The sequence below is a fragment of the Silene latifolia genome, chromosome 2, assembly GCF_048544455.1.
Source record: "Silene latifolia isolate original U9 population chromosome 2, ASM4854445v1, whole genome shotgun sequence".
NCBI lineage: Eukaryota > Viridiplantae > Streptophyta > Magnoliopsida > Caryophyllales > Caryophyllaceae > Silene > Silene latifolia.
Window position 1 is genome coordinate 145,415,441 of NC_133527.1, and position 72,089 is coordinate 145,487,529.

At 39.7% G+C, this 72,089-nt stretch overlaps 3 protein-coding genes and 1 long non-coding RNA gene across 4 annotated transcripts; 1 reads left to right on the top strand and 3 right to left on the bottom strand.

The window, feature by feature from the left end:
• Positions 1-5,313: 5,313 nt before the first annotated feature.
• LOC141641423 (uncharacterized) lies at positions 5,314-7,009 on the bottom strand. The gene is made up of 3 exons (XM_074450083.1): positions 6,781-7,009; positions 6,126-6,674; positions 5,314-5,984 (listed from the first exon to the last, which is right to left on the bottom strand). The coding sequence occupies exons 1-3, from the start codon at positions 7,007-7,009 to the stop codon at positions 5,314-5,316; spliced, it is 1,449 nt and encodes a 482-aa protein (XP_074306184.1).
• A 15,142-nt stretch (positions 7,010-22,151) lies between these two features.
• On the top strand, positions 22,152-23,014 carry LOC141643073 (uncharacterized). Its single transcript, XM_074452094.1, has one exon. The coding sequence runs from the start codon at positions 22,265-22,267 to the stop codon at positions 22,802-22,804; it is 540 nt and encodes a 179-aa protein (XP_074308195.1). The 5' UTR covers positions 22,152-22,264; the 3' UTR covers positions 22,805-23,014.
• An 18,309-nt stretch (positions 23,015-41,323) lies between these two features.
• Positions 41,324-44,385, bottom strand: LOC141643074 (uncharacterized). Its single transcript, XM_074452095.1, has 5 exons — positions 44,124-44,385; positions 43,971-44,037; positions 43,289-43,337; positions 41,751-41,795; positions 41,324-41,620 (listed from the first exon to the last, which is right to left on the bottom strand). Exons 1-5 carry the CDS (start codon positions 44,265-44,267, stop codon positions 41,554-41,556), a joined length of 372 nt encoding a protein of 123 aa, XP_074308196.1. The 5' UTR covers positions 44,268-44,385; the 3' UTR covers positions 41,324-41,553.
• Positions 44,386-50,980: 6,595 nt separating this feature from the next.
• Positions 50,981-54,643, bottom strand: LOC141630559 (uncharacterized). Its single transcript, XR_012537516.1, has 3 exons — positions 54,352-54,643; positions 51,353-52,274; positions 50,981-51,251 (listed from the first exon to the last, which is right to left on the bottom strand). It is a non-coding gene; the product is annotated as an uncharacterized LOC141630559 (long non-coding RNA).
• Between the last annotated feature and the right edge of the window lie 17,446 nt (positions 54,644-72,089).

Below are 72,089 nucleotides of genomic sequence, written 5' to 3' on the forward strand. Positions count from 1 at the left end.
AGATAATACTTTGCATGCACGTTGTTAAGTTGTTCATTTCCAGCTATATCATTCATATTTGGGTTTTAGGATTATCATGGGTGAAAAACGTAAAAGAAGTCAAAAGAATAATGAGCCTGGTGATAATAAGCCTGGTGAAAGGGGTGCTACCAAGTGCCAGAAAGTCCTTGCAACTATAGCCGCTAAACAGCCGTTCCAAATAACATGGAGTGAGATGGGTTTCCCTACTGGTCCAAATGCGGGTCTTTTCTCCAGTTGGATTGGTACTTGCACAAGACAGTTTGTGCCTATCCATTTATATGATTTTAGAAATTTGAATCCAAAATTGGCGGAATTATACTTGGCTCATGTAAAGGAAGGCTTTATTATACCCGATGAAAGCCATGATGAGTATTTAATGCATAAGGCAGCGGATGTCCACAGGCAGTGGAGGTGTGGCGTTGCTAGGGATTGGTTGTATGTGGACAAGGCAACGGGGGAGATGCGTAAGAGCCCACCGGAAAACAAGTGTCCCACCATAAAGAAGGAACAATGGGATCTTTTCAAAAAGATGAGAACTACTGAGAAGTTTCAGGTTAAATATCCTCGCCTTTTAACGATTTACCTATCATTTTTTTAATTAATGAGTCCTTTATATAATCTTTTTATTATCTCATCTACTTGCGCTTTTATATAATTATTTGAAGGCCGTTAGCAGAAGAAATCGTGCTAACATTTCATGCAAGAAGGGGAAATGGTATGGTTCTCGGCGATTTCTGAAAGATAGAAGAGGACCTCGTAAGTAGCATGCATTATTCCCCTGTGAGACTTTATTTTTTTAATCACACTTGGACTTGCATTGATACACATTTACGTGTATAAATGTTACCATGTTAATGTGTAGGTGGCAAAGGGAGTGAAAGAGGTGGATCGGCATGTAACTTATAAAGAAGGGCACACGCCTAAAGGATCCCGGTCGTCGCGTGACAAATATGATGAGGAAGTTTTGGCCAACATAGTAAGCATTATTTTATTAAGACGAGTTCATTACTAACTTTATTATTTTAGTCTCAAATATAATTTGAAGTTTATTTAATATATTATAGGACAACGTATTGAAAGAGGTAGAAGAAGGGAAATTCACTCCCAGTGGTCGTAATGACGTTCTTGCTAGAGCGATCGGCCGACCCGAACATCCAGGTCGTTTGAGGGGCGTCCGTTACAGGTTGGAGTAACGAAATATTATGGGAAAAGCGCCCAGATAAAGAAGAAAAGGAAGACTAAGTCTGAGAAGGCTGACATGGTAACATTTATTCTATAATTTTCATTTAAGTTCAATTCATATGTTATTGTTGGGATAAAAATTGCTGACACATTACATTCTTGGCAAGCGACTTGATTAATGGCATCCGTACTACTAAAAGTGAATTTGGAGGTAAGCTTTCCGAAGAAGAAGTGAAGATGATGGAGGATGTCATTTCTAAAGGGGGTAATAATAAGGTACAACAGATTGGTCAAGAGGTCGCTACTACCTTGGCAATACATGAGAAGGAAGTATCGGTCAACGAGATTCAGAAAGATCAGGTACCTAATAATGCTTCTGAAGTTGTAACAACTAAAGCCGATCAGGTACCTAATACTTCCTTATTTTTCTTTTCTTTTTTTTTTGGGTAAGATCAGGGGGTGTGTTCTTGCCGGCTCTAATGCTATAACCCGACATGGTGCCATTGAATTGGTTAATTTTATTAGGTAAATAATGGGTCCGAAAAGGAGATGCAACTTGAGAAGACGGCTGATGGAAAACAACATACATCCCCTTCAAGTCGGTTCCTGTTTTTAGTAAGGTATGCATGAAGTGTTTAATTAGTTAAATTTATATGAATGCTGAAGTTGTGCAAAAATCGGCCGAGAGACAGAAAGCGTTTTTGCAAAATCTTTTGAATCTTTGAAGCGTTTTTGCAAAGATATAATAATGTAAGTGTATATTCTTCAAAGCCGTAAACAAGAGGCCGATTATTCTTCTTGACCCTAATAGAACCGAAAAGCCACATGTGCGTGTTGGCTGGGGTCTCGTAGAAATGCACACCAAATCTGCGGTAATGAAAGCGTAGTTCATGGCGAAAAACTTTTGCCGAATCATACCAAAGTAGAGATAACTATAGTCTTACCAGGCCATGAAAACTTGCAACTGCTTGTCCTAGTTCGTGACGACATTACCATTCTGGGAGATGCGCTTGGAAGTTTCATCCAATGGCCGAAACTCACATCTACTTGGCGAAGATATCTCGCCGCCTCGGCGGACGGAAAGCGGTTGGGGTTAGAAGAAATACCTTTATATATATGTTACATTTTTAATTGTTGAATGTTTTTATATGTTAAATTTATATGTTATTTTTTTTTGTAGGGAACAAAAAAGACGGCTTTGGCGGATAAGCCTAAGTCCACAGATATGCCAACGACCTCGTCGAGACAACAACTTGATGAGGTATTTAATTAACTTCTCCATTTTTTTAAAAATTAACCTCGCTCCCTTTATTTATATTTTGTCTGTATTTATAAAAAGCATGGTAATTTTGTGTAGGGGACAAAAAAGACTGATAAGCCTAAGTCCCCAGTCTTACCTGCTACTACTACCTCATCATTGAAAGAGCAGGTTGACGAGGTATTTAATTAAGTACGCTTTTATTTTTATTACTCCAACTAGGATATGTTACCTTTGGATTTTTTATTATTTTAATTATCTACTACATGTGTAGGCTGGTGGTAGTAGCACAAAATCAAAGACTCATTCTTTCTCGGACCTGAAAGTTAGGAGTTTAAACTCCACACAATATAAAGGGAAGGAATACATGCAAAAAGTAAGAATGGTGACGATGATGAGACTGCATGAGGAGGCTGACCATCGCATAGCCACCGAGCAAGTGATAGTTATTCCGCTCGAGGAGGATATTCTAGGGGCTGAGCGCCAAGCGCTTATATCATGGGATCTGCTAGCCGTATGGGCTGGCCTAGACCAGATTGATATAGCACACATATTTGTTTGGATGAAGTAAGTTTCTTAATAAATAATTTCATAGTCTAATATTCTGACTACTAGATAGTGTTTTAAATACCGGAATAAATACCGTAATAATGTAGGATATTGAAATTGAGAGTGATCACCGAGAAGAATATTCCATCTGATCAATACGGATTCCTATGCCCCTATGTTTTATCTTTATTTATTCCGGATTTCTCGTTCGAACAACGGGTAGATTATATTGCTCAGCAATTGGCGACAACCAAGAAGCTGATTTTTTGCGCTTATAATGAAAAAGGGTAATAAACAAATTAATATTACGTTTCCCCCTACAATTGCATTTTCATAACTAATATATGTACTTGTTAATAATGATGATATCTCTTGATGTAGGACTCATTGGGTGTTAGCAGCCATCATGCCGACAAAGAATAAAGTTTTCTGGTTGGACTCTTTACATCATCAACCAAGCGAGACTTTTAAGCGCTTGATTAATATATAAGTTTATAATACTGATTTATTTATAATAACATTAAGTTTCAATTTTTATTTATAGAAAAAAGCTCATTTTTGCCCCTAAAAAAATGAGTTTCTGCCTCCTTTTTTATTTTTTAAAAAAAAGGGCCTTTGAGAAGAAAAGAGCAAACGAGCGGGGATCAACCCACGAAAGATTCTCGATGTTGGCCCCGATTTTATTACGATAACGAGGGTACGTGCTCAAATACAATAACATTAAGTGCAAAATCTGTGTTTAATACTAATACAATACCTAAAGTTCAAGATTCTTATGTGAGCCTTCTCTCGTCTGTTTGTTTTTATGTAATAATAGGCCCCTCTTGACCGGATAGCATACAATGTGGATACTACGCTTGTCGGTTCATGTTGGAGATTATTAGGCGAAGATATATCATTATTCCAGAAAAGGTTAGTAATTTAATAATGTGTTTATTACTTTTTTTAAATTAGAGCTATAATGTTGTCTTGCTTGCTACTATATATACCATGATGTTGCTAATGTTGTCTTAGCTTGCTTCTTTGCTATATATACCATAATGTCTTCTCTTTGTTTTTCCGCAGTATGCAATCAACCCGTCACAACAGATTCAGCAGTACTCAAGTATAGATATAGACGAGGTAAGAGACATGTGGGGCAACTACGTCTTAGAAAATAGAAATAATGCATGATACTCAGAGTTTAGATCAACTTATTAGTAAATTTTTTGTTGAAGTTAGGGAATGATTAGTTCATGTAAATTCAACTCCTTGTAAGTATATATATATATATATGATGCTGCTGTTGTGGTTGAATTAAATCTATTGAGTTCTGATGAACCCAGCTGTGATTTATCTTTGGTCTTTGGTATATATATGGTTTCTTTGATATATGCAGGTTTTTGAATGGCGTGAAACAAATTTAATTTTTCAAAACATTAGGAATTCGTAATAAAAACGGTTACTAAAAAAAACCGTTGTGAATACTTTTCACAACGGTTAATAAAAAAATACCGTTGTGAATGACTTTCAGAAATACCCGTGCATAATATTCAACAACAGGTTTTAAACGAAGAACCGTTGTTAAAAGTCTTCACAATTTTGAAGGTAAAGTTACAACAACGGTGGCTTCAACTAAGAACCGTTGTTACTAATAATTTCAACAACGGGTATGTAGCATAACCCCGTAGTCAAAAGACTTCACAATTTTGGAGGGAAAGTTACAACAACGGTTATACATACGACAACCGTTGTTATATTATTCTCTCCAAAATTTTGAAACACTTTCCACAACGGAGAACACCCAACAACAACGGCTTTTAACCGTGGTGAATATTTTAGACAACGGTTTCACTAAATAAGCAAACCGTTGTAAATACCTTCTACAACGGCCGCTTTAACAACGTCCGCTTTTTGTTTTTACAACGGTTTTTACCCGTTGTTATAGGTTGTATCTGTAGTAGTGTATGCATCGGAAGCATAAAGGGGCAGTAATAATGCATGCATCTAGTAATATATAATTTATTTTTATTTATTTTTTAAATCAACAACAACGGTTATTTAAAAAAAACCGTTGTCTTTAGTTATAACAACGGTTTTTCTATTGTAACCGTTGTTATAACAAGTGAATAAAATCCAAATAAATTGGATCGTACTCACCCCAAACAAAAACAGACTAGCCCACTACCAGGCAGCCCAAAACCATCAAAAAAACATCAAAAGCAAATAGGAACCTTATCTCTTACAACAAACACAGCCTCCCTATCTCTCCAAAACAAAAGACCAGACAATCATCTTCCTTGCATGTCTTCAGGACCATTTGATCATACACTCAGACCATCCAACCACCCTCTGTCAACATTTGTGATCTTACTCCTATCTCCAGCTAGCTGGGATCTGAGCTCATATTTGATGATGTTCATTACTGATTCTGGCCGGAGAAGCTTGTTCTCAAACCTGCTCAGGCTTCGTTGTCGCCAGATATGGTAAATGGCGGCATTGAGGATGGCGTTGGTCGCCCCTTTTTTCATAGGACTATCTTTCCTGCTCAATCGTCGTTGCTTTAGATCTCGATTAGGAAAATCGATTCGAGACCATTTCTTCACTTCCTCCAGGACTTTAGAGTTGTAAGGACAATCAAAGAAGAGATGCTCTCTGGTTTCCACATTGTCGTCGCATATATAGCAGGTATCCACCTCACTAATCCCCAATTTGTATAATTTTTCATTCAAATTCAGAGCATTATGATGATAAATCCAAGCTATCATGCTGTGCTTAGGTAGATTCAATTTGTTCCATACTAGAGGATGCCAATATACCTTATATCCTTTGATTCTGATGTGTTCGTAACCCTTACTGATTGTATATTCACACCCTTTCTGAACCTTCCATACCTGTTGTTGATACGCTGAAGCAAATAAATTTTTCACCTGGCATATCTTTTTCCAGTACCAACTAGAATCTGGTGGCGGGTCATATGTATGCCAGATTTTGCCTTTGAGGTAAATGTGATTAATCCACTTAACCCAGAGGCTATCTGGCTTGGTTGTGATCCACCATACCAATTTTCTAACCGCAGCTTTATTCTAAAGTAGATCATTCTTCAGACCAAGTCCTCCTTCTTCCTTAGGCTTACAGCATTTCTCCCATGAAACCAAAGGGGTTCTTAGGTAATCCACTCCCTCATCCCATAGAAAATTTCTACAGATGAATTCAATTCTATAAATGATTCCTGAAGGGAGAATGAACATAGATGCCCAGTAGTTGTGGAAGGTTTTTAGGACAGCTTTAACTAGTACTAATCTATCTGCATATGACAGTTTTCTAGCACCTAGTCCCCTGATTTTGCTCATAATCTTATCAAGTAGAGGTCTGCAATCAGAGGCATTAAGTCTTGTAGTTTTTATAGGCACCCCCAAATACTTGAAGGTTAACTTGCCCTCAATAAAACCAGACACTTGAAGAATATCTTTCTTCAACTCAGACCTTACTCCATTGAAATAGACATTAGTTTTACCTTGACTCATTTTAAGACCTGGAGACTTGGAAAAAGTAGCAAAAGTTCTTAGGATAGTCATCATGGAAGGTGCATCCCCCTTTGAAAACATAAGCAAATCGTCAGCAAAAAGCAAGTGAGAAAGTTTCATGGGCTTGCATAAGGGATAAAATCTGAACTCTTGATTGGCTGTGGTATATGACATTAATCTGGATAGGTAATCCATACAAATGGTAAAAAAAAAGAGGGGAAAGAGGATCACCCTGTCTCAGGCCACGTTTCCCTTGAAAGAAACCAAACATGTTTTCTTTCAAACTTAAGTAATAGCTAGCAGTAGTAACACACTGCATTATCCACTCTCTAAATTTCTCTGGAATCTTGATAGCTTTAAGCATTTGCTCAAGGAAAACCCATTTTACTGTATCGTATGCTTTTTGAAGATCAACTTTGAACAAGCACCTAGGAGAGACAGCCCCCCTTCCATATAACCTAATGATATCTTGACAAATGAGTATATTTTCCATGATGCTTCTCCTTTGAATAAACCCCCCTTGAGTGGGAGAAATAATATCAGGCAAAATGGTAGCTAACCTGTTGCATAGAATTTTGGAAATGTATTTGTAGATAACATTGCAGCAGGCAATGAGTCTATATTATAGGACTGATGTAGGTCTATCCACTTTAGGGATCAAAGTGATAGTAGTAGCATTCACCTGTTTTAATAGGCTTCCTGCTTCAAAAAAATCCATAACAGCTCCACAAATGTCCTCTCCCACAATGTCCCAAGAGTCTTTAAAAAATTTACTTGAAAACCCATCTGGCCCAGGAGCTTTATCATTAGGAATATGAAACATTATCTCCTTGATCTCTGCTTTAGTAATAGGCTCTAACAGTTTCTGTCTGTGCTGATCAGTGCAAATATTTCCTTTGTGAACAATGGCCTTACTAACCTTTGTTGTCTGACTGTTAGACCCCAACAGCATTTGATAATAGTCCAGGAAAGCCTCTTGAATCCCCACCTCATCTGTATACAGGACTCCTTTGTGATCATGAATTTAATTGATATAGTTCTTGTTTCTTCTTGCCTTAATTACACCATGGAAGTAGGAAGAATTGCAATCCCCTTCTTGAATCCAATGGGCCTTGGCTTTTTGCTTTAGAAACTCCATTTTGGCCTGATTGAGAACTTTAGATGATTGATTGGTCTCATATTCTTGCCTCACTAAATCCTCATTCCCAGGGCTGTGCACCAGTAGCTGCTGAATGTGAATGAGCTTTGTCTGAGCTAAATCTGCTGCATTTTCAATATCATAAAAAAGAGTGCCATTCAATTTTTTGAGCATTGGCTTCAAAGCTTTAAGTTTTTTAACTACTTGGTACATTTTAGTCCCAAGTACTCTCTGATTCCAACCAGTATGAACACAGGTGAGGAAATCTGGAGCAGAGCTCCACATATTGAAATATTTGAAAGGCCTATGTCTGTTGGATCCCGTTATTGTTGTACTCACAAGACAAGGTGTGTGATCAAAATTCCCTTCAGGCAAAAAATTAGCAAACAACTCAGGATAACTAGTCATCCACTCCTGATTAGCAAGGAATCTATCCAACCTGCTATAGATTCTTGTTTCAGGTGGCTGTTTATTGTTCCAAGTATAATAGGCCCCAAGGGCTTGAATATCCATTAGATTACAATCATCCAAGCAGTTCTGGAAAGGTTCAGAAGCATTAGTAGGCACAGTTCCACCCAGTCTTTCATTATCCACCAGAACACAATTAAAATCCCCTCCAACCGCCCAAGGGCCCTGGCTGAGATTGGCAAGTCTTCTCATATTTCCCCACAAATATTCTCTCTCACTAACTCCATTGAAAGCATACACAACAGTATAGAAGAATTGTTGTTGTTTTACTTTCTCAGTGACTAGCATATGTATATATTGAGCATTGTATTCTAGAAATTGCACATTAAACATAGTAGGTTTCCATAGAATTCATATTCTCCCACCATGATGCTGAGCAGAATTAGTAGATATGCTCCAATCCCTAAACACATTGGACATAGTTTTATTCAACTGGGCAGGCTTTATTTTAGGTTCAATGAGTCCAAATAACCCAGCATTATTAGTATGTAAAAAACTATTTACAACAATTTGCTTACCCTCCCTGTTCATCCCCCTAACGTTCCAAAATCATATAATCATTGATTAAAGATAGGGGAAACATTACCATCATCTCCAACTCCCTTCCTGTTTGTGGAAGGTGAGCTGTGCTCACCAAGGTCCTCCATGGGCGCAAGGGTAGTCTGAAGAGATAAACTTATATGTCCAGTACCCTGCTTAGTTGCCCTAATATGTTTGATAGGGGAAACTGAACCTGAACTCCTCACAGTTGGGCTAGTCTGAGGTGTTAGTTCAGAATCCTGAGCATCACTTTGCACTTGAACTGTTAAGATATCAGAACATGACACTTGTGCTGCTTCTTTATCAGCATTTGACATTTTTATTGCTTCTCTATTTATAACAGGTTGCAGGTGTGTCCCATTCAGAGACTTTGGAGACGCCTTTTGTATTGGCCTCCAAACCTTCTGAGGTACCTCTTTCTGTGTCTGCTTTCCTTTATTCTTCCTACACTGATCTTTTTCATGGCCTATTTGATTACACAAATTGCACACTGTTGGTTTCCATTAATAATCAACTTTTATTTCAATGAGTTTTTGTTTTTCATCTAGGAATTGTATCTTTCCTGGAAACTTCTGTCCCAACTGTAACTCCACCATAATCCTAGCAAAACCTAATCTGGTTTTTGCTTCAGTTGCAGAGTCATTCTTAACATATTTGCCCACCAAGTTCGCAATTTTTGGTAAACTTTTGCTCCAAAATTTTAGTGGCAGTTGCTGCAATTTGATCCAAACATGTACTTGCTTAACCTCCTCTTTAGTCAATTCTATATCTGGTTGCCAAGGTTTGATAACTAAAGGCTTGTTGTCAAATAGGAAGTATCCACTTGACAACACAGCCTATTGTATTTCCTCGGTATTAAACCTTGCCAAAAAGACACCATTTGGAAGAAAAGAGATTTTGTCCACAGTATACTTACTCCATATACGTTTCAGGAAACCTTCCATCACTTGCCATGGTGGATTTCCCCCAACAATGAAACCATAAACAGCCTGCTTCCAATAGCTCAGTTCTTCCTCAACATCTTCATTGGATAATTGGAGTAAGTCATCTGAATTATCATCTATCATTTGAATAATCTTTCTCCCATGCCTCTGGTACCAAATTTCCTCCTCTAAAATTTCATTTTCAGATGCAGATTCCTCCTCCACATCTTCAACGAAACCATCCTCCAGATCATAAGCAGGAATACCAGTGATATCATGAACGTTCTTCTGCTTGGGACCCTCCTCAACATCTAGCTTCCCTATAACTTTCTGTTTCTCAGACTGCAATGGACTTAATACATCAAACCTATTTGCTGAACTGCGATGTTTAGAATTTTTGTTTTGATTAGATTTCTTAGTCATTGTAATTAAGAAATCTCAGTTAACGTAAAACCCTAGAGTTGACGGCTTGCACTTTCTCTTTCTATCTCTAGGTTAAACATCGTTTTTTTTTCAGTAAAAATGATCTGGTAATAAATTTTCTTTTATTATCTCTTATTGACGTTGTTATAACTTTCCCACCAAAAATTAGTCACACTTTCCAAAACGAATGTCTCGTAACGACAACGGTTTTTAACCATTGTTAATAGTTTTCACAACGGGTTTCTTAGATAAACCAACCGTTGTTACAACCTTTAACAACAGACGCTTTAACAACGTCCGCTTTTTTATATAACAACGGTTTTTGACCGTTGTTATAGCCTGTATCTATAGTAGTGTAAATACATATAATTTAAAAATACTGAAAAATAAAATGCTAGGCTAGGATTCTAAAACCCCCGCCATTTATTACAACTCAAATAATAAAAAATGCTATTTAAAAATGACCAAGACTACTCTTCCATTTTCCCCTTGCCTTTGTCACATTTCTTGTCTCGACCACGAGCTGGACGCTCTTGCGTTATTTCCGACCTAATCACCAATGGTCGTTCTCGCGGTCTAGCTTTCTCATTTTAATCCACCACCATCTCTTCTCGGCAGGAGCATTCTTTGGTTTCTTCGACGGACGGACGACCCGATATCCAGCCTCTTCTTCCTCCTTATTTAAGTACTTTTTGTTCTCCTTTGCCACTTCGCGGATTTTGTAGTCTACGGGCTCGTACTTCCTTAGCTTTTCATGCTCCTCGGAGGTGCCAGCTTTCCTCCACTGCAGATACGAGTCAGATACCCATAACAAGCCAACCGGAACGGGTATGAACCACATATTCCTTTGGGCCCAACGATTTGCCCACTCTCGACAAGACTCCGAAGTATGCGCCAAGGCAGTCTGAGGGACGATGTTGATGCGTGTCTTTTATATGATGTTTTACATCCCATTTTACACGCATTTCAGAGCTCATTCTTGTAGTTTATGCTACATTTCTCCCTATTTCCGTCTACTTCCGTATTTTGTACATTATTGCAGAAATGTGAAGAATTCAACGGGAAAATCAAGCCAAATCCGTCCCCGAGTAATCTGCATTGCATTTGACGTAAAGGAATCACTTAAGGAACGAGCTTGGTGCGCAATCCAAGGCCCAAAAGACAAGTCCACGTGTTTTGAGAAGTCAAGTAGCAACTCAAGTGGTCGATCGACCATCACCTTCAGTCGATCGACCAATGTTCGGGTTCGAAGCTCTTGTTTCTTTGAGAGAGCGATCGATCGACCGATCTATCGATCGATCGGCCAGCTTGCTATTCCAGACGTGAATTGAAAGACCGTGAATCTTGAAGCCCATTAAGTTTTAGGTTTCGATAATAATTGTTACGTATTTGTTATATAACGTAACATAAAACATTCAGTTTAGCATCGAAGTTTTTATCTAAGTTTCATACAGTAACTTCCAGTTTTTGTTCATTCGAGTAATTAGGGTTTGGAACATCGTTTTAGCATTGGAATTCTGTTCTTGTTCTTAATCTTTCCTCTGAAATCTCGGTATTCTTTCTGCCCTAATTTCAGTTTATTGTTCTATTTTCATCATTAGTATAGATTTGCTAGTTAGTATCCCAAAAGCCAATTATCGTATTATCGCTATTTGTTATTTACTTTAAGCATGAATTCAGTAATCGTTATTAGTTTTAATGTTGTTTTTACCCTTAGCATAAGTAGCTAAATCTATAGTGCTAGGATGTAGGCGATTTATGGCATAGGCGGCAATAGATTATACACGGACTGTTTCGCGTGTTGGTCGATCGACTGACATTGTAGGTCGATCGACTGACCTCGTAGGGTTTTGTTTTCGTTTTAATTGTTTTAATGTTGTATTTAACGAATCGAATGCATGCGACAGATTAGATACCTAATTTATGGTGACCCATTAGATCGAAAGATAGGGAAAGTTGTTTGACCATCAATTAAATCGACTAAACTGTGCTAAGATCGAAAGATAGGTATAGTTTAGACCGTTAGTCACTTTTCAGGACGAAAGTTAGTATTAGTGACATTAGGGACCTATAGCGAGATCGAAAGATGCTATTTGTTAAGAGTGGACCGAGAGGACCTCTTTATTTCCGCCTCACTGTGTTGACTCGGACCGACTTAGTTTTGCCATTTGAAGCTATAATGAACCGATCATCCTAGTACCCCTTCCTTTATCTGTTTAATCCGTCTTTTAGTTTATTGTCTTTATTTACTGTTAGCTGTAGACCATCTCAACTCAACCCCCACAATTGTTACCTTAGACTAGATATAAATCAACTAGAATTTACAGCTGCCTCCTTGTGGTTCGACCCTGTTGCCACTAGCCTAGGTTAGTCTCAATAGGAATTATAAATTTTATCTTTGGTACTCACAACGACGGGTATCAGGTGTCTAGCTTCGGAATTTTCTGTCTTAGGCCCACTTGCCTCATCAGTCTCTCCGAAAAAGTATAGATCATGAATTCCAAGCCAGGAACGCGAATTGACCGTGTCGGATCCAAAGACGATACTCCAGTCACCGATCTGAGATGCCACCACGGCACTATCCACCTAATCAAGGGCCCATATTCACTCTTCAATCTATTTTCCTAATAATTGCATACTCGACTGAAGTCCACCATATATAGCCTCGTTCTTATCGCAATTAATCGGGAGCGATATCCTATCACGTCAACTGGGGGCTCGATCAACCGCAGTCTTTCCATCAGCCAGATCTGCAAAAAAGGGGACGGGAGTCAATATCCCAAAACCGCCCAAAAAAAAAACGAACGGAAATAAAAAAAAAAACGACCTAATAAGACTAGAAAACGAGTTCTTACCTGTAAAATAATAGGACTCCCAAGATAAGGATGCTCGCGGTTCGCCTTCCTATTACCCAATCCTAGAATGGTTTCCCCTAGAATCAAGCATGTTGCGCTCCTGCGCAGTTCCATTTGCTCCACTATGCCTAGAAATCGAGGGTCACCCCTCATCTCCTTGTCCACATGCCCTCGAAAGACATAACAATGAAGAAGGCAAAATCCATAAGCTCTGCGCATCGCCACATAGGAGATAGTAGGGTCCTCTCTATTTATAAATCGATCGACAAATTCGAACATACGGACACCTTTTGGTCACAAGACGGTCTATCTTAGCCTTGGTCAATCCAAGCAAATCCCTGAATTTATTTTTATATCCTTGAGAGCTATGGGGTATAACCGGAACACTTTCTGCATCTCATCCTCCAACCACAGCAATTTCTTCAGGTAAGGGACAAATTTCGCCTCCCAGAAAGGCAAATACATGAAAATTAGGATCCTAATATTCAAGACAGGCATCCAGAAAGGGCCTAATTACCTTCACCAGCTTCAAACTTATAATTGATCCTAAATTGAAAGCACTCATGTCGTGTTTCTCCATATTCGTAAATTCATTCGTCCACTCCTTAATGTGATTTTCAAAGGCATCCATATTTTTGTTGGAAAAATTTGAGACGATATATGAGGTTTTATGTAAAAGACGAAGTCAAGGAAGGTAGAATTGTGAGAATAGAAGCTCAACCGAGGTCTCTATTTATACTATTTGACGTTTCCTAATTTATGTCAAAGAACGGACTAGCTGGAGAAAGGACGCAGCAGCAGTTGCGTCTCTTCGAAGGATCGCAGCTTCTGCTGCGCCTCTTCCCCAAGCTCTCTTCATCGTTTGACAGCCACGAGATCTTTCCTAATCTGTTTTAGTTAAAGTTTCCTATTCTTATAGGGGCTTATTTCGGTAATTTCGATTAATTGCCATATTTATGTTTCCTAATCTTTTACAGGTTAGCTTTTCGAGGCAAAATCAGCATTTTCGCCAAATACGCACACTTACTCATTCTTAATTTTTTTTTTCGGGATTTCACTCCCTCTTTTCAAAATGTTTATGACACACTTATACATTTCTTTTAATTTTTTTTAGGGGGTAGCCCTCCCTACTGTCTGGTCGCGTCATTTTGTCCATTTTCGGGCACTTTTTTTCATTTTCCATTTTTTCGCGCTAATTTAGGTCATTTATTTAATTTAATTTTCTACATGAATTCCTTTTGCTATATGCTTTGCTTGTGATTTTCTACGTGAATTTCGGTAGCATGACGGCGTAAACCGTCATATGCCAAACTTGTTTTTCAAAGCTAACCTGCAGATACAACGAGCACCCAGCAGCAAAGGCACACAGGCCGCCATATATACAACCAAAATGCAAAAAAATGTACATCAAAGTATGGGCTCTTGCCCAAAAAAGACACCCAAAATGTATAAATGTACAAACATAAGTCAGAAAACTAATCCTGACGACCCCTCAGCTCAGCCACTGTCGCCTCAAGGGCAGCAATCTCAGCGTCTCTGGCCTTGAGCTCTCTCAACAAACGGGCCGTCTCCCCTAGGACTGCACCAGGTCACGCTCCATCTACACAGATAAATGGAAAAATGGAGTGTTACTTCACTTCGCAAAATTGGAGGTAATAAAAATAAAAAATAAAAGACGGGTACAAAAGGTTCATACCTGCCGCCCCGAGCCACCTCTAAGGGCCTCGATGGATGTAGCTCGCGGCCGCTTGGCCATCTTCCACAACTCCATGTGCCTGGACGGTGCCACCTTCATTAAAATACAGAGAAAGTTCAAGCAAATGCATTCCTATGTAATAAAGCAGAGAGCCAAAGCTGAGGGCTTACCCTCCTCACGTAATGCTGCCACTCGTCCAAGCCAGCATTAGTCACCGCCTCACTGAAGTCCTGGATATCCGAGATCACCGTCATACCCCCCGAGTCAGTGTACTCCAACGTCTCTGGAAAAGCTGGGAGCTCGACGCCCGCAATCTCGATCTTCTGCAAAACTCAAGTAGTTCATTATTTGCTAATCATTCATCATTTATCAGATTTATCAAAGACAAGTAAACGGTAAATATGCTTACCACGATCGGCCAGTATTCTAGCCTCCGGCGAATAAACTCAGCGTACTCCTCACCATGGAGGAGGAGGGCGTCACCACTCGCGCCAGCCCGGTCAGCTATCCTCTCAGCCTTTGAAGGCTCCCTAAACATCGTCCGTGGAGGGTCGATGGGAACTGTAAAAGCGTCGCGAGAGCACTGCCGAGTCAAATGCTTACCCAAGTACCACACATGCCCCATGGGTGTCGTCAACAGCAACCTACTCGAACTCCAAGGACAGAGAACCTTAGCCACAAAGGCTGGAGCCCTAGAGTAGCTCTCCCAAGGCCGGGACACCCACTAAAGCAAGAAAATGAGGGGTCATTCCTATGATCATCTCTAAATAAAGAAAGATAAATGAAGATCAAAAGACACTTACGCTATATAAACTCATGGCATTCACGCTCCTCCGACAAACATCGTAAGAAGACCGCTGGCTCTTCTGACGACACAGTATCCAGTCTATAACGATGGGATACGCTCTCGGTACGTCCGCCGCCCTCGTGGGCGCAAAGCCAGGAATGTAAGAGTACACCCACGCCTGCAGGCAAAATAATAATGATTACAAATTATTCTCTACGAAAATGATCTTTCATATTTTCAAAAATGATCTTTCATATTTTCAAAAATGATCTTTCATATTTTCAAGAAAGGATCATACCTCCAAGAGGAGTCCAGGACCAATAGTGGCAGGAGAAGTCCCCTTCTCCATCAACTCCGGACGAACCATGGCCCTCATGTAACGTGTGAGGACCGCAAAACTAGGAGTAACCCAGTCCCAGCGACCTAGGCTACTCAAGTCAGAAAGAAACGGAGAAGCTTCGTCGACAGCCTCTTCCCCTTGTCTCCGAGGTAATCGAAGACAAGAACCACCACCATCACAAACGGGCCCGTTGCTCAGCAGTACAAGGTGGTGGAGGTACAATGCGTCCATCCATCCTCACTCTCGCCGGAACCCTGCCGCCGAAGTAGTCCTCGACGTAGGTACTCGGCACCAAACCAGGAACCTTGGTCGCATCCGCAGCCAGGTTCCAGCCAACCAGACTCCTCACCTCGGCCGAATCTATTCTCATGGCCACCAACGACTCCTCTCTACACGGCAGACCCGAGATCATGCCGTGGTCCTCTAAAGTGACCCCGATCTCTCCAAAAGGCATATATAAAATCGAGGTCATGTCCTAGAATCGATCAAGAAAGGCTCGAATCAGGCTGATGTTAGCCCGAATCTTCCTCTCCTTGATCTCCCTCCAGCCTCGTACCAAGACACTAAAGGCTCTCTGCTCGATGATAGAATTCTCCTCGTCCGAAAGCTTCCCGAAGGCGTCCATCATCGTCCTCTAACCAGAGAAGGACCTCATGTTCCCAGCCTCCTGCGTCAATTCAAAAGAAAGTTTTCTTAAGCATAGAACGTGTAAGAAATAAATAAATAAGGAAGTGACAAGCTGAAAGCTTACCATGCTCCAGTCCTCGCCATCCTGTACGACATGTGACTCTCCGCCGCACAAATGAGATGTCTACCATCCCATTTCTCGGCCCACTTAGGCGCTCCTGCGAGCTGACGGCCGCCTCATCCTACATTGGCCCTTCGCGCGGCCTCCTCCTCTGTATCCTCCTCTATCTCCTGGGTCGCTCCCGTAGAAGTGGAAGGGTCAACGCCAGTGTCCATGGGGTCTCTTCCCGACGTAGAAGGAACGTCCTCTGCAAAATCAAAGTAAACAAAGCGATGCTAAGAATTTTCAAACATTTTCAAGCGTTTAAAAGCGGCCTTTCTAGCCATATTTGGCCAGAATTTTCCAAAGCCTAACCGCATGTGGTAGTATAAGTCAAGACGGGTCTAAGTTCTAGCCTAGTTGTGGGTTTGAGCCGAAAATTCGGCAGCATTTCGCTACAAAAGCAACTATGCCATACAAAAGTGTCCCGGAGAAGCTGTCACAAATTGAAAATCCGACATGATAGCAAGTTTACCCATTACTCAAGGGTTCCAAAACATCAAGTTTCATCAAAAATGGACTAGCATAGGGCCATTTTCGAAGGGTTTTACGGTTTAGTAGAGAGACCGTCACATTTCGCCCTTAAATCCTTAATACTTGACGAAAATTCGAAAGAAATACATGGTTATATTCCTAACATGGTCAATTACTCATTTATAATGTCAATTTCAGGAGACAAATCCATCTGAGGCGAAAGCCCCAAATTTTCGAAATAAATGGGTATATAAACCCTAATTTTCGACCCAAAATCAAAGTTCAAATGCAAAATAAAGCAAGTACAAGACACATACCTTGTAGTCATGATTTATGGCAAGATTTAATCAAGTTTTGACGGAATTTGGTCGGAATTGGTTGAGTTTTTGAAGAAAAGAAATATATTTGTTTTTTGAAATGAAAAACAAACGCGGCTTAAGTCGGGTTTTTACCCGGACAGGGACGAACCCCGGGAGAAGACGCAGCACCCGATGCGCCTCTTCCAAAGGTCGCAGCTTTTGCTGCGCCTTTTCCTCAGCAGGTTTCTTCAGAAATTTGTTACAAGTTCGATATTTTTGGGCCCGGGCTTCATGTGCCTCTTCCTCAACATATGACTTCTCTTTGGGCGTTCTCTTCGTTCGGATCAGCATTTTCTCTTCAACAGACTACCGAGAACCACGACATTTTGTTCCTCACGAGAGTTCATGATCACTAAATATAGTTCATTGGCTCCTCCTTTTTATCGGAGTTTTGCTTACGACGACCCGAGCGGATTTTCTCCTCAGCGGTGCTAAGGACGCGCCGTTGTCGATCAAACACCTTTATTCTCCTCAGCGATGATAAGGACGCGTCGTTGACGATCTATTATTTTCTCTTCTGCAATGCTAAGGACGCGCCGTTGTCGAATCAATATATGATTCTTCCCCACGGAGTTTAAGATAAAATTCTCCGAGGAGTATTTGTACCTTCGAATCCTTCACCCAGGGGTGTTTCAGGTATGGTTTCTTCTTATGGCTGGCGAGCTTTCTTTCGTAGTCTAATGGACTTTAAATGACCCTCCCCGATAGTCGACAGACTCTAAAATGTTACCGACGACAGGTCCTTGGTTCAGACCCCTTGAGCCGCCTTGCATCGCCATAGTCGTCAGGTTGTAATCTTCGATTGACCTGATGGCTATACTTTGACTTTCGCCTTATCCAAACCTCAGTCAAAGTGGGGGCTTTGTAGATACCTCATTTCTACACCTCTCGCCAACCACCCGTGATGATTGGGCCACATGTTTGATACGCAAAACGATTTTATGACAGTCCATAAGTTCATTGACACGTGATAGCTCAAACACTCGAGTCAACCCCTTGGTCGTCATCTATGCACCAATATGGTCGTTTTGACAGTAATTAGAGTTCATTTGGAGTCTGGGTCAAAAAACGCTTCATTTTCTAAAAACCGTTTAAATGCCGAGTCGGAATATTCCGGAATGTTCTAGAATTCTCTGGATATTTATTCCTAATTTAAATTAATATTTTTACGTAAATATCTTTCGTATTTTGTGTTTTATGGAATAAGAAAGTATAGATCTACCGAAATTCCATAATAAAACGCGGAAATCTTTCTTGCTGAGGAGGAAACCTCTAGGGAAATGACGCAGCAAGTGTTGCGCCTCTTCGAAGGATCGCAGTGTTTGCTGTGCCTCTTCTCCAGCCCTCTTTTCGCACTTTTCAGAATATTTCCGTGATTTGTTTCCGTATCCGTGTCATTCCTAAACTCTTCCGTATGTTTAGTATAAATAGAGATCTTCGGCCTCCATATTTAGCACGCGAGTGTTCCGCCCCTTCTTTATCTGTCTTTGCATTCTAGACTAAGCTATTGCTTTCGACGCCTACGTGCTTGATCAATCGACCACGTAAACTCAGATCATTCTGAGTCCCAGTCACGTTACATAGACCGACCAATTTGACCAACTCCACTTTTAATCAACCTAATAAATCTTTTAAATCCTCTAACGAGGGCACTTTCCACGCATATTCGAGTCGAGCAATCACTAATGTTAACTTTAGTCAATCTCGTTTTGTCAAACATGTAATTCTGAGGGTGTAAAATCCATTCTATTATTGTACTTTCATTTTGTATCAATTAATGTAAATCTATATGAAAAGTACTTTCAAAAACCGATTTAAAATCTATCTTTTAAAACCGTATTTATAAAATAGCGGAAGTCAGACGTAGAGAAGAAACGCAGCAGCAGCTGCGCCTCTTCGAAGGATCGCTGTTGCGCCTCTTCCAGAGGTTGCTTGCTGCTTCTGCTCTTCTTCTTCTTCCTCGATTTCCTGCAATTTTCCTTTTCTCTTATTTTTTTCGTCTTTCGTTCTCTTTGTTGTTGTTTCAGTATATAAGTTTTATTTTAACTAATCTTTTTTAATTACAATGCTTAAATCGTCCTTAATCCCGAGTAATTCAATACTTGCGGGTTTTCGCCGTTTTAATTCAAATTGATTCTTCGGGGTTTCGACTTGTTCATGTCGAGGTTCTGGAATCCTAATTTGATACATAAGTTTTCTTATTTGTCAAGTTTCGTTAATCTAACCTCAAGTTTCGTTCTTTTTGTATTTCCTACACGAGTTCATCATAATTATGTAAACCGTTGTATTTGCTCGTTTTAAATTCGTTTTATGACTTGCCTAGATGCATGTAATCAATTAAAGCACTTCAATTCGAGTCTAATATTGATAATCCATCCTAAATCTACCAACGAACGATAACGATATTGCGATTCTGACTTCACAACCAGAAGCCAACTCAATAACAGACGCAGAAAGTGTTGCGCCTCTTCCAGAGGTCGCAACAGATGTTGCGCCTATTTTGGGTTGGCTTCTGTCTCTGAACTCTTTCTCGCTTTGACGTAGCTTCTAATTACGATTAAAATCAACTATTACTCGTATTATCACCTCTAATCTGACGTATTTTCCGTATTTTAATTCTAATTTTATTTTTATTTTATTTTGTTCTTCAAAATCCCATTTTTGAGTGTGCTTCTGTCGTAGATCAAATAAACTTTGTAATTCTTGTAATTTTAATTATTTTAATTCATTTATCCTATTTATTATTATTTATAATTTATTTACTTGACATTCACATGTAACTAATCTACTTTCCAACTTTGACCACATTGTTTGCTAAAACACGTGTTAACCGACATAGTCTAAATTCACATGATAGGATTAATCTATGTTGTTGCATTGCATGCATTACATCGATGACATATCAAATATGAACGATTTTCCTAATCATTAGTAGAGGCCGCTATCGAGGCGAACGGGATTAGGTGTTCGAATTAAAGAGCTTCCTAACGTACCCTCACCCCTTACTCCAGCTATCTCTAGACATCCGTGTCCATTGGCATCTCGAGACTCATTCTAGACATAGAATGCTAAGGGTAACGAGTTCTTAGTGTTCATCTCATTACTTTGTGTCTTGACATGATACGAGGTATTCGAACGGTTTCCAATTTTTCCACAATAAATTGGTGGCGACTCCACAAATGCAGGCTTATTCAACCTTTCACCGGTTTCAATGCCTCACAAATCGGTAACGGCTCATGACGTGTTTTTGCAAACCAAGGTTCCGTGGGAGAAGTGTCACCGCCTCGAAACCAACGCGCGGGTGGCCCATGTCCACATTTTTATGGGTGACCTTCTGTACAAGATGACATCTATCTTGGTGCCGGTTTCGGTTGTTAGTTGCTGAATCGTCCAGACCTTGGTTGTGCTTAGGGGACTCTAACCAAATACTTTAATCTATTAAGATGAAATAAGGCTCGAGGGCTTAGTGGCAAATGAACAATTTCCACACCCTGCGGATGAAATGGGGCAGCGTGACTTACAGTTTGAGGTGCATGCCATTACGTTTGATAATGGTTAAGATGGGAAGCACAATCATCAAAGCAGAACTGATTGGGCTATAACCACGGAATATTGGAGAGAGATTTACCCGTACGCTAAGTTATTTCACCTTGATAAGGAGTGGTGTAACACCCCTACTTACCAAGGAGTCTTAACAAGACCTTCCTCAATAAGTACGGGCATTACAATCTTGGTTACCCGAGGTAAGTATATCAAATACACCATAAAAGAACAATTAATAATCTCTTTACAAACTTAGGTGTGTAGTCCGTTATTGCTCGTTGCGATGAGCAGGGCTTAGGTGGGCAAGGTTGCGGTCCCCCACTGGCGATGAGGATTACCTGTTGCGATGGGTAATCTGGCAGGGCTACACACTTAGGTGTGTAGTCGGTTACTAGATAGTAATGGAGTTGGGAGAATGGTTATACAGTTGGATTTAATTGTATTGGTTGTTTTCTTTGTGATTGTCTTATTTTGATTATTCAGTGAACTAACCCCGTTTATGTTTTCTAAAATTATGGCGATCCATTCCGGGATGGTGAGCAGATTATGACAGGTGATGATTTCATATTAGTTGCGGGAACAAGGATGGGATGTCATCACTTAGAGTGTTAGCTTCCGCTGTCACGAGTTTTTAACCATTAAAGTTTTTAAACCCCTCATTTTTACGCTGTAATATTTGTATTTATTTTGTTGTATAAACTGTAATTACGGGGGTTCACTCCAGTAGTGTAACATCCCGACCCAAATCGGGTCGGGAGCGGTTACTTATGATAGCACTCCAGTCTGTGTACATAGTCCACAGATCAACACGGGTCCTTTATAGCGCATTTTGTCCTCACTCATGCGCATCCCGGGAACCTTTCCAGGATGTCACCCATCCTAAGACTACTCCCAGTTAAGCGCTTAACTGTGGAGTTCTTTTGCATGGATAACCATAAAAAAAAGTACACTAGTCATTTAAGCCTATCAATAGACATTTTCAATTACCGCGGGGTGTTACAAGTAGTACCCCTAAACGTTAAAAAAACGTTTCAGAATACCCTTGATGCTCGAATTCTCCTATTTTAGATGTTTAGTTTATGAACTTTCAAGGAAACTTTATTTGCAAAATTGTTACAGTTATAAATATTGTTTACTCGTTTGGAAACATATCTTTCTTGCAAAAGTTAACGATTTAAAAACTTGAAAGTAGCTTGGTTATTTAAAAAACTCGCTTCGTCCCAATTATTTTTGTTGCCTCTGATTAAACGATAACCTTACAAAAAAATAAGACATAATTTAAAGAAAGGAAGTTGACTAAAACCACATAAGTTGGACTAAAACCACAAGTATAGCCAGTAACCCAGCATAGTATAGTCACCCCTTCCCCTAAATCTCCGTAACCAAACACAATCGGGCGGAAAACCCTGAAAAAAATGCCGACATTCACAAGAAAACACCCACCAAAATCCCTATCAACAATCCACATCACCGCACTTGACGGACTAGTCCACGTCAACTCAATCTTCACCTTAGCAGTCTTCATTGGTCTGTCATGGAACCCAAACGACCCCACCAACTCCCTCATCGAAGACCCCACCTGTCTTCCCACATCATCCTCATCCATCGCCGAAAACATCGTGACCTTCCACGTGTACTCGTTCGCGTCCTTCCTATTCTCCAGCCTGGTTGCAATGGGCCTGAAGCAGGCCATCCGGATCTCGGCCCATTACGAGTCTTATCGGGCTTTTGTGAATACAACGGTGCTCCGAATTGGGATGGTGGTATCGGCAGTGGGGTCCGCGTGTGGGTGTGTGTTTCTAATGTTGGCGCTTGTTAATGTTGTTCAGTTTAAGCTAGGGAAGTTGGGGTGTGATGGGGGACAGAGTTTGGGTGCTGTTATTCCACTTGTTTCTCTTGTGCCTGTTGGCCTCCTTGTTTATGTTGGCTTTGTGTTTTATGCTTTTACTAGGTAGTTTCGTTGAGTACATCTGATCGTATGTATTTTGATGGATCATGATGTAATTGATGTTTATGACATGAATAGAGCTTCATTTATATTGCGATGTGCTTTACCAGCTAGCTTTTTGGTCACACTGTCTGTCTGTATCAGTTGGATGGATCATGATGTGAATTGAGCTGATGTAGTTTGAATATTTTTTGATAATGAGAGATTGACTTTGGCCTAGCATTAAGATTACGCATTTTTGAATTAACATTTTGTAATTCTCCCAAAAAAATCACTGATTGCGTGTGCATGTTTTGCATTCTAGTATGTCTACCCGAGTTATCATTGATGTTAAGGGTAGAGATCTTGTCCTAAAATAAAATACATGTGTGTAAGGCTTTGCGTCTTCATTGGCAGAGATTATTGACATTCCAACTGCCAAGTTATTGTAATACTACGGTTTTATGAGTATGTGGGTACTCTATCGAGTGGGGCTTACTCTGTCGAATAAATATGTTTGGTATAAGAAACAGTATTCTGCCTGTACGGTACTCGATCGAGTAGCCTTGGCACTCGATCGAGTAAGTGGCACTCGATCGAGTACGTGACTTACTCGATCGAGTAAGTCGGTTATCGGGTATTATTTGACGGGTTTTGTTAATATTGCGAATTAATATATAATACTTCGTCGTCTTTTCCTAAACACTTCTACAAACCTAAAAACACAAAAAGAGAGATTGCAAGTTGCGTTGTTCGTTTCATTCGCATTATTGGCAAATCCCGGAGCTAGAGGTGTCGGTTTCTTGTGTTCTTTATACCGTTGTGATCCTTGCGTCAAGGGTAAGTTCTACGTATAATTTTTATAGTATTTGGTTAATATTGATTAAACCCTAATTTGGGGATTTGGGGGTTTTATGATTGTACAATCAAGGTAGTAATTGTATGAATGTTTGTATAGGAGGAGGGTTCGTAGAAGAGAGATTTTGAGACAGCTGCTAGATCGTCTGATTCTGTGATTGCATTACAGGTAGGGTTTCCCTACTCGGTATTAATTACATAATGTGTGGTGATTGTGCTATAGTTAGTGATTGTTGATTGATTCAGACGGTTGTGATTTCGTATTATTGATTGATTCAGACGGTTGTTGATTTTGTGTTGTGATTACTGTTTATCTGTCTGTGATCTTCAGGGTGCGTCCCTGGCTGAGTGGAGTCACTTGCGGGAGTGACTTCACGCCCTTGATTCGCCTTCTGTGGAACTCGCCACAGAAGGGATGTGCACATTAATGAACATGGGTTTATCGCTCGATGGAGATGAGCGGGGCTTAGGTGGGAACGGCTGCGGTCCCCCACTTGCGGTGTGGAGTATCTGTTGCGATGGGTACTCTGGCAGGACTACACACTTTCAGTTATGTGGAGATTGATTATGGAGTTTGGGGTTTGATGTGACGATCGAGCTGTTTGGCATTGTTTTATCGTGGTTTGTATTGTGTAATTAGTATTGTCCCCGTTGTTTGTTTTGTAAACCTGTGGTGATCCATTCGGGGATGGTGAGCAGTTATTGAGCAGGTTTGATATGATGCATGTGGGCTAGCTAGGATGAGTCATCACTTGCAGTTAGAAGAGTTTTCCGCTGTGTCAGACGATATCCTTTAGTTATTCAGTTTTATTAGTAGACAGTTTGGTTTTGGAAGTTGTATTTCGTTTAGCAGTTTTGGTTTGAAACATGTAATCACTTAAACTATATTTACTTTTAAAGTACGTTTCTTTATTTTCTTATGATATTCATTGCCTCGGGTAACCGAGATGGTGACGTTCCTATACCTGAGTGGTCCTGGTATGGCACTTGGAGTATGGAGGTGTTACAAAGTGGTATCAGAGCGACGATCCTGAAACCTGTAATCAATGAACTTAATGAATATAGGGAGTCAATTTAAAATGAATTCGGGGTAGAAGTTTTACGAGCTAATGCAAAGGCTTGGGAGATGTCTTAAAGTCGCGAACTCGCCCTACGATTTTGAACCGGTCACATGGGGTACGTGTCGGGATCGTATGTGTGATCTTCTTGTTTGAGTATTTATATAGTAACGTGTGGTGTGAATCGGTGGATATGTGAATGTGGAGGATGGGAGTGCGAATAAAAGATGAAGAGTATTGACTTGTATGTTGAATGAACAAGCATGTTGTTTGTTTTATAATATGGCATTTTAGTGATACAGAAGTAAAGTAGTTTGCTTGAATATATAAAGAATTGCGTTTATACACATGAATTGTTGTTGTTGTTGTTGTTGTTGTTATATTAATAATATAAAGGTTGTATGTATAGTTGGGAAAGAAAGATGAACATGCGGGTAGTGTTTATGAGTCAGCATGGCTCGATCGAGTGGGTCTGACTCGATCGAGTGGGTCTGACTCGATCGAGTGGTTAGTTTACGTTTTCTGGGCAGAAGCGAGATTTTGGGCACTCGATCGAGTATGTAGGGGAACTCGATTGAGTGGGGCCAGCTCGATCGAGTGGGTTAGGGGCTCGATCGAGTGTGTGTTAGAAAAGTTTCTAGTCAGATTCTGGATTCGAGGCACTCGATCGAGTAGGTGGGGCACTCGGTCGAGTGGCCTCAACTCGATCGAGTGGGTTTTGCTGCTCGATCGAGTGGGTTTTATACAGGTCGTATGCATGTTTTGGGTTATAGTATGAGTGTTTATGTCTACCTTTTCTTATATAGTTACAAGATGCCGCCAAAGAAAACCGCCTTATATGCTAGAGTTGAGAGCATGAACATTGATGACATAGTGAAGATGTTGGAGCACCAAGATGCTCTTACGGAAGCTTTGAAGAGAGTGGGAAAGGATAAGGAGGTTGATCACTCCAAGATCAGCATCTACATATCTAGGTTCAGTCCGAAAGAGTATAAGGGAACCGAGGCACCAATTCTTCTGAATAATTGGCATAGGGAGATGGAGAATATCCTGGAATTAGTTCATTGCCTGGATGAGTTGAAAGTGGAACAAGTTGCGTTCTACTTGAGGGAAGCGGCAGGTGAGTGGTGGGATAAGGTCAAGGTGAGTGCTAGGGGATGTATATGAAGCAGGGACTACCTGCAATACCTTGGGATGAGTTCAGGAAAGCGATGAGGCGTGAGTTTGTTGTAATACTACGGATTTCTTAGTCTAAGTACTCGACCGAGTAGAGCCTACTCGGCCGAGTAGTGTTGAGTGTATATTCCGTTTGGCAACTGCCGAGGAATACTCGGCCGAGTATGATAAATACTCGACCGAGTAGAGGATACTCGGCCGAATATACTCTATACTCGGTCGAGTATCCGGTCTGGCGAGTAATATTCAACGGTTTGATTAAGGAGTAATTAGGGCGTTATATAATTCCGATATCAGTTTCTAAAACATTATTTACAAAACCTAATCAACGTACGACGCTCTAATCACTCCAAATCTCTCCCTGTGTGTGTGTGTGTGTGCGTGGACAAGCATAGCAATCGTATTCAATCTTCACCCTTTTCATCGGTAAGTCCTTATCCCCATCTTTGTAGTAATTGTTCTAGGGTTGTCTTTAATCATGAATTGGGGGAGATGGGATTTAAAATTAGTAATTGTGTATGTGATTATTGTATAGGCGAAGACTTCGTAGAGGAGCCATTCTAGTTGCCTGATTCTCGTCATTGCTGTTGTTGCTAAGGTAGGGTTTCCCTACTCAGTCTCTGGTTGTTGATTTAAGATGTGTTTGCATTGTAATTGTTGTTATCTGCTGATCATCGGAGAAATGGTGTTGTGGTGACGATTGTGATGTTGTAGTGTTGTGACGGTTTTGGTGTTGTGACAGCTGTGATGCTGTGGTATTGTGACGATTGTGGATGTTGTGATGATTGTGTTGTGTTGGTTGTGGTGGAGTCACTTGCGGGAGTGGCTTCACACCCTCGTTTGCCCTCCGTGTAACCCGTCACGGGAGGGGATGTGCACATTAAGGGACAGGGATATCGCTCGTTGATGAGCGGGATTTAGGTGGGGATTGACTGCGGTCCCCCACTGGCGGCAAGGATTACCTGTTGCGATGGGTAATCTGGCAGGGCTACACACTTCGGTGTGTAGTCCGTTATTGTGTGAGTTTAGGAGATTGGTTAGGAGGATGATCAGCTGGTTACATTGTATATTGTCTTATCTTGATTGAACAGTACTGACCCCGTTGTTGTTGTTTTGTGGAATCTGCTGTGATCCATTCGGGGATGGTGAGCAGGCTTGACAGGTATTGCATTTGGTGAGCTTGGGCGGTCATGGGAGAGTCGTCACACCAAGTTGTAGTATCACAGTTACAAGTCTTAGTTTATGATTTATGTAGTTGTTAACATTCGGATTTACTTTTTGGTCGGATTTTGGAGTATTGTAAACATTTACTTTTACAGCACTTTTAATAAATTTGTTTGGACAGACGCTTGTGATATGTACTAACCTCGGGCAACCGAGATGGTAACGTTCTTTCATGCTAGGGTGGTCCTGGTAAGGCACCTTTGTATGAGGGGGTGTTACAAAGTGATATCAGAGCTGAAGATTCCGGCACCTAAAATAAATGGACTCAATGAGCTTAGGGAGTCTAAATAAAATGAACCTGGGGATAGTTATTTGGAGCTACCGCAAGGACTCGGGAGACGTCCCGGAGTCGCATTATGGCCCTCACTAACTCGAGCCGGTCACGGGGGATGTGTTGAGAGTTGTTTAATGTATTTGCATGTATGTTAAGGTCTAATGGTTGGAACATGTGGTAGTAGGTGAATGTGTATGTGGAACTGATGAAAGTATGTTGAGAATTGGAACGGAGTGAAAAGAATTTATATGTGAGATCTTGTGAAACGGTTTTAGCATGAAAGTGATTGGCATGTTATATTTTATTATGTGGCATTCAGATTTCTGTCGTTATGTGTTTGATTGTTGGGGTAGGAAGTATGATAGGAGATACTGCGTATTGTTTTAACCCGTTTTAGCATGACTCAGCCGAGCAGGGCGGGTACTCGACCGAGTAGGGGGTACTCGGCCGAGTAACCAGGCACTCGACCGAGTGTTGTTTGGCAGTGAGTAGCAATGGCTACTGGTTGTGTTTACTCGACCGAGTACTTAGGTGTACTCGACCGAGTAGGGCATACTCGGTCGAGTGCTGATTACACTCAACCGAGTATGAGTTTGGTGAATTTGACGTCGGCTACTGGAGTCAACTACTCGACCGAGTATCAGCAATACTCGACCGAGTAGTCCTTACTCGACCGAGTATTGTTGTGTACTCGGCCGAGTGCTTCTTTAGCGGAAGGTCACGCCCATTTTGAGCCGTAGGCTTTTGTGCTTACGTTTCCTTGTTTCTTATCAGCTCAAAATGCCGCCTAAAAGAACTGTCGCGCAAATTCAAGCTTCTGAGATGACCATTGATGAGATTGCTCGTATGATTGAGCAACAAGAGGCTCTTCTTGAGGCTCTCAAGAATGTGGGGAAGGGGGCGGAGAAGCCCGTGGATGCTACTCAGCTTAGCATCAACATCGCCCGCTTCAACCCACCCACCTATGAGGGCGTTGGGGAACCTAAGTTGCTTGAGAAGTGGCACAATGAGATGGAAAGTCTCATGGAGGTGGTCAAGTGTCCGCAGGATATGATCGTCGAACAGGTAGTATACTACCTGAGAGGTGAGGCCGTCGTGTGGTGGCAAAACGTCAAAGAGGATACGAGAGCCTTCTACCAAGCTGAGGGTTTAGGCGCTATTCCCTGGCCAGGTTTGAAGAGTGCTATGAGGGAGCAGTTTGTGCCGGAGCATATCCGTCACAAGATGAGATCAGAGTTTGATTCCTTCACCATGACCGATAATATGACAGTCACCGAGTACTATCACCGGTTCCTAGAGTTGTCTCGTTATGCGGAGGACATGCAGCTGGGGCAGAGGGGGTTGGCTTTTCGATTTGAGAGGGGTCTGTCCGCCAAGATCATGAACCGTTTACCAGCTGGAGTCGTCGCGGATCTTATGGATGTATATCTGCGAGCAGGTCAGGCTGAGAGAATGGTGGATCTCTCAAAGGAGGTTACAGAAAGGTCTGCTACTGAGAAAAGGAAGGCTGATAGTGGAAACAACAATCAGTCGAGTAACAAGAAGGGCAACTTCAACCATGCCAGGGCTTTTTCTAGTGGAGCTGGTTTCTCCGGGGGATCTCGTGGTTGGGGAAGAGGTGGTGGTCGGAGTATGAGTGACAACTCCACCCTCACTTGATTCAACTGTGGTGGCGTAGGCCACAGGAGGCGAGAGTGCACGAGTGCCAAGACTGGAGCAGGCTTGGGAGCTTACCAGGGAAACTTTTATCAAGGGCCGAGTCAGAGCTTTGCTAGCAATCGGCCGAGTGGATCATGGGGCAACCGGGGTGGACATAGCAACAACGACGGTTATAACCGCAACAGTAGTTGATCTTATCAGCGCCCGAACAACAGTGTCACCCAGGATTCGACGGCCAAGCCGGGTACTTCCAACGCTTCGGTACAAGGAGGAGGGCAGAAAAGCAGTGGAAATCTCTTCATGATGGATAAGCAGGAGGCTCAGAATGATGCACATGTAGTTACCGGTACCTTTATTGTTCATAATGTACCGTCTTTTGTTTTGTTTGACTCGGGGGCAACACATTCTTTTGTGTCTAGGAGTCATGCTTTATCTATGGGCTTGGGGGAGTTTGAACTTGTAAAGGATGATGTGTTCATACCTTCTGGGGAGTCTGTGTCGTGTGTCAAGTTGTATAGGGGAGTGTCTATGATAGTTGGAGGGGTAGATTTACCGGTAGACCCGCTAGAGTTTCCTATGGATGGGTTTGAGGTGATTGTCGGGATGGATTGACTGGGTAAGTATGATGCCAGGATAGATTGTCGGCAAAAGAAAGTGTCTTTAAGGGGTCCAAAGGGTATAAAGGTGTCTTATAGAGGGTTTGTTGTTAGACCTAAGTATAAGTTCATAGCTGTGATGACTTTAAAGTCCTGTTTGAGGAAGAAGTTCCCCTTGATTCTTTGTCACGTGAGAGATAGCCGAGTAGAGTCACAGACAGCTGCTGAGATACCAGTAGTGGGAGAGTTTGATGATGTCTTTCCTGATGAGATACCGGGGTTACCGCCAAAGAGGGATGTTGATTTCAGCGTAGAGCTTAAACCAGGAACAGGACCTATATCCAAAGCACCATACCGTATGGCACCTAAAGAATTAGCTGAGTTGAAGAAACAGTTACATGAGTTGTTAGACAAGGGTTATATCCGGCCAAGTGTGTCACCTTGGGGAGCTCCAGTTATGTTTGTAAAGAAGAAAGATGGGAGTATGACGCTGTGCATCGACTACAGAGAGCTAAACCGTGTCACAATGAAGAACAAGTATCCTCTGCCTAGGATTGATGACTTGTTTGATCAGCTGAGTGGAGCATGTGTGTTTTCCAAGATCGATCTGAGGTCAGGTTATCACCAATTGAGGATAGCAGATGAAGATATTCCAAAGACAGCGTTTCGGTCCCGTTATGGACATTATTAGTACGTGGTGATGCCTTTTGGTTTGACCAATGCACCAGCAGCTTTCATGGATTTGATGAATCGGATCTTTACACCGTTCTTGGATAGGTTTGTGGTTGTTTTCATCGATGACATCTTGGTCTACTCCAAGACTAAGAAAGAACATGAAGAGCACTTGAGGATGGTTTTGCAGACTCTGAGAGAGAATCAACTTTATGCCAAGCTATCTAAGTGCGAGTTCTGGTTAGAGGAGGTGGCTTTTCTGGGTCATGTGATATCTAAGAAGGGGGTGTCTGTGGATCCTAGCAAGATTGAGGTCGTGACCAAGTGGGAATCACCGAAGAGTGTTGCTAAGATTCGGAGTTTCTTAGGCCTTGCTAGCTACTACCGGAGGTTCGTGAAAGACTTTTCTACCATAGCACGGCCTATGGCAGATTTGATGAGAAAAGAGACCAAATTTGTTTGGGATGAGAGTTGTGAGACGGCGTTCCAGACATTAAAGGAACGTTTGACCACGGCTCCTATTCTAGCTTTGACAGAGGGATGTGAGAACTTTGAAATATATACCAATGCTTCAAAGAATGGTTTGGGATGTGTTTTGATGCAGTCAGGGAAGGTTATAGCTTATGCTTCGAGGCAACTAAAGCCATATGAAGAAAACTACCATACTCATGATTTGGAACTGGGTTTAGTCGTTTTTGCTCTTAAGATTTGGAGGCACTACCTTTATGAGGCAAATTTTAAGGTGTTTTCAGATCATAAGAGTCTAAAGTATATCTACACTCAGAAGGAGCTTAATATGCGGCAGAGGCGATGGATGGAGTTGATCGGAGATTACGATATGGAGATCATCTATCACGAGGGTAAGGCTAACGTTGTTGTTGATACTTTGAGTAGGAAGAGCGTTCATTCGCTATGTACGGCCATGTCCTTGCTGAAGTTGAGGGATGAGATGTCCCAGATGGGGATATTTATGATAAGTAAAGGGGATACCATTGGGGATTTGACGATCGAGCCAGACCTGTATGAGAACATCAAGAGTAAGCAAGAGCTTGACCCTAAGATCCAAGAATGGAAGTCAAGAGTGGAGAGTGGCACAGTTTCCAGGTTTTCTATCCACACAGATGGGAGTGTTCGTTTTGATGGGAGATGGTGTGTTCCTGAGGATGCAGAGTTGAGGAGAGTAATCCTGTCAGAGGCTCATTGCACTCCTTATTCGTTTCACTCAGGTGGTGATAAGCTTTACAAAGATCTTAAGAAGATCTTCTGGTGGTCAAACATGAAGAGGGACGTAGCCGAGTTCGTGGCTAGATGTTTGACCTGTCAAAGGGTCAAGGGTGAGCAGAGGCGACCACAGGGTAAGATTCAGTCTTTGGAAGTACCTGAGTGGAAGTGGGAGTCGATCTCTATGGACTTCGTTGTGGGATTACCTAGATCACAGCAAGGTAATAACATGATCTGGGTGATTGTTGATCGGTTAACAAAGTCAGCTCACTTTATTCCTATGATGCAGCTGGCTTTGGGTTATAGAAGACATGTGGTTCAGTTACATGGTATACCCAAGGATATTGTGTCTGATCGTGATGCGAGGTTCATATCCAAATTTTGGCAAGAATTGCAAGAGTTGATGGGTACTACCTTGAAGATGAGCACAGCTTTTCATCCGGCAACTGATGGTCAGACGGAGAGGGCCATCAAGACCTTAGAAGACATGTTGAGGGCATGTGTCATGGAGTTTGGGGGCAGCTGGGAGGACAGGCTTGATCTGATCGAGTTTTCATACAACAACAGTTATCATACGAGTATTGGGATGACACCTTTTGAGGCTTTGTATGGTCGGAAGTGCCGAAGTCCAATTTGTTGGGATGACAGTTCTGAGGCGGTGGTTTTAGGACCACAGCTGGTACAGGATATGGTTGAGCAAGTCCAGGTGATTCGGCAGAAGATGAGAGCAGCCCAAGATCGTCAGAAGAGTTAAGCCGATTTGCACCGCAGAGACATAGAGTTTGTTGTAGGTGACAAGGTCCTTTTGAAAGTGTCACCTATGCGAGGTGTGATGAGGTTTGGAAAGAAGGGCAAGTTGAGTCAGAAGTTTATAGGTCCTATGAGATTTTGGACCGCATAGGCGAGGTAGCCTATAGATTAGCTTTGCCACCGGCTTTGGACAGAGTCCACAATGTCTTTTATGTTTCACAGCTTCGGAAGTATGTGAGTGACTCGTCACATATACTTGGGGTGGAGAATATCGAGCTTGATGAGTCCTTATCCTATGCTGAGGTTCCTAAGGAGATTCTAGATCGCAAGGTACGCAAGACAAGGAATGGTGAAACCGTTTTACTCAAGGTACTTTGGTCTAATCACAATGTGGAAGAGGCCACATGGGAATCCGAGGAGGCTATGCGAGAGCGTTTTCCTAACCTTTTTTATCAGGTACGGTTGGTTACGGGGACGTAACCATTGTCTTTTTAGGGGGGTAGGAGATGGTCGCATGTGTGTTTTGTTCTAGTTGAGTCGGGTTAGTTGGGTCTTGTAACTGTTTTGGTGTTAGTCCTTTTGTGTTGGTATGTGTGTCGGGAAGTTGTTTGGTTGTGCTTGTTGTGGGATAGAGTGTGAACTTCGGGGACGAAGTTCTTTTTAAGGAGGGAAGACTGTAATACTACGGATTTCTTAGGCTAAGTACTCGGCCGAGTAGAGCCTACTCGGCCGAGTAGTGTTGAGTGTATATTCCGTTTGGCTACTACCGAGGAATACTCGGCCGAGTATGATGAATACTTGACCGAGTAGAGGATACTCGGCCGAGTATACTCTATACTCGGTCGAGTATCCGGTCTGGCGAGTAATATTCAGCGGTTTTATTAAGGAGTAATTAGGGCGTTATATAATTCCGATATCAGTTTCTAAAACATTATTTACAAAACCTAATCAACGTACGACGCTCTAATCACTCGAAATCTCTCCCTGTGTGTGTGTGTGTGGACAAGCGTAGCAATCGTATTCAATCTTCACCCTTTTCATCGGTAAGTCCTCATTCCCATGTTTGTAGTAATTGTTCTAGGGTTGTCTTTAATCATGAATTGGGGGAGATGGGATTTGTAATTAGTAATTGTGTATGTGATTATTGTATAGGCTAAGACTTCGTAGAGGAGCCATTCTAGTTGCCTGATTCTCGTCATTGCTGTTGTTGCTAAGGTAGGGTTTCCCTACTCAGTCTCTGGTTGTTGATTTAAGATGTGTTTGCATTGTAATTATCTGCTGATCATCGGAGAAATGGTGTTGTGGTGAGATTGTGATGTTGTAGTCTTGTGACGGTTTTGGTGTTGTGACAGCTGTGATGCTGTGATGTTGTGGTATTGTGACGATTGTGGATGTTGTGATGATTGTGTTGTGTTGGTTGTGGTGGAGTCACTTGCGGGAGTGGCTTCACACCCTCGTTCGCCCTCCGTGGAACCCGTCACGGGAGGGGATGTGCACATTAAGGGATAGGGATATCGCTCGTTGATGAGCGGGATTTAGGTGGGGATTGGCTGCGGTCCCCCACTGGCGGCGAGGATTACCTGTTGCGATGGGTAATCTGGCAGGGCTACACACTTCGGTGTGTAGTCCGTTATTGTGTGAGTTTGGGAGATTGGTTGGGAGGATGATCAGCTGGTTACATTGTATATTGTCTTATCTTGATTGAACAGTACTGACCCCGTTGTTGTTGTTTTGTGGAATCTGCTGTGATCCATTCGGAGATGGTGAGCAGGCTTGACAGGTATTGCATTTGGTGAGCTTGGGCGGTCATGGGAGAGTCGTCACACCAAGTTGTAGTATCACAATTACAAGTCTTAGTTTATGATTTATGTAGTTGTTAACATTCAGATTTACTTTTGGTCGGATTTTGGAGTATTGTAAACATTTACTTTTACAACACTTTTAATAAATGTGTTTGGACAGACGTTTGTGATATGTACTAACCTCGGGCAACCGAGATGTTAACGTTCTTTCATGCTAGGGTGGTCCTGGTAAGGCACCTTGGTATGAGGGGGTGTTACATTTGTGCCACAAGAGACATGAGTGCACCAGTGCGGTGAGTGGGGTTTTCCAGAGGCCGTTACAGGGGAGCTTTTCACAGGGTCCTGCACAGAGTTATGCGAGCAACAGACCGGTTGGGTCATGGAACAACATGGGAGGCCATAACAACAACGGTGGGGGTAACCGGAATGGCGGTAATTCTTATCAGAAACCAGCTACGAACACCAACAACAACCATGAGTCGGGTGCTAAGCCGGCTACCTCGGCTAGTACTGTCCAGGGAGGTGGGCAGAAGACCAGTGGCAAGTTGTTTATGATGGAGAAGAAAGAAACTGAGGATGATGCTCACGTTATCACCGGTATATTTCTTGTTAATGGTGTTTATACCTTTGTTTTGTTTGATTCGGGAGCGTCACAGTCGTTTGTATCATCGAGTCATGTTAAAAGGTTGGGTTTGAGTGAGTTTGAGTCTGTAAGAGATGAAGTTTTTATACATTCGGGTGAGTCTGTATCTTGTGGGAGGTTGTATAGAGATGTATCTATGATAGTTGGGCAAGTTGATCTACCTGTAGACTTGCTAGAGTTTCCTTTAGACGGTTTTGAGATGATAGTCGGGATGGATTGGTTGGGAAAGTACAAAGCTAAGATTTGTCATCAGAAGAAAGTTTCTCTGAGAAGTCCTAAGGGGATTAGTGTGTCTTATCGTGGATTTGTTGTCAAACCCAAAGTTAAGTTGATTGCAGCTGTGACCTTGAAGTCCTATCCGAGGAAAGGGTGCCCGTTGATCTTGTGCCATGTGATGGATCACATAATGGAGAGTCCGACAGTTGAGCAGATACCAGTTGTGAGAGAGTTTCCAGATGTCTTTCCAGAGGATATTCCGGGGTTGCCACCAAAGAGGGAGATAAATTTCAGTGTTGAGCTGAAACCGTGGACGGAGCCAATCTCTAAGGCACCGTACCGGATGGGTCCTAAGGAGTTGGAGGAGCTAAGGAAGCAGTTGGATGATCTGATTGAGAGGGGATACATTAGACCTAGTGTGACACCATGGGGAGCACCAGTTCTGTTTGTGAAAAAGAAAGATGGGAGCTTGAGGTTGTGCATAGATTACAGGGAGCTGAACAGAGTGACGGTGAAAAACAAGTATCATTCGCCAAGGATAGATGGTTTGTTTGATCAGTTGAGTGGTGCAACAGTCTTTTCTAAGATTGATTTGAGGTCGGGATACCATCAGGTGAAGATTAGGGAAGAGGATATACCAAAGACAGCTTTCACGTCGAGGTATGGTCATTATGAGTATGTGGTGATGCCGTTTGGGTTATCTAATCCACCAGCTGTGTTTATGGATTTGATGAACCGGGTCTTCAGTCAGTTCTTGGACAAGTTTGTGGTGGTTTTCATAGATGACATCTTAGTCTTTTCTAAGACTAGGGAGGAGCATGAGGAACATCTGAGGATTGTGTTGCAGACCTTGAGGGAACATGAGTTGTATGAAAAGTTCTCCAAGTGTGAGTTCTGGTTAGAGGAGGTTGCTTTTCTGGGGCATGTGATTTCAGAGAAAGAGGTAGCTGTGGATCCTGCAAAGATTGAAGCAGTTACTAAGTGGGAAGCACCAAAGAATGTGGCTGAGATCAGGAGTTTCTTGGGTTTAGCAGGATATTATCGACGGTTCGTGAAGGATTTCTCCAAGATTGCTAGACCTATGACAGCTTTGATGAGGAAAGAGAACAGGTTTCGCTGGGATGAAAGTTGTGAGACGGTGTTCCAAACATTAAAGGAGCGTTTGACCACAGCTCCAATCTTAGCATTTCCTGAAGGGAGTGAGAACTTTGAGGTGTATACGGATGCTTCAAAGAATGGGTTGGGTTGTGTGCTTATGCAGAATGGGAAAGTGATTGCCTATGCTTCTAGGCAATTGACGCCTTATGAGGAGAATTACCCTACACATGATCTGGAGTTGGGTGCATTTGTGTTTGCTCTTAAGATTTGGAGACATTACCTATATGGGGCGACCTTTAAGGTATTTTCAGATCACAAGAGTCTCAAGTACATCTTCACTCAAAAGGAGTTGAACATGAGACAGAGGAGGTGGATGGAGTTGATTGGCGATTATGACATGGACATTATCTACCATGAAGGGAAAGCCAATATTGTTGCAGATGCTTTGAGTAGGAAGAGTGTGCATTCTTTGTGCACAGCTATATCTTTGATGAGATTGAGAGATGAGGTGGGGAAGCTCGGGATAGACATGATTCAGAAAGGGGATGCTATGGGAGATTTAACAGTGCAGTCTGATCTTTATGATGATATTCGCAGTAAACAGGCGTTGGATCCCAAGATTGTGGAGTGGAGAGCTGGAGTAGAGAAAGGGATAGTGTCTAGATTCTCTATTCATACGGATGGTAGTCTGAGGTTTGATGGGAGGTGGTGTGTTCCTAATGATGAAGAGCTAAAGAAGATGATCATGACAGTGGCTCATTGCACACCATACTCGGTACATCCAGGCGATGACAAGCTATACAAGGATTTGAAAAAGACTTTCAAGTGGTCTCGGATGAAGAAAGAAACAGCTGAGTTCGTGACTCATTGCTTGACATGTCAGAGAGTGAAAGGGGAGCAGCGTCGACCACAAGGTAAGATTCAGTCTTTAGAGGTACCTGAGTGGAAGTGGGAGTCCATTTATATGGATTTCATTGTGGGTTTACCGAAGAGTCAACAGGGTAACAACATGATATGGGTTATAGTGGATCGGTTAACCAAGTCAGCTCATTTTGTGCCAATGAAAGATACATGGTCTAAGACACAGTTAACTATGACTTATCGGAAGAATGTGGTGAGATTACATGGGGTGCCTAAAGATATAGTGTCTGACTGAGATTCGAGGTTTATCTCACGGTTTTGGAAAGAGTTGCAGGAGTCTTTGGGAAATACCTTGAAGATGAGTACAACATTTCATCCTGCGACAGATGGCCAGACGGAGAGGACCATCAAGACTCTAGAGGATATGTTTCGAGCTTGTGTTATGGATTTTGGTGGTAGCTGGGAACAAAGGTTAGATTTGATTGAGTTTTCTTACAACAACAGCTATCACACCAGTATTGGCATGACGCCATTTGAGGTTTTATATGGGAGGAGATGTAGGAATCCAATTTGTTGGGATGATAGTGCTGAGGCGGTGGTTTTAGGACCAGAGATGGTTCATGAGATGGTGGAGCAGATTAAGATGATCAGACAAAGGATGAGAGCGGCCCAGGATCGACAAAAGAGTTTTTCAGATCTACATCGCCGGGATATAGAGTTTCAGGTTGGGGACAAAGTTCTTTTGAAAGTGTCTCCTATGCGTGGGGTCGTGAGATTTGGTAAGAAAGGGAAGCTGAGCCAGAAGTTCATAGGACCGTATGAGATCTTAGACCGCGTGGGTGAGGTTGCTTATCGGTTGGCTTTACCGTCTGCCTTGGATAGGGTACATAATCTGTTTCATGTTTCTCAGCTACGGAAGTATGTTAGTGATCCGTCACATGTGTTGGAGGTAGAGAACATAGAGCTGGATGAGTCCTTGTCTTATCTTGAGGTGCCTAAACAGATTCTTGACCGGAAAGTTAGGAAAACCAGACATGGCGAGACAGTGTTGCTTAAGGTTCTTTGGTCTAATCATGAGGTTGAGGAGGCTACATGGGACGCGGAAGAGGCTATGAGGGAGCGGTACCCGTCTCTTTTTGATCAGGTATATATGGTTACGGGGACGTAACCTTGTTTCTTTTAGGGGGGTAGGAGATGGTCGCGAAGAGTTTTTACATGTTTTTGTGTTGATTTTGTTATAGTTAGTAGTTGTTTGAGTCGGGTTGAGTTTGGTTTGGTAAGTATGTTTTGGAGTTTTATGTTGAATTTTGTTTTTGTTGTTGTGTCGGGAGAGTGTTAGTGTGTTTTTATTGTGTTGTGGTTTGAACTTCGGGGACGAAGTTCTTTTTAAGGAGGGAAGATTGTAATACTACGGTTTTATGAGTCTGTGGGTACTCTATCGAGTGGGGCTTACTCTTTCGAGTAAGTATGCTTGGTATACGAAACAGTAGTCTCCCTGTAGGGTACTCGATCGAGTAGCCTTGGCACTCGATCGAGTAAGTCGGTTATCGGGTATTATTTGACGGGTTTTGTTAATATTGTGAATTAATATATAATACTTCGTCGTCTTTTCCTAAACACTTTTACAAACCTAAAAACATAAAAAGAGAGATTGCAAGTTACGTTGTTCGTTTCATTCGCATTATTGGCAAATCCCGGAGCTAGAGGTGTCGGTTTCTTGTGTTCTTTATACCGTTGTGATCCTTGCGTCAAGGGTAAGTTCTACATATCATTTTTATAGCATTTAGTTAATGTTGGTTAAACCCTAATTTGAGGATTTGGGGGTTTTATGATTGTACGATCAAGGTAGTAATTGTATGAATGTTTGTATAGGAGGAGGGTTCGTAGAAGAGAGGTTTTGAGACAGCTGCTAGATCGTCTGATTCTGTGATTGCATTCCAGGTAGGGTTTCCCTACTCGGTATTAATTACATAATGTGTGGTGATTGTGCTGTAGTTAGTGATTGTTGATTGATTCAGACGGTTGTGATTTCGTATTATTGATTGATTCAGACGGTTGTTGATTTTGTGTTGTGATTACTGTTTATCTGTCTGTGATCTTCGGGGTGTGTCCCTGGCTGAGTGGAGTCACTTGGTGCGGGAGTGGCTTCACGCCCTTGATTCGCCTTCTGTGGAATCCGCCACAGAAGGGATGTGCACATTAATGAACATGGGTTTATCGCTCGATGGAGATGAGCAGGGCTTAGGTGGGAACGGCTGCGGTCCCCCACTGGCGGTGTGGAGTATCTGTTGCGATAGGTACTCTGGCAGGACTACACACTTTAGTGTGTAGTCAGTTGTGTGGAGATTGATTATGGAGTTTGGGGTTTGATGTGACGATCGAGCTGTTTGGCATTGTTTTATCGTGGTTTGGATTGTGTAATTAGTACTGAGCCCGTTGTTTGTTTTGTTAAACTGTGGTGATCCATTCGGGGATGGTGAGCAGTTATTGAGCAGGTTTGATATGATGCATGTGGGCTAGCTGGGATGAGTCATCACTTGCAGTTAGAAGAGTCTTCCGCTGTGTCAGACGATGTTCTTTAGTTATTCAGTTTTATTAGTAGACAGTTTGGTTTTGGAAGTTGTATTTCGTTTAGCAGTTTTGGTTTGAAACATGTAATCACTTAAACTATATTTACTTTTAAAGTACGTTTCTTTATTGTCTTATGATATTCATTGCCTCGGGTAACCGAGATGGTGACGTTCCTATACCTAAGTGGTCCTGGTAAGGCACTTGGAGTATGGGGGTGTTACAGTTATAACAGGGTTGAATTTAGAAGGTTCATAATATAAAGCTTAAACTGGATTGGGGATTCCATAAATTAGGCATTAAGCTCTTTAGGAATGGAATTTACATGTACTGCGCAGTGCACATTGCACATTATTTCTTATGCATCTCATATGTTAAACCAGAATTTGTGTTCATCTAAATATCTAATGTATGAAAAATGACCCATAAAATGGGCACAAATTCTCATTTGTGTCGAGTCTATTCCATCTCTAACAATAAACAAGTGGAAAAACAATTGGGAGGAAGACTGTGAGAGTTCACAATATTATAATTGTCACAAGCAAGACATTATGTAAAATGGAAGAAGACAACCGTAGACAAAAGTCCTTTTCTCACTCCTTTTCTCTCACTTGTGTTTCTCACTATATGTCGGACTAGATCAGATAATAGGTTTGTCATACAAACCATCTTATATAGGATAAGAAGCACTAGTAAGCTTCCTTAACCGTACACTGAAGCGCTGCTGTGCCTAATCATTATTAGAGCCCAATTAGTATTATTATAAGCCCAACTTATAATTATACTTATTTCGTACCTTTAGTGTGTGATCCAGTAGACCCACTTAAGACTAACAGACACATAAATCATTTAAGTGTCAAACCGACATTATCCACCAACAAGGCCTACCGACTACATAAAGTCACGAGAGTTTTACGTTGTCATAAATAATGAGTATACTGTGAAAATTGATCTTTAATAAAAAAAAAAAAAAAAAAAAAAACTCCCAACTCTGTGATGACAATCTCATGATTTTAATCATGGGTGTTGCACATTTACAGAATTGAAAAACTCAAAAATAGTTTGTTTTATAACAAAGACTCGTATATTACTGCGTTGTGGGCTAAATTGAAATTTGGGGAATATAAACATCGAGGCCGACCAGAGGAAGAAGAGCCTAGTTAGTGGCAGGGGATCTCCTCATCTGCTAACATGTTGCTACAATGCGGACTATTACTACGGAGTTCGGTTTGTTACATGCAGTCAGGTAGGGCCAAAATGGGTGCCTCACACAGCCTTGCATTGATATTCAGGAAGGCCTCTCGTGCTGCAGGATTCCACAACTCCACATAAACTCCCATTTTTTCATACATGCTGAAATAGGTGCCATGATGTCACTGGACTTTTTGATGAACCTTGTATAGAAGGATGCTATACCATGGAACCACCTCACCTTAGTGATATTCTTAGGAACAGCCTTGGTCTTGACAGCTTCAACCTTGATCAACTGAAATACCAGAACCAGACATACTTCTCTCTCCAAATGTTCTAGAAAGAGGAGTTCTCTCTTTATGTAAACCAATCATACACGTGTTATGTGCGGTGTAGACTCGATGGTGTTATTTGCAATCCTCAAATTGATAAATATAACATTGTTTATGAATGTCTTTTCATTAACATTGGTACTAGAATTTGTAATAAAGCCGCTCATAGGTTAGCTAAGCGTGCTACTAAATTGTTAACTCTCTTAACCCGATTGTCAAAAAAAAAAAAAAAACCATTGGTACTCCAGCTTCATATTCGAAAGTTCACTAAGAAAAGGCAAACTGAACGCCTCTCCACGGGATTTGCATTGGTCGGCTGCTGTAGCGTAGAACCGGAAGCCTAACCAATTTAATAAGTCATCTTGTAACAAAGCCAAATAGAATAACGAAATCTTGGCTCCACTACAACAGATCAAGGTTATAAAAAGATAAAATAATCATAGGCTTCATATTCGTTTATATTAACAGGAATATGATCAGTTTGCAACTAGTCGACAGAGGAGGGAGGCCTGTCAAGTCTCGGAGAAGATCACCGCATATCAGCCTATAAGGACGAACGTGAAAGTGTCTCACTGAAGTCATGTGATACGGAGAACACGGTTCACTGCTGAGTCTAAAGCATCCACATTCCTCCTCAACAATTTGCTGTCCCACAGTTAAGGAATCCAGAACAGGAATAAGATAAAGAAAAAAGAACGAAAAAAAAAAAAAGGTGCAAATGAATCAGGGAAAAAAGAGGAAGTTTTAGTTAAATGTGATCAAGGAAGAAGGATACATCTGTGCTGCTAAACTGTCCATGTCTTTCATTTCCTCATTCAATCTGTATGATAAAGAAGCAAACGTGAGTAAGAAGACAGGTTACAAACTGCATTTAGTGCAATTTATTCACCCCAAACAAGCAACAAATCTAAGTCACTTCTTTTCGCCTGCCAAGGGTCAGCTGTGCCACTGTATCGAGTGTTGAACATGTCCTTAGCCTAAAATAATGCATCGAGTAGTCGTGTTGTGTCACAACTCACAACATCAGACACCCGACATGCTGCTAAACTTGAGTGCCAAAGTAACACAGCTAGAAGTCTAGAAATATCATCTAAATCAGATAGTAACATTATACAAGAAATGGCATAGCTCGTCAAAGCGCTACTCAATGGCAACTGATGTATTTCAGAACAAAAACTCTATAGCGCCAGATACTCTCAATCTAAAACATCATGAAGCTGTTGTCAGGACTTGAGAGTCAGGACCATATCAACACAAAATGATCATGAAGGGCTGAAAAACACTTCAAAAAAATAAATGAACGCATGAAAGGTTATATGCAAAATTATACTAGCAGAATTGACAAGGCGACAAAGTGCCAAGCTAGAGTTTATAGAAGTAACCATCAAAATTTGTTCAAACGTGAATCCCTGCAAGATTACTCTGCCTCATCCATTCATCAAAATGAGAGATGCGACAAGGAATTTTTAAAAACATTGAACTACAATTGGTTAATGTCTATGAGTTGCAACGACATCAAATTACCCAAGTGAGGCAAATGGCGGGCTTAAGGGGGTAGGAAGCAGCCTTGTGGATATGTTAACAAAACAAAGAGGGCATTTCTGGATGATTCACCAGATGATCCACAATGAAAATTGCATTGTGAATTGTAGCAAAGGACATCTATTGCACAGTAAAAAAGAAGTGTAACCAGATTAGTATCTCATTTGACTTTATGCCACTATAATCCAAAAACAAATATTCCGTAATGGAACTGAATGTCTACCAGTTATGACCATTAATTTAGCAAGTCCCAAGGAACGGTCACTATACAACTTACAAGATCAAAACGACGCTTCTTACCTTGACTGAAAACTACTATGGCATCAGCGTCAGAAAACGCTGCTTCTCATCAAACCTAATTTCCTAGCAGATGGCGTAACTGCTAATGTCATCTTTTACATAATAATTTCATTGCTTATGACCTTGTCCAATCATCTAACTTCATCAGTTCTCTCACATTTGTCTTGAACAGAGGACGGACGACAGCACAGGTAAATTGGGAGTATAATGATATAATCTATGTGTAGCAGTCAGTCAGTAATCTGAATTACATCTGTTACCCAAACCAAAATAGGCTTCATATTTGACCTCTAGTGTCTTACCCAAATAACCTCAATTACATGAAAAGAAGAAAACTTGGATTGGGAAATCATGTTCAGGTAAGAGGGAAGTGCCTAACAAGTTGCACCGTTCACGGCTTTATGGAACGAAATGGCTTTTAAATGCAGTAAATCTAATAAAACATATTAACAGCTTAGACAAAGTATGTACCGAAGACATGAATGTATAAAACGATTCCCTCTTGTTGCTGCATCAATAGCTGCGAAGTGAAAATCAGAACAGATTATAGCAACAATTGATAAAAAGGACAATTACAAATGGGTTCAAGCAAGCTTAACTTCATCAGCTCAAGCAAGATAATTTATTCGATATTTTATTTCAATACACATCACAAACTTAAAAATACAGCCACTCCAAACCGAAGTAATATAGACAAACATTCAACTTCTATCCTTGATACTGCATCTTCATATCAAATAAGCATTACATACAACTAAAGCTGATCAAATTATAGTATGATGCTAAAAAGGGTAATTAAGTATCACAAATAAACACAATTGTATGAACACTATGATCAAGTGTGTTGGAGAGCTAATCGTCACCGAAACATGTAATCTTTAGCATTGTACACATGTTGGAAATGTCCAAAAACCCAGGTTAACTTATAAAGACTAAGGGTAAAGCTAATAACTCAATCAAAAGCCAAACATGCAGCAATTTTTTACAAAAAACAACCAAACTGGGGAAACAAAAATCAAACCCTCTTTCCGTTTCACTTATTTTTTTTATTTTTATTTTTATTTTTTAATTCTCGGTGAGGGGTTTTTTAATCGGAAGTAAACAAATGATTGGGACGGAAGGGGGGTATAGATGAAATAAATAAAATAATAACCAGATTCTTGAAGCTTTCCAGCAGCATCACTGAAGCATTCCAAATGATCTACCGAAGTGTTGGTAACCTAATCTCATCAAATAAAAAGATTAAGAAAGATAAGAATAAAGAGACAAAAATGAGAAGTAATTAATTAGATGGGATAAAGTAAACCTGGGAAAGTGCTAATCGAAGAGAAGCAAAAAGAGAAGTATAACTGTCAGCAATGGCAATGGAGTCTCTTTCTACCACTTCAAGTGCTTTCAAGATGTCTTCTTTGTTGAAATTCATTGATTCTTCCATAGCGTTTGCATCCATTACTCAATTCGAAATTCAGTTTTTCCTCTCTTTACCTTCTAAAATTTATTATGGGTAGTTCAATTCACAATGACGATGTGTGTAAATGAGCCCGACCAAGGGTTACTCTCGGATATTCGAGTTTGAGATTGCTTTCGAGTTCGGGTTTATAGACTAGTCGTGAAAAATAGAAGCATCAATTTCGTAAAATTCGATACCAACAGTGACAATCTGCATCATTTTTCCGGTACTGATGCGGTTGGTTTGAGTGGTGGTTTGCTTTTGTTATGGGATGACAGATCCGATATTTTGCCTCTTGTAACGGATCCTCACTTCATCCTTTGTAAAGTTGTAAATCGCGGTACTGATTATGTATGGTACGCTCTCTTTCTGTATGGTGAGTCTTGTAATGAGTCTAGATCGAGCTTTTGGCAATCTATGAAAGCTCGATGCTCTTCTTATTCTCCTCTCTGCATGATTGGCGATTTCAACCAACTCGAACATCATTCTGATAAATTTGGTGGCTCTCCTAGCATTACTGGCTGGAAATCTTTTTTAGACTGGCGCATTAATATTCCTCTCACTGAGCTTCCTTTCTCTGGCCCTAAATTTACTAGGGCAAACAAGAGAGATTCTTCTAGTTTAATTTTGGAGCCCCTTGATCGTGGTTATGCATCTCAAGATTGGCTTATTTCATTTCCTGATGCTCATATTCAAAATCTCAACATTTTTCTATCAGACCATGCACCGATTGTTCTTTCTACGGATGCCCAAAACAAGAAACCAAAAAGACCATATCGTGTGGACAACTGGTGTCTTGATCATCCAGATATTCAGAGTCTTGTTTCTTCCATTTGGAACTCTGCTGCTATAGGTCCTGCAACGGCTCTCGTAACTTCAAAACTCAACAATATCCGGACTGGTATTCTGCAATGGGTCCTTAAAAATCGTAGAAAATTTATGGTCGACTGGAGCTCTATATCCAAAGAATTATCGGCAACAGCTTCTCTTGCACAAGATAGCAATTCTGCTTTCAAGTATATTAAGAATATTAATTCTGTTGAGCAGGATGTTTATATCCAGCATTCATTCTGGAAACAACGAGCAAAATCCGAGTTCAGCTTCAATGATGGGCTCCCAACTTCTTATTTTTTTAGCCGAGCGAAATCTCGCCAGAAGCGTCTTCGGATTATTGCTTTGAAAAATGATATGGGTAACTGGACCTCGTCTGAGTCGGAACTTTCTCAGCTGGTTAATTCTTACTTCACAAATCTTTTCAGTGCTTCTACTCAATCAAGCCGGTCCTTTTCGCTTGAAGACTTGTCTATTCCTCTGCTTGATGAATTTCAGCAAAATTATCTTTCTCAACCCTTTACGTCCAATGACGTTGAAAAAGCCTTTTTTTCAATGAAACCAATTAAATCCCCGGGACCAGACGGATTCCCACCTCGCTTTTACCATCTTTTCTGGGGGCTTATAAAAGATGATATTACATCGTCTGTTCTCTCTTTTCTTAACAGTGGTCTGCTTCCTCCTGCTTGGAACAACACTCATGTTGTTCTCATTCCGAAAGTCGGCCTACCTGAGATGATTTCTCAATTCCGCCCTATTAGTCTATGTAATGTCATCTACAGAGCTGCCTCAAAATGTATGGCTCTAAGGCTAAAAAAGGTAATGGAATGTATCGTTGGACAACATCAAAATGCCTTTATTCCTGGACGTCTAATTAGTGATTGGGGTTTTCTTGGCCACGAAATTCTGACATATATTAACCAACGCAAAAGGGGTACACGTTGTTATGGCGCCATTAAGCTCGATATGAATAAAGCTTTTGATAGAGTATCGTGGCCATTCTTGTTTAAAGTTCTGAAGTGTTTTGGATTCCCAAAGGTTTTTAGAAAGCTTATCAAGGCCTGTGTCAAAACAGTTTCGCTGCAAGTTCTTATTAATGGCACTCCTTCCGGTCGTATCTTTCCTCAATGTGGGTTGTGAAAGATCATAGATCCATATTAGACTCTCTAATAAAATTAATTTATCTCATAAATTGTTGTTTATGTGATCTATGTAACATGCATGCAAATATGAAAGCATAAAAAGAAAGTATAAGGAAAAATAATTTCCTTACATTGAATATATGGTAAAATGGGCACAAACTAGTTCTCCTTACTAGTTTGTTCTTGAGCTAAAAAGATGTGGATGATCCTCCTTGAAAAACCTTCAACTAGAAAGTCTCCTTCAAGTTGCACCCAAGAACTACCCAAAAATATTAACAAGTATGAACTAGTAACTTATTAATATGAACCCTTGATAATAATACTAGTAATATCACTAATTTTTCTTAGTAATATTAATAATGTATACTAGTAGTGAATTATTGTAGAGAGATGGATGAAGATGCTCACATGCAAAATAAGTGAAGTGTGTAAGAAAGGTAGAGTGAAGTAGTGAACAAATATATGGAGTGTAAAAGGGGAAATGGAAGTGGCGGGTGGAATATGCTCAAGTGGACAATTTTTTTTGTCTTATAATTTTATCTTACATCACATGCAAAATCTAGTATAAGATATATGTTATGGTAGTATACAAAATAAGGTAAAATGATTATGTAAGTAATCATCCATTACACTTATTTTACACGGTCCACATGACCATATACGGGTCCATGTTTGTTTTTATATTTGTCGCACAAATCCGTGTAATTTTCATTTTAAACATCGTATCATGTTTAAATGCTTCCATAATTAATTCGTCCAATTCACTCCGTAAATATACGTGTACCACTACACATATTATTTACGTACTAATATTAATCACATTAATCAATTAGTACAATTTTAGTAAATTAACAGTTAATTAACTAAAACCCGTTTCCCAAAACTTATTATTTAATTATCGCATAATTAAATAATAACTGCCGCTCCTCGAGTTCGCAACTCGAAATCTCTCTAATAATAATCGACTAACCTCTTAGTCTATAAATCAAGGGACTAAACAAATTGTATCTCATACAATTAATTAGTTATCAATTGGGGTTCGTTCCTTTAGGTGTGACCGAAAGGGCTCAGTTGATCACCGCCGTCTCACGACAATAACGTCAAACTCTAGTCAGCCAACCGTTATCGATTTACGTTAATCAACTGACGAGGATCAAATAATTAAATATCTGATGATATTCTATTAATGAGATTTATTATGTTAACGCACTATTGTGGAGGACACTAACTCCAACAATCTCCCACTTGTCCGACACAAGGTGTGCGCTACCAATTCTCTTTCAGGTCGCACTTGCACATGAACACACCGCGAGTGGTTTTCTCGATCGGGAGTGTGACTACCTGACCGGAAAAATCTCTCACAGATTACTTCCGAGCGTGGCCACGCATTTGTAGTCATTAACTCCTCGAGTGGCCTTGAGATATAGTTACCCAACATGGGTGGACAATTCCTGTATGCCCTATCTATCCTATTGCACAATACAGCTCACCATGACCTAGTAAATGCCCTTTTGGCCTCCTTTCACGGCACGACCTAGGACAAAAACCAAAGTCACTCGGAAATCGCACTGCTCGGATAATAGTCTCCAGTCAAAAGAATCGACTCATTAGAACATCTTAGAGATCCCTGCCACGACCAGGTGTCTATAATAGAACTTAGGGACTCTCTAAATGGTCACTGTCCGGCAAAGTGTCACACACTCTGCCTATGTAATCGACCAGTCATCACATATGACCTTATGATGTTGAACAACCATCAACCGACTTACAATCTAGTCACTCCGAGACGTCACCTCATTAAGTGACTAGGGACAAAATACAATGTTCATCTTATTCACTTGAATAGTGTTCAACATTGTCTTCACAACTTATTCAGATAAACAAGGTATTAAAATTTAGTCACACTAAATAAAAATTCATAAAAGAATGAATACGAAAACAATGAATGTGATTATCATATATATAATAAAAGATATACTATCCAATTATTACATATCCATAATCTAAAGAAAATCTGATACCCGTCTCAATCCCATAGAGACGACATGACCATCATGCTTAGCCTTTGATAAAGGCTTGGTTAAAGGATCAGCAATATTGTCATCTGTCCCAACCTTACAAATGTCAATTTCCTTCCTTTCCACATAATCTCTAATTACATGGTATTTTCTTTCAATGTGTCTAGATTTGTTACTAGACTTAGGCTCTTTGGCTTGAAAAATAGCTCCACTGTTATCACAATATAGAGTGATAGGATCTTTAGCGGAATGGACTACTCCTAGCCCCTCCATGAATTGCCTAATCCAAACAGCTTCCTTCGCACCTCTCGACGCGCAAGGTACTCACCCTGTTGTAGAATCCGCAGTAACACTTTGCTTGAAGCTCTTCCAGCAAACAGCTCCTCCATTTAGCATAAACACGTAGCCGGATTGGGATTTCATGTCATCCTGATCGGTTTGGAAACTTGCGTCCGTGTAACCTCTTACACACAACTCAGTTTCTCCTACAAACACTAAGAACGAATCCTTAGTTCTTCTCAAGTACTTAAGGATGTTCTTTACGGCTATCCAGTGACTCTCACCAGGCTTGGCTTGATACCGACTTGTCATGCTCAAGGCATACGCAACGTCGGGACGAGTTCAAATCATAGCATACATGATAGACCCAACATCGGAAGTATAAGGGACGGTCTTCATGTGTTCAATTTCCTTAGGGGTAGAGGGAGACTGTGACTTGCTCAAAGTAATCCCTTGGCCCATAGGTAGAAATCCTCTCTTGGAGTCTTTCATATTGAACCGGTCAAGAACTTTGTCAATATAAGCTTCTTGACTCAATGCTAGTATCCTCTTGGACCTATCCCTATAGATCCGGATACCTAAGATTCGTTGTGCCTCTCCCAAGTCCTTCATTTGAAAGTGTTTCCCTAGCCACTCCTTAACGGAAGTGAGCGATGGAACATCATTCCCAATGAGCAATATGTCATCCACATATAGGACAAGGAATGCAACCTTACTCCCACTAAACTTCATGTATAAACACGGTTCTTCCACACTTCTAGTGAATCCGTATTGTTTAATGACATGATCAAAGCGATGATTCCAACTCCTAGATGCTTGCTTAAGACCATAAATGGACTTCTTGAGCTTACATACCTTCTTAGGGTTAGATGTATCCACAAAACCTTCGGGTTGTATCATACTATCATGTACACCTCTTCTTCTAGAATCCCATTCAAGAAGGCGGTTTTGACATCCATTTGCCAAATCTCATAATCATGAAATGCGGCAACCGCTAAGATTATCCTAATGGACCTAAACATATCGACTGGAGCAAAGGTTTCGTCATAGTGTAAACCATGAACTTGGGTGAAACCTTTTGCCACCAATCTAGCTTTGTAAACATCCACATGTTTATCCACGCCGAGTTTAATTTTGTATATCCATTTACACTGAAGAGGTCGCACTCCCTCAGTTAAATCCACCAAGTCCCATACTTGGTTCTCGTACATGGAATCCATTTCGGACCGCATGGCTTCTAGCCAAAGCGAGGAGTCGGGACTAGACATGGCCGATTTTTAGGTAGTGGGTTCATTACTTTCAAAAAGTAATAAAACACCATCCTCCTCGATGTTACCAAGGTAGCGATCAGGTGGATTAGAAATCCTACTTGACTTTCTAGGAATAATTACCGTTTCAGATGAAAAGGTAATGCTATCCTCCACGTTCTCCTCTACCTCATTCACGGTTTGTGGCTCTCGAACTTCTTCAAGTTCAAATTTTCTCCCACTCTGTCTCCTAGAAATAATTTCCTTTTCTAGAAAGACAGCATCACGAGCCACAAACACTTTGTTCTCGTGTTTATTGTAGAAGTAATAGCCACGTGTTTCCCTTGGATATCCTACAAAAAGACATTTATCAGACCTGGGTGCAAGCTTATTGTCAGACTTGATCTTAACGTACGCTTCGCAACCCCAAATACGCATGAATGACAAATGAGGGACTTTCCATGTCCATATCTCATATGGAGTCTTATCAGCCGCTTTAGTCGGGCTTCGATTTAGTGAAAATACTGCAGACAAGAGTGCAAAACCCCAAAATGAACTAGGAAGCTCAGTTAGACTCATCATTGACCGAACCATATCAAGTAAAGTTCGGTTTCTCCTTTCGGCCACACCATTTAATTGCGGTGTGCCAGGAGGAATCCGTTGTGATACTATACCACAATCTTTTAGGTGTGAATCAAATTCAATATTTAGATACTCAACACCACGGTCGGACCGTAGAGTCTTTATCTTTTTATCCAATTGGTTCTCTACTTCCTTTTGAAACTCTTTGAACTTGTCAAAGGCTTCACTTTTGTTCTTCATTAAGTAGACATACCCATATCTACTTAAGTCATCAGTAAAAGTAATGAAGTAGTGAAAACCTCCTCTAGCGGTGATGGTTAATGGTCCACACACATCCGTGTGTATGAGAGCCAAAACCTCACTAGCTCGTGTCCCTTTTCCCGCAAAAGGTGCACGAGTCATCTTGCCTAAAAGGCAAGACTCGCATGTACCATAAGATTCAAAACCAAATGGTTTGAGCACTTTTGATGAAGCAAGTCTCTTAATGCGTCTTTCGTTTATGTGGCCTAAACGACAATGCCAAAGGTAGGATTCGTTTGGATCACCCTTTTTGAGCTTTTTAGTTTCCATATGATAAACGTCATTAACATCATTTAAAACATAAATGCCTCCAATTGAAATGGCCTTGCCATAAACCACATCATTTAAAGAAAAAGTACAACACTTGTCCTTAATCATAAAACAAAAGCCTTCCGCGTCTAACGCGGAAATGGAGATGATGTTCTTAGTTAAAGTTGGTACAAAATAACACTTATTTAAATACAACTCTAAACCACTAGCTAAAGTGAGCACATAGGTCCCTACGGCAACGGCGGCTACTCTAGCTCCATTGCCCATGCGAAGATCCACATCACCTTTTGCTAGTGCTTGCACGTCCCTTATACCCTGCAAATGGTTACAAAGGTGAGAGCCACATCCGGTATCAAGTACCCAAGTGGAAGTACAAGCATAATTAACGTCTATCACATAGAGAGAGGAAATCATACCAATAGGCGTCACACGCCCTTCCTTGAGATCCTCCAAGTATTTGGGACAACTCCTCCTATAATGCCCCTTCCCATTACAATGGAAACATTCGGCCTCGGAGAGCTTGACACTTTTTGCCTTGGGATTTCCATTCTCAACGGCCTTCCCCTTTCCCTTGTCATGTTTCTTTGACGATTTCTTGAATTGAGACTTTTCTTTCCCCTTTCCTTTCTTGACTCCAAGAGACATGTTCTTTAACTTCATGGTTAAAACATCTCCCTTTTCACTCCAACTAGCCTCCATATCCCTCTCCGCTTGGGAGAGGAGTGCATGAATTTCATGGTAACTCTTATCCATGTCATTCATGTTGTAGTTTACCCTAAAGTGGGCAAACTTGGTGGGGAGTGAGTGAAGGATTCGATCCACCATAAGAGTTTTAGGAATCTTACACCCTAGACGCTCTAGGATGTCAACATACGACCATTTTAAGGACATGGGGACCAACCTTTTGGCCCCTCTCAAGCTTAGCTTCAAAGAAGCGTGCCGCCGCATCGTATTGACGGACTTTAGGTGTTTGTGAAAACATAGTGATCATACGAGTGAATATCTCGTAAGAATTTAAAGAAATGCATGAAAGCTTGAGCTTTGGCGATATTGACCATATCAACACATTCTTGATATCATTCAATATCCTCACATAGTCATCATAGGCGGTCCGCACCGCCGATGAAGCTCTTGCACCGGGCTCGATTGGAGGAGCATCGGTCAAGTAAGTGAGCACATTGTCGGACAATGCGGCACTTTTGATGTTGGATTCCCATTCAAGAAAGTTACTACCGTCATCTTTTAAAATACATTTGTCCATTACGGACCTTAGCCATGAATCTTTGCCTAGTGAAGTAGTCGATGGAGTTGATGAAGTTGCCATTGCGAATTAAAATGCTACAACAAAAAGGAAAAATTAACATTCATTGTTTTAAAAAAAAAAATTACTTGTAAAAACATGTTTAGCAAGTTTTAGCATTTATATAATGACCTCCCACTAAATTATATAAATGATTACAAGACCCAAATATTAAACAAAAATGAGCATCGCTTGGGCGAAATATCCCATAATTGCGTAAATTCGGTAAGTCACGTTGACTAATTCTACCTCTAGAACTCTTGGTCGACGAATTTCCTCAAATTCATCTACTAGCCCCGGAACACAAGACCGTCTTATATCCCGTTGAGTCCAACCAATTTTGGCGTGTGATAACCGCTTACCACCCTACTTACCCAAGGTAAAAAGAGAACACCCCGCTTGGGCGAGCGTGGCTCTAATGAACAAGAGATTCATAGGTGTTACTAATTGGTAAGGCTAATCTCAATTTTAGTTATGTGAGAGATCTTGTCAATTTAGTCATAAATTCCTTATAAGTGAATTAATTCGGTGAATGTAAATGACGTGAATTGACAATCGCGAAAATCAAATGCATGTGAATGGCGATTTTGGCATGCACGAAAATAAAACAAGCAAACATGTAAGCATATGAATAAATCCTAGTATGGCCACCTAGTTAATAAAAACTCGTCTATTACATTTCGGAAACCAACTCCTTGGTACCTTGCCTCTTCATTCCATAAGTGGCTCTTCCTTGTGGGATTTGGAACACCTTCCAAAAATAGACTCCGTCTCGTTGTAATCCGTCTTTTGGAAACGCCGGTAAAATAACTATTACAAATGAATTACATAGCTATTCCTATTATACATTAATTAATAAAATGAATAAAACTATTAATTAATTACAAACCGACGATACGAGATCGTATTTAATTACAAACAAATCGATATTCCCATTCATTTCGGGTAATAACGATTAAAATTAACTAGGCCATACTAGGTACAAAAAGATAAATACTTTAAATAAATGACAATCATTCATTCAACTTAAATAAATATGCTTAAAATGCTGTAAATATGATGCCAAAATCGCCCTATCTATCATTCGTTGGTATCAATCTCGGTTTTTGTGGATTTAATCGATTTTTAACATGTAAAAATCAATAATTAACTCTTAAATCTCATTTAAGTCCAAACTAATTGTCCAAACTGTTTTGAACCTCAAAATTAGTCTTCACTAATTTTATGATAAATAATTAGTTTGATTTGGTGATATTTTGCTAATTTAATCGGTAAAATCATAATATTTAAGTAAAAATCCAAAATAATTGAAAAATTACCCAAAAAAATTGAAACAAAAATTTTAAGTATTCTGGAACACTCCTAAAAACACCAAAAAGTCAGAAAAAATGCCCAAAAATTCCGGATAAATTTTGTGAAGAAAAAGATCGATATTTATCGGTTTTTATCCACTAAAACCAATAAACATCAAAACAAAGTGAAAACACACATGCAAAATCATTTTTGTCATTTAAATAATATTCTTAAATGTACATAAATTTATTATGGGCAGAATCAAAAATTTCGAAATTATGATTAATTAAATTGACTTTTATCGACTTTTTACTCAAAAAATCAATAAACATGCAAAAATTCGAACCAACCTTCAACATTTTGCATATAAACACTAGAAAACATGCATGAACTACCATAAAAAATCCATGCACCGAATCAACATTTAACTAATTTTAGTCAATTTTTCACTAAAATGCGACATTTTGACTCGGTTTTCTACCAAAAATCATTAAAAATAGCAAAATAACTTCAAAAATCACCAAAAAATTCCACAAACCTTTTGAGATCAGTAGGTATGCATGTCCCAAAAATTTCGTGCTAAAACCTCTTCTAACACAATTTTTGAGTTTTTACTAATTATCTCATAATTCATTAAAATGCTTAAAATCAACATGCAAATTACAAGCCTATGCTCTGATACCACTTTAAAGATCATATATCCATAATAGACTCTCTAATAAAATTAATTTATCTCACAAATTGTTGTTTATGTGATCTATATAACATGCATGCAAATATGAAAGCATAAAAAGAAAGTATAAGGAAAAACAATTTCCTTACATTGAATATATGGTAAAATGGGCACAAACTAGTTCTCCTTACTAGTTTGTTCTTGAGCTAAAAAGATGTGGATGATCCTCCTTGAAAAACCTTCAACTAGAAAGTTTCCTTCAAGTTGCACCCAAGAACTACCCAGAAATATTAACAAGTATGAACTAGTAACTTGTTAATATGAACCCTTGATAATAATACTAGTAATATCACTAACTTTTCTTAGTAATATTAATAATGTATACTAGTAGTGAATTATTGTAGAGAGATGGATGAAGATGTTCACATGCAAAATAAGTGAAGTGTGTAAGAAAGGTAGAGTGAAGTAGTGAACAAATATATGGAGTGTAGAAGGGGAAATGGAAGTGGCGGGTGGAATATGCTCAAGTGGACAATTTTTTTTGTCTTATAATTTTATCTTATATCACATGCAAAATCTAGTATAATATATATGTTATGGTAGTATACAAAATAAGGTAAAATGATTATGTAAGTAATCATCCATTACACTTATTTTACACGGTCCACATGACCATATACGGGTCCATGTTGGTTTTTATATTTGTCGCACAAATCCGTGTAATTTTCATTTTAAATATCGTATCATGTTTAAATGCTTCCATAATTAATTCGTCCAATTCACTCCGTAAATATACGTGTACCACTACACATATTATTTACGTACTAATATTAATCACATTAATTAATTAATACAATTTTAGTAAATTAACAGTTAATTAACTAAAACCCGTTTCCCAAAACTTATTATTTAATTATCGCATAATTAAATAATAACTGTCGCTCCTCAAGTTCGCAACTCGAAATCTCTCTAATAATAATCGACTAACTTCTTAGTCTATAAATCAAGGGACTAAACAAATTGTATCTCATACAATTAATTAGTTATCAATTGGGGTTCGTTCCTTTAGGTGTGACCGAAAGGGGTCAGTTGATCACCGCCGTCTCACGACAATAACGTCAAACTCTAGTCAGCCAACCGTACGATTTATGTTAATCAACTGACGAGGATCAAATAATTAAATATTTGATGATATTCTATTAATGAGATTTATTATGTTAACGCACTATTGTGGAGGACACTAACTCCAACAGGTTGCGACAAGGTGACCCAATTTCGCCATACCTGTTTATCCTCTGTATGGAAATTTTATCCCTGATGATTACTAAAGCTGAATCAAATAGTCTTATTGAGGGTATCAAGCTCTCACGGCAGAGCCCGACTATTTCTCATCTTTTATATGCTGATGACTCGCTCTTGTGCCTCCGTCTTACATCTGAAAGTTGTGAGTCTCTGAGAAGCATTTTGAATAATTTTAGCTCTATTTCAGGTCAAATGATTAATCATCAAAAATCTTATATCAAGTTCAGTCCCAATACTTCGTCCGATTTTAAGGAGCATATTCTTGATCTCTTACAAGTTCAACCAAAACAGAACTTCGGTCTTTATCTTGGTATCCCAGTGGATTTGGGAAGAAGGAAAACGTCTGCTTTTCAGTTTCTCTTGGACAAGATTTCGACTAAGATTTCATCCTGGGGACCTTCGAATTTTTCACAGGCTGCTAAGCTAATTCTTATTAATTCCATTCTCTTAGCATCAGTTGCTTACGTTGCCTCCGTTCTTCCAATCCCGCAGCAAATCACATCAAAAATCAATTACCTGATTGATATTTTCTGGTGGAAGAAAGCTCATAATAAACATGCCCAACATTGGTTGTCTTTTGATCAGTTGCAGCTTCCCAAGTCAGATGGTGGTCTTGGATTAAAAAATGCAAGACTTGTTAGTCAAGCTCTCTTGACAAAAAACTTTTGGAGATGTCACCAGCACCCATCTTTACTTGTTTCAAAAGTTCTTCGCTCGAAATACCATAATGATTTTCCAATCCCAAGCAACATCTCAAAATATTCAGCAGCGTCTTTCGCCTGGAAAGGAGTTGTTAAGTCTACTTATTTACTCCGTGAGGGAATTGCGTGGAAATTTGGTAACGGAAGATCGATTGACCTTAAGAATGACGCATGGATTTTGGGTAAAACACCATCATTTAAATTATAGATGCCGCATCCAACAATCACTTTTGATGATATTTTGCTAGATTCGACTCACTGGAACAATAAGATTATTTTCCAAGTTTTTTCAAAAACAACAGCAAATAGTATTTGTTCCTTAGAGATTCTTCATCAACCTACGGATGATTATATTTATTGGAAATTTACGGAAGATGGACTGTACTCGACTTGCTCTGGTTACTCGTTTCTTCTTGGGAAAAATCAACTTGCAGCTTCTTCGCATTTACATTCTGATTTCCAATGGAAATTGATCTGGAAACTCCCTTGTTAGCCTCATATCAAGATTTTTCTTTGGAAAATCGCCCATCAAATTTTACCAACAGCTGACGCGCTAATAAGAAGGGGCATGGATGTTAACCCTTCTTGTTATTTTTGTCATCTGGCTTTTGAAAATTTGGCACACCTTTTCCGCGACTGTGATGTAATTAAACATGTCTGGCTTGCTAGCTCTCTTGGTATTCGATCTGATCAGGTAACCAACTTACCCTTTCTGCCATGGTTTAGTAACTTCTTCAGACATTTAACCCGAACAGGCTCCGGTATAGCTGGCACAAGCTTGCATTTTCCTCTCCTCCTTTTTGCTATCTGGAAGCATAGAAACAATGTAATCTTCCGCAATTGCCCTGTGAATCCCGTTGCCATTTTACGAGAGTTTGAAATGCTTTTCAAACAGCAACTTGATTTTATAACCCGCGTTACTAGGAATGAACTCGGTCCTTCTCAACAAGCTGATTGCAGCCCCCATCTCGCTTCACTACATCTTCAGCATTGCTTTAGAATTGATGTGCTGTTCAATAAATCAAGCCGGAGTTGCTCATTTCGAATCTACAACAACAACCAAATCACTCATGAAGTTCCTTTTTGTTTTTGTTTTTCTCATCTTCAAGCTACCTCTATCACTTTACTAGAAGCTTTGACTCATGCCTCCTCTTGTAGGTTGAAGAATGTGCTGTTCAGAATCAGCAACACACGGCTTTTCCAGTTGCTTACTAAAAGTGACGGGTGTAAAGTCCCTATAGCTGTTTTTAGTAGTATTTGCCGTATTAAGTTTTTTCTTACTAGTAATCAAACCTGGTATGTTACTTGTTTTCTGCAATTCGTTTTTGATATATATATATAATGCTAGTACACCTTTGTCAAAAAAAAAACAGTGACAATCTGCGGTAATGTAAGGTAAGAGTAAGGCCTAGTTCTTTTTGGCTTAATTTTAGCTCACCTTAATTCAGCTCGGCGCTATTTCACTTCTGTTCAGCTTCCGTCCGATTTGTTCAACTCATGTATTCACAAAATAAATCTTACTTCAGCTCTATTCAATTTAGTTCAATTCAGGGTTACTCCATTTAATTCAATTCAACTCGTTTCAGCGGAAAAGAACAGAACCTAAATATGTAATCGGCAGTGCATAAACGTAGAGTTTTAAAAACTTTTTAAATAGATAAATCGCTAGTCTCACTAAAACATTAAACCCCAAGTATTTTAAAACAAGTTAAATGCTTTATTACAATGAGTTTAAATTAAATGAAAACATAACCACAAGGGATCACAATTCGTGTGTACAAATATTGTTTGGGCCAAAATCTACATATTGGCCTAATGGGGCAAGTTCACTTAATTCCTGTTAAAGAGTTGGGCTGTGGAGGAAGGACAAGCAAGAGGGGCCTGGATGCGAAGAAGGATCCGCCTAAGGAGTTGGGCCAGGAGACGAGTGAAAGTGAAGAAGCCCATTGATAGAAGAGTCCCGCGTTTTGGAAAGCCTTTAGGGAGATTTTAGGGAGAAGTCAGGGAGATCAGGGAGAATGGAGAAAGATGGCCCGTTATGGAAAGAGTTATTGTGGAATTAATATTCCTTTCCACAAGTGAGGTAGGACATATCTAGGGTTCCTACCCTATAAATAGCCAAAGGAGCAATCAAGGAAGGACATTCGAGAGCTCACACATACACGAAGTACATTGTGCTAGCTAGACTTATAATCCGTCTCCATTGTACTCATTCTCTCATTAACAAGCTAGTGCAATACTTGGTAGGGTACCGTCCCTCCCGTTGTTGTTCCCACATTGGGTTTTCCGCGTCGCCAAATCTCACGTGTGTAGATACCTCATTTCTGCACCTCCCGCAAACCACCCGGTGATGATTGGGCCGCATGTTTGGTACGCGGAACGATTTGTGACAGTTCGTAAGTTTATCGTCAAGTGATCGCTCAAACACTTGTGTTTACCTCTTAATTGTCATCTACGTGCCGATACGGTCGTTTTGGCAGTAATTAGAGTACATTTGGAGTCCGGGTCAAAAAAACCGTCTTCATTTTCTAAAACCGAGTCAGAATGTTCTAGAATGTTCCGGATATTTCTATTCCATATTTTACAATCTTTTAATCTTTGGCAAATAAATTCCCGTACTATTCACACAAAATATTAAGGAAAACAAGATTAATCCGTCATTCCATAACCAAAACACGGAAATCTTTCTTCCGCAGGAGGAAACCACTTGGGAAAGGACGCAGCAGGTGTTGCGTCTCTTCCAAGAGACGCAGTGCCTGTTGCGCCTCTTCCCAAGTCCTTCTCTGCGTATTTTTCGTATCTTTTTATATCTTTTCGAGATTCACTTCCAAAGTTTCTCCGAAAACCCTAATTTCCTCCACGTGATTAGTATAAATAGAGACCTTTTATCTCACATATTTCTCACGTGAGTGTCCGCCCTTTCTCTTCTCCCTTTGCATTCTAGACCACGTTCTTACTTGTTGGCGTCTACGTGCTTGAACTTTTGACCACGTAAGCTCGGATCTTTCTGAGTACCAGCCTCGTTTTGCATGACCGACCAATTTGACCAATTCCACCATAATCAACTTTAATCAATCTGTTTAATTTCCTCTTACGAGGGCACTTTCGTCTACATTCGAGTCGAGCATCACTAAACGTTAACTTAGTTCATCTCGTTTCGTCAAACATGTAAGTCTGAGGGTGTATAATCCTTCTTTTGTTTATTGTTCTATATTTTCGTAATCATATTGTAAGATTTATGTCGAAAGTATTCTTAGAACCGATTTGTAAAACCATATTTTAAATCCTTTTTTTACGAATTACCAGAAGATGACCGTTGAGAAAGGACGCAGCAACTTCTGCGCCTCTTCGAAGGGACGTAGCACCTGCTGCGCCTCTTCGTGAGGCTGCCGCAGTTCCTGCTTCCTTTCTTCTTCCTTCGTCTTTTGTCAATTCGTCTCTTTTATTTCGTTTGTTCTTTGATTCTTTAACGTAATAATTTAAACATAATAAACTGACATATCATCAATCATCATTAGTATTTAATTTTTCATTAAATCCCGATTTAAATCCCAAGTAATTCATATTTGCGGATTTTCGTCATCAAATCAAATTCGGGTTTTAGAGGTTGGATTCATCCATATTGGATCTCTGGGATTCGTCGTTGATATATTTTTCACCTTTTGTTTATCGTCTCCATCATTAATTCGTCTTTAATAACTTAATTTAACCCAATTAGTTTGTATTTGTAAATAAACTATCTCATCTTGTAAATAATTAGTCCCAATTGGTTTCATTCATGTTTATTATTTTTATGACCCTTAATCACATGTAAATAACCTGCTAATCACTTTCATCCGAGTCAATTGTTCATAATCAAGCATTAAATTCACCGACGAATATTAACGACTTGCAATTGCGGCTTCACAGCCAGAACTGAGCCAAGGAACAGACGCAGCGACTGCTGCGCCTCTTCCAAGGGACGCAGCTCTGATGCGCCTGTTCCTGGTTGATTTCTGTCCCTAAACTCCCATTTTGCCTCGACTTAGTTTATTAATTATGTATTAATTAACTATTACTCGTATTATCACCCATAATTTCTGTTCGTTTATTTATTTATTCTTTCTTTTCTAAAAATATCCGTTTTAAATGTACTTTCGACATAAATCAATTAATCCGATGTAATTATTGTAATTTTTCTTTATTGTATTTCTTTTGTCGCATTGCTTGTATGCCTCTCACATGTAATCGATTTAAATCCCTACTTCGACTCAATTGTATGTTAAATTACGTGTTTACCGACTTAGTTAATTCTCACATGCTAGGATTAATTTATTGGATGTTGCATTGCATGCATATAATCGACAATATATCAAGTATAGATAATTTCCCTAATCATTAGTAGAGGCTGCTATCGAGGCGGGCGAGATTAGGTGTTCGATCAAAAGAGCTTCCTAATACGTACCCTCACCCCTTACTCCAGATCTCTGTGAACATCCGGGTTCATTGGCATCCACGAGAGTCATTCTAGACATAGAATGCTAAGGGTAACGAGTTCTTGGTGTTCATGTCACTACTTTGTGTCTTGACATGGCACGAGGTATTAGAACGGTTTCCAATTTTCCACAATAAATTGGTGGCGACTCCACAAATGCAAACACTTGTTTCCCAAGCGCCCCCGTGGGCCCGCGTCCACAGTTTGGCGACTCCGCTGGGGAATAATACACTTACGTGTAGCCAAAAGGGTGAAACTTGAACAAGGTTAGGGAATAGTTTGTACAAGACAATTGTCGGCTTTCATAACTCGGTCTTCCTAGGTCGTTTTATTCGGCCTTCCTAGACCCAACCCAACCAATTCGACCAATCGTCCCGTCTAAACGGTCCTAATTCTTATCTGGGCCTAAGGATGGATAGCAATTGACGTCATCCATACCATGGTACTTACTCTTGTTTGTATCAAGGACTTTCACTACTTGAGGAAATGGACTAGGAATCGGCCTTACTCCTATTTGGTACGAGCCTCTCCACAGATTTCGGGTTTGATTGTTCGGTATGACAACCCACCCTTTAAACCAAAACCCTTTTAAATGCACTCAGCATCCCGTTATAATGCTTGTATAATGTTTGTACCATATGTGATCACCATTTCTAAAACAAACCATGACGATTTTTTGTAAAAACAAAATCCTTCTTCAAAATGTAAAATTTTCGAAACTTGGGCCTAATATTAGCGCAAAATCAGTCGAAACTCTGTCCAATTGTCAATTCAAAATTCGGGCCTCAAAACCCATTTCAAAACCTCACTTCGAGTCCACTCTTACAACTACACTAAAGTTGACTAGGACTGACATTTTTCAAAACTTTGTCATTTCCTCAAAACTGACTTGACACAAGTGGCACACTCCCACTTCATGAGTAAAAACATTTCTTTTCGAGTAAGTGTGCTAGAATGGTCGATCATGTTTTGATTCATCGTCGATCTCTTATTCAGTTTCCAAGATGCCTGAAACAAGCGACGTGAACTTCAACCAACTCCAGAATGGTAATGATCAAATCCTCGCCGCGCTAGCTCGTCTCCAAGTTACTCAAGCCCAAGTGTATGATCGCCTTGACACCATTGAGGGCCGAATATATGCCGTGGAAACAAGGATGCCTTCTCGAGAAAGTGAAGTGTGACGAATTTGTGAACAACTTCGGGGACGAAAACCCTCCCATAGGTATGACTGCAGCTGAGAAACGACTCCAATACTTGGAGGAGCAATTGATGTATCTTAAAAGGGATGACATTTATAGGGAGAACAATCGCAAATATGAGGCCGTGTGTTCCAAGTTGCCAACCAACTTTAACATGACGGATATCCCTAAATTCAAGGGGCATGAAAACCCTTTGAACCATATCCGTGCCTTCAAGGATTACATGTATATCAAAGGCATTAAACCCGAGATTTTCTTAAGGATCTTTCCTTCATCTCTTGACACCATCCCAAAGCAATGGTTCTATTCGCTAGAGCACAAGAAAATCGCTACCTGGGATGATGCCGCGATCGAGTTTGCTAAACAATATGCGGATAATGCTGAAATTCAAGTCAACATGCGCACTTTAGAGGTTCTAACCCAAAATGACAAAGAAGGTTTCACCAACTTCCTAAGTCGGTGGAGGAAGACTAGTACTCAACTTGTTGAAAGTCCGGATGAAGCCACCCTCGTAGAGAAATTCGTGGACAACCTAAACCCCATCTATGCAAATCATTTGAGGTACCTAAACATCAAGACCTTCAAATATTTAACCGTACTAGGGACAAGGATCGAAGATGACATCCGTAAAGGGCTCTTGTCCAAAACGATAGGTCGTGGATATCAAGGCTCAACAAGTCGTTCTTACGGCTCTACTAGCAAAACTGATGAAGTCAACCTCCTCGAGCCATCTAAGAAGAGTACCCCTCCAAGGAAATTCACAAATCTAGGGGACACATATTCCAACGCTCTGAAAAGGTTGATGAAGCTGGGTAAACTTCAACCAATAGGCCCTACACCCAAACCAGAAAAGAAATCCAAGTTCTGGGATGAGAATTCGTACTGCGAATACCATAGAGGTAAGGGACATGATACAGAAAAATGCTACAAACTGAAAAATGTACTTCAAGATATGATTGAAGACGGTCGCCTACCAATACCATCTGGAGGTAAGCCTAACAACACTCAGAATCCTCTTGGAATTCTAGTGATTACAAGTGAGGAATCTACCATAGATTGTTCACACCTCATTTCTCCAGTCGGAAATGAAGTTCATGCAATAGAAAATGAAGGGAAATACTCCACCATTTCTCCAACCATCACTAATTTCATCGCATGGGCAAAAAGTGTGGATAGGCAAATCGTGGAACTAGAGAGTGCAGTGGCAACCCTACGTGATCCCAACGCCACACCTAAAGAACGTGCACCACTAGTCTTCTCTCAAAACACCACAATGAAAGAAGTAGTAGCCATGGTTGATGGACTAGTCGACCAAATTATCCAATTAGAGGCTGAAATCATGAGAATGAGGGAACTTGTCACCGTCAATGGAATATGGGCCGATGATGATGAAGACGAGTATCTCACTGAACACTACTTAGTCAAAGTCAGTGAGGAAATAGTCCAAAATTGTGAAGATCAAGATGTAGACCACCTCACTCGTTCGGGGTGTTGGAATATGTGTCCTCCGACAATAATGCGATCACAACTGTCGATCATGATGATCACATGTTTAAGTCTCATTTTAAGAATACAATTGGGAAGTAATATTTTACTGTCAACTGGTCCCACATATCGGCATCTTGATTGGTGACTAGAGTTTGACATTACTGTCGTACGACGGTGGTGATCAGTTGATCCCCTTAGGTCATACCTAAAGGGTAACACTCTTAATTGAATATTTAATTAATCGTATGACGATACGGGTTAATTAAATTACTTAAAATTGACGGACGATTTTGGAAATAATATTTACGTGTCTCATTGTAATTTGATTAAATAAGATACGGTCTAAGTAATCGAATTGTTTTATTGCTTAGATGAAATTATTGTTTACGGAAACAATTGAACTGAATGAATAATTTATTATAAATACAAGATGTTGTGATTTATAATTGGTAAATTATTTTGGTACAAGTAATTATGAATTACTAAGTCGATTTTGTATATGACGTATTTTTATTAATGCGTTGATTTTTAATATGTTAAAAATGCATAACAATTTTACATGACTTGTGACATGTGACATGTGACAAATTGACAAAGATAAAATGGAATCCATTTTATCTTAAATGGACCGAAATATGGGGTGATTTAGGATAAAAATTGTGTTGATTAATTGAGTGGAAAACATAATCATTTTACCTAAACCTAGCCAGGCAAACCTACTTGCTCTTGTGAAAAACACCTTGCCCATGCATTGGCTCCCCAATCCCTCCTTCCACCGGTTTTTGGAGGACCAAATAGAGAGTTTTTCTCTATCATTTTCATTCATACACAATTTACATGATTTCTAGTGTAAGAAATTAAAATCTCTCTAAGAAGTCTAGAGAAATAAAAATTCCAAATCCTACCTCTCTTAACCGAAATTAAGAGACCAAAATAAATATTTTTGGGTCAATTTTATTTAAATTAATATTGTTCTAGTATTAATAATATTAATTTTATTAAGTGGTTACCTTGGGTATTATTCCTTGGGAGGGATTCTATACTTAAATCTTTTGTTCTTCCATTTTAGGAGTGCTCAATAACAAGTAAGAAGGAGATCTTACTTGTGCCCTTTGATCCGAAATATCAATGTAAGAATGATGATTTTTCCTTAATATTTACTTATGTTTGCATGCATAAGATCTAATTAATTTTATGACTAAATTAAATTTGAAACATATATGAATATGTTGAGTATAATGAGATATAGATTTCTAACAAGCGGTATCATGAGCCTTAGGTTGTTAGCATGCAAATCGGTTATAGTTTTTCCGAGTTATACGATTAACATATAAAACTTATAAATTTGTGCTTATTATGATATATCACGAAATCAAATATGCACGTTAAAGTTTCAGATCCTAAAATGTATTTAGGATATTTTGGTTAATTTATGGATTTTTATTGTTCATTTTATATAATAATGGCATTAAAAATGTGATTTTATGACAAAAATGTCATTTTCGGACTAAAATTAGCTAAACGTCATTTTTTCCGGTGGTTTTTGGATATTTTTTCAAATATATTATTTTTAGATAATCTGTAAATTTTCATAATTTTATGAGTTCTTATGCTCGAAATATGGATTTTTCATGATAAAAATCGAATTTAAATGAAAAATAGGTTAATATGAGATAAATTTCGAATCTGGTCATAGAAATTTAGTATGTTGTCACATGCAATTTTACAAGATGTGTGTAAAATAATAGGCTATATGAAGTCTTTATGCATGATTTATGAATTTTTGATGAAAAATAGCATAAATAGTGACTTTAATTAGTGAATAATTGCTAAAACATACTTCATGACTAAGGAAAAACGTAACATGTTGCATTTTATTACCTATTTCAGATCTAAAATTGAAAAGTTGATAAATATAATTTTTCTCATATTTTTATGATAATATTTGGTAAATCCGATAAATCGCAACATAGTTTTTCCTTGATAATTGTTTTCGATATTTTTAACCTAAGTTTTTGAACATTATGAGTGTCATGGTATTTTCTAGAATGTTCATGAGTTTAAATTTCAAATTTTGAATTTATTTAAAATTTTTGTGATTTATTTGAAGTTATAGCATTTTATTGTAATTTTGAGTCCACTAATGAACGATTTTTAAGAAATATAAGTTAATTATAGTCAATATGTTAGTGGAGACTAATTTTGAGTCCTAAGTTGGTTAGGGTAATTAACTTGTGCATAAATATGATTTTATGTAATTTATTGTGATTTTTAAAGGGTTATATCACGCAAATCTGTAAAAACCGATTAATATACGATATTGGCTCTTTAAAGGCGATTTAGCATAAAATTGGGCATGATCATACATATTGTAATGCTGCATTTTATTTATGATTGTCATAATTTTATTTTATGTAATTTTTGAATTATGTAATTTTTACTTAGTATGGCCTTAGTTTTTAATTGATATTACCCGAAATGTATGGGAATATCGATTCGGTTGTAATTTATTGTGATCTCGTATCACCGTTTTGTAATTTAATAGATTTATTTTTATTTTAATTACAAATGTATAATAGGAAATTATGTAATTTGTTATGTAATTTATTTATTCCGGAGATCCTTGAAGACGGTGTCACTCGAGAAGGCGATCAATTAAAGACGGTGTTGCCTCGAGATGCGTGCCAAAAATCAAAGTTCAAGGGACCAATGGAGTTGGTTTCCGAATATGTAATAGTTAATTAGATTTTCTATTTTAGGAAGGCCATACTAGGATTTTATTTATGTTTTGCATTTTATTTATATGTTGCATGCATCGCTAAATCGCCATAACTAAAACATGCATTGTCATTTTAATCGAGTTTATCGACCATGTCAATTATAATTATCGTAGTTCACCGCTTTAGTTCACTTAAAACGTGATAGATAATAAATTGACATGACCTCTTGCTAAAAATAAACAATTGAGACTTAGCCTTACCAAAAGTAGAAACCATGAAAACCTATTTCGCGAGAGAGTGCACTCGGCCCTACCGGGGTACAAACCTTGTTACGTAGGGGAAGTGGGTGATAAATGTCTATCCACCGAATTCATGTTGATAAGGGATGAATCGGCCCTACCGTGCTCAAGTTGATGTGGATTTGGATCATGGACACATTTATTCGAAATTTGGATTGAGCTCAACGGAAGTATTCGTGACCGTAGTCGCATGTGTTTCGGGCTAAAGATAAAAATTAATGTCATTTTATCGACCAAGAGTTCTAAAAGTAGAATCGATTAAAGCGTTAATCCACCGAGTTATATTGATAAGGGATGAATCGGCCCTACCGTGCCCAAGTTAATATGAATTTGGATCTTGGAATCATTTATAATAGTTGGGTAGAAGTCACTATATAAATGCTCATATCTTGTTTAAATTTTATTTACAAGTATGACTAAAAAGACAAATGTTAATATTTCCTTTTCCTCCATACTTGTAGTTCATTACAATGAATCCATCAAACGCTACCGCACCGATAACTATTGAGTCATGCCACAATGTTTTTGACGACGTTTGCTCCAACAATGATTTCGACACTACTAGAGAACTTCATTTTGGGATAGGTTCGGATGGAAACCTTAACTTCATCACTTCTACTAGACCACCTACTACTACTAGATCTCTTGTGAGCCGGTCTCAGGAAGACCGCCTCATAAAATATATAGGATCTTTGTCTTTGGAAGATAAAGATGCCAAAACTAGTGGGAGCTCAAGCAATCAGGTTTTTGCTTCAAAGGGAAAAAAGTTCAAGAAGAAGGGAAAGAAAGGGAAAAACTTCAAGCAAGTTGAAGATGAGTGCCATTATTGCTATGACATGGGACATTGGCTTAGGAATTGTCCCGTATATTTGCGAAATATAAGGGAAGGAATCATCGTTCTAAAAGGTAAAATTCCTAAGGAAATTTATGTTATTGATATAAATTATACTTCCACTACGACATGGGTACTGGATACCGGTTGTGGTTCTCACCTTTGTAATCATTTACAGGGTTTAAGAGACGTGAAGAGGCTTAGCAAAGGAGATGTGGATCTACGCCTTGGAAATGGAGCTCGAGTAGCGGCCGAATCCAAAGGAACTTATGTATTAGCTTTGCCTAATGGATTTGAGTTGTATTTACATAATTGTTTTTATGTGCCTACACTCTCTAAAAACATTATTTATATCGCTATGTTAGACATGGACGGATTTTGTTTTGTCATTAAGAACAATCGTTGTACTATTTCAAGGAACGACTTGGTTATAGGCCAAGCTTCTTCCATTAATGGCATTTACATTTTAGAAACCTCGAATCCGACTAATGATATCTATAACATTCAATCAAAGAAACTCAAATCAAGTGACCCAAGTGAATCGTTCATTTGGCATTGTCGATTAGGTCACATAAACGAGAATCGCATCAAAAGATTAATTTCAAGTAATGTGATTACACCATTTGATTATCAATCATATGGTACATGCGAATATTGCCTTCTTGGCAAAATGACTCGTAATCCTTTTAGTGGTAAAGGGACACGAGCTAGTGAACTATTGGGACTCATACACACCGATGTATGTGGACCAATGAGTATCACCGCTCGAGAAAATTATGACTACTTCATAACCTTCACCGATGACTTGAGTAGACATGGGCATGTCTATTTAATGAAATATAAGAGTGAAGCTTTTGAGAAATTCAAGGAATTTCAAAATGAAGTAGAGAACCAATTGAACAAAAATATAAAAGCACTACAATCCGATCGTGGTGGAGAATATCTTAGCCTTGAATTCGATTCACACTTGAAAGGTTGTGGTATTATATCACAACTTTCTCCACCCAGAACACCACAACTCAATGGTGTTTCCGAAAGGAGAAATCGAACCCTACTTGATATGGTTCTATCAATGATGAGTCAAACCGAGCTACCAAACTCGTTTTGGGATTTGCGATTCAAACCGCAATTAGATCTTTGAACAATAGTCCCACAAAGACAACCGAAAAGACTCCATGTGAGATGTGGACGGGAAGGGTTCTCAATATATCCTATATGAAGATTTGGGGATGTGATGCTTACGTCAAGGCAAAGACTGACAACAAGCTTGCCCCAAGATCCGAAAAATGCATCTTTGTAGGTTACCCCTCGACCTCTCGAGGATACTACTTCTACAAACCACAAGAAAACAAAGTGTTTGTGTCATGCGAGGCTGTCTTCTTAGAAAGAGACAGAGTGGGAGAAATTTTGAACTTGATGAAGTTCAAGAGCCACAAACCGAAGTAGAGACGCAAGACGATGTTCCTTCGTCATCTAACGCGGTTGTCCCTCCTCCTCTTAGAAGAACGGGTCGTGTTATTCGCCATCCCGATCGATATGTGGGACTTATCGAAGAAGATGGAACACTCGATGTGTTGCTTTTAGAAAGTGACGAGCCCGCCACCTACAAGGCCGCAATCTCTAGTCCAAATTCCTCCTTATGGCTTGAAGCCATGAAGTCCGAAATGGATTCTATGCATGAAAACCAAGTTTGGAACTTGGTAGATTTGCCTAAAGGGGCAAGACCTCTTTAATGCAAATGGATTTTCAAAGTCAAGAATGGCATAGAAGGACATGATGATGTCTACAAAGCTAGGCTAGTGGCAAAAGAATTTACCCAAGTCCAAGGTCTCCATTATGATGAGACCTTCGCCCCCGTAGCCATGCTAAGATCCATACGGATTTTGTTAGCGATTGCCGCATTTCATGATTATGAAATATGGCAAATGGATGTCAAAACCGCTTTTCTAAATGGGCATTTAGAAGAAGAGGTGTACATGATACAACCCGAAGGTTTTGTTGATTCTAAGAATCCTAACAAAGTGTGCAAACTTAAGAGATCCATTTATGGTCTTAAGCAAGCATCTAGAAGTTGGAATCATCGATTCGATCATGTTATAAAAGAGAATGGTTTCACTAGAAATGTTGAGGAACCATGTTTATACATGAAATTTAGTGGGAGTAATGTTGTGTTCCTAATCTTGTATGTCGATGACATACTACTCATTGGAAATGATATTCCGATGTTGTCTTCTGTTAAGAAGTGGTTAGGTAACCACTTCCAAATGAAGGATTTAGGAGAAGCACAACGCATATTAGGTATCCGGATCCATAGAGATAGATCCAAGAGGATATTGGCACTAAGTCAAGAGTCTTATGTTGATAAGATTCTTCGACGGTTCAGCATGGACAAATCAAAAAGGGGATTGGTACCTATGGTAACTGGGACAATATTGAGCAAGTCTCAATCTCCCTCCGAACCCCATAATGTTAAACGCATGAACATGATCCCTTATGCGTCCGTTGTTGGATCAATCATGTACGCCATGATATGCACACGTCCTGATGTCTCGTATGCCTTGAGCATGACGAGTAGATATCAAGGAAATCCAGGAGAGAGTCACTCGATAGCCGTCAAGAACATCCTTAAGTACTTGAGAAGAACTAAGGATTCTATCTTAGTGTTTGGAGGAGACACCGAGCTACGTGTTAATGGATACACGGACTCAAGTTTCCAAACGAATAGAGATGACATGAAATTACAAGCTGGTTTCATTTTCATGCTCAATGGTTGTGCCGTTAGCTGGAGAAGCTTCAAGGAAGTCGTGGATCAATTCAACTACGGAGGTGAGTACATTGCAAAGATCGAAGTCGCCAAGGAAGCTGTGTGGATCAGGTAATTCACGGAAGGTCTAAGAGTAGTACCTACCGCCAATGATCCCATCACTCTCTATTGTGATAATAGTTGGACAATCTTCCAAGCTAAAGAGCCAAAGTTTAGTAATAGATCTAGACATGTACTTAGAAAATATCATGTAATTAGAGATTTAATTGAAAGAAAGGAAATTGCGATTTGTAAGGTTGGGACGGATGACAATATAGCCGATCCGCTGACCAACCCTTTATCGCAGGCCAAGCATGATGGACATGTTGCGTCCATGGGACTTAAACGTGTACCAAGTTTATGTTAGATTTTGAAATGAAATAAAAGTGTTGTTTTTGTTCATGTTCACAATCGCATTTGTCTTTTATCTTTTCTTATACATTGTTACATCCAAACGGGTTGTAGAGACAATTGAACCTCGTTAAAGTGAACACGGATTAGCATTGTATTCGCCCATAGTTACTTACATGAGGTGACGTCTCGAAGTAACTAGAATCTGATGCGATTGATGGCAAGTTCAAGTGCCACGGAGTCATATGAGAATGACTAGTCGATCACATAGGCAGACTGTTATGAACACTATGTCGGGCCTTATGACCGCTTATAGAGTTCTGGAAAATTTATATAGCCTGGTCGTGGCGAGAGCTACTATAATATTCTAATGAGTCGATTCTTTTGACTAAAGACTGTTCGCCTAAGATGGCACAGTTTCAGATTGACTTTGATTTGTGTTACTACGACCTTCGTAAATGGGGTCAAATAGGCATATTTTGGGTTATGATGGCTGTGGCTAGTCGAAGGGAATATATGAGATATGAATTGTCCACCCCTAGTCAGGGTTATAACAATATCTCAGGGCCACTCGAGGAGTAATGAACTGGAAATGCGTGGCCACGCTCGGAAGATATCTATGGTAGATAAATCCGGTCAATCAGTTATTCTCCAGATCGAGGAAACCACTCTCGATATGATCACTTACAAGTACGACCTGAAAGACACCTTGCATTGAGTGGGAGATAGTAATAGGACAAGAGAATTGGTGACGCACACTTGTCGAGGACAAGTGGGAGATTGTTGGAATATGTGTCCTCCGACAATAATGCGATCACAACTGTCGATCATGATGATCACATGTTTAAGTCTCATTTTAAGAATACAATTGGGAAGTAATATTTTTGTCAATGGTCCACACATATCGGTAATGATTGGTGACTATAGTTTGACATTCTTTCGTAAATGCGACGGTGGTGATCAGTTGATCCCCTTAGGTCATACCTAAAGGGTAACACTCTTAATTGAATATTTAATTAATCGTATGACGATACGGGTTAATTAAATTACTTAAAATTGACGGACGATTTTGGAAATAATATTTACGTGTCTCATTGTAATTTGATTAAGATACGGTCTAAGTAATCGAATTGTTTTATTGCTTAGATGAAATTATTGTTTACGGAAACAATTGAACTGAATGAATAATTTATTATAAATACAAGATGTTGTGATTTATAATTGGTAAATTATTTTGGTAAAAGTAATTATGAATTACTAAGTCGATTTTGTATATGACATATTTTTATTAATGCGTTGATTTTTAATATGTTAAAAATGCATAACAATTATACATGACTTGTGACATGTGACAAATTGACAAATTGACAAAGATAAAATGGAATCCATTTTATCTTAAATGGACCGAAATATGGGGTGATTTAGGATAAAAATTGTGTTGATTAATTGAGTGGAAATCATAATCATTTTACCTAAACCTGGCCATGCAAACCTACTTGCTCTTGTGAAGAACACCTTGCCCATGCATTGGCTCCCCAATCCCTCCTTCCACCGGTTTTGGAGGACCAAATAGAGAGTTTTTCTCTATCATTTTCATTCATACACAATTTACATGATTTCTAGTGTAAGAAATTAAAATCTCACTAAGAAATCTAGAGAAATAAAAACTCCAAATCCTTCCTCTCTTAACCGAAATTAAGAGACCAAAATAAATATTT

Coding starts and splice junctions, on each gene's coding strand:
- LOC141641423 (XM_074450083.1), bottom strand. CDS start 7,009: ATGGAAAATATACTCATTTGTCAAGATATCATTAGGTTATATGGAAGG. Junction 6,675..6,780: donor TTTGAAAGAAAACATGTTTG/GTTTCTTTCAAG, acceptor CATATACCACAG/CCAATCAAGAGTTCAGATTT. Junction 5,985..6,125: donor GGTTTCATGGGAGAAATGCT/GTAAGCCTAAGG, acceptor TTTACCTCAAAG/GCAAAATCTGGCATACATAT.
- LOC141643073 (XM_074452094.1), top strand. CDS start 22,265: ATGCCGACATTCACAAGAAAACACCCACCAAAATCCCTATCAACAATC.
- LOC141643074 (XM_074452095.1), bottom strand. CDS start 44,267: ATGGATGCAAACGCTATGGAAGAATCAATGAATTTCAACAAAGAAGAC. Junction 43,338..43,970: donor TGGAAAGCTTCAAGAATCTG/GTTATTATTTTA, acceptor TTCACTTCGCAG/CTATTGATGCAGCAACAAGA. Junction 41,796..43,288: donor TTTATACATTCATGTCTTCG/GTACATACTTTG, acceptor TTTATCATACAG/ATTGAATGAGGAAATGAAAG.